General features: G+C 37.7%; 10 protein-coding genes and 1 long non-coding RNA gene across 18 annotated transcripts; 5 read left to right on the top strand and 6 right to left on the bottom strand.

Moving 5' to 3' along the window:
* Positions 1-16,548: 16,548 nt before the first annotated feature.
* On the bottom strand, positions 16,549-19,679 carry LOC9329865 (defensin-like protein 208). Its single transcript, XM_002891027.2, has 2 exons — positions 19,033-19,679; positions 16,549-18,951 (listed from the first exon to the last, which is right to left on the bottom strand). Exons 1-2 carry the CDS (start codon positions 19,097-19,099, stop codon positions 18,767-18,769), a joined length of 252 nt encoding a protein of 83 aa, XP_002891073.1. The 5' UTR covers positions 19,100-19,679; the 3' UTR covers positions 16,549-18,766.
* A 1,616-nt stretch (positions 19,680-21,295) lies between these two features.
* LOC110224937 lies at positions 21,296-21,925 on the bottom strand. Its single transcript, XR_002329392.1, has 2 exons — positions 21,569-21,925; positions 21,296-21,424 (listed from the first exon to the last, which is right to left on the bottom strand). It is a non-coding gene; the product is annotated as an uncharacterized LOC110224937 (long non-coding RNA).
* A 2,145-nt stretch (positions 21,926-24,070) lies between these two features.
* Positions 24,071-25,604, top strand: LOC9327135 (defensin-like protein 208). 2 transcript variants are annotated; one of them, XM_021012866.1, is made up of 3 exons: positions 24,071-24,717; positions 24,799-24,981; positions 25,100-25,604. In XM_021012866.1, the coding sequence occupies exons 1-3, from the start codon at positions 24,651-24,653 to the stop codon at positions 25,183-25,185; spliced, it is 336 nt and encodes a 111-aa protein (XP_020868525.1). In that variant the 5' UTR covers positions 24,071-24,650; the 3' UTR covers positions 25,186-25,604. The 2 variants fall into 2 exon arrangements, with proteins under 2 accessions (XP_020868525.1, XP_002893802.1); XM_002893756.2 differs by lacking the exon at positions 25,100-25,604 and having other exon boundaries at positions 24,799-25,025.
* A 2,848-nt stretch (positions 25,605-28,452) lies between these two features.
* LOC9329863 (tryptophan aminotransferase-related protein 3) lies at positions 28,453-30,579 on the bottom strand. 2 transcript variants are annotated; one of them, XM_002891026.2, is made up of 5 exons: positions 30,113-30,579; positions 29,721-30,024; positions 29,342-29,640; positions 28,973-29,253; positions 28,453-28,764 (listed from the first exon to the last, which is right to left on the bottom strand). In XM_002891026.2, exons 1-5 carry the CDS (start codon positions 30,394-30,396, stop codon positions 28,550-28,552), a joined length of 1,383 nt encoding a protein of 460 aa, XP_002891072.1. In that variant the 5' UTR covers positions 30,397-30,579; the 3' UTR covers positions 28,453-28,549. The 2 variants fall into 2 exon arrangements, with proteins under 2 accessions (XP_002891072.1, XP_020868495.1); XM_021012836.1 differs by having other exon boundaries at positions 28,456-28,764; positions 29,721-30,019; positions 30,113-30,232.
* An 8,633-nt stretch (positions 30,580-39,212) lies between these two features.
* LOC9327134 (40S ribosomal protein S18) lies at positions 39,213-40,513 on the top strand. The gene is made up of 4 exons (XM_002893754.2): positions 39,213-39,319; positions 39,571-39,731; positions 39,927-40,115; positions 40,209-40,513. The coding sequence occupies exons 1-4, from the start codon at positions 39,317-39,319 to the stop codon at positions 40,312-40,314; spliced, it is 459 nt and encodes a 152-aa protein (XP_002893800.1). The 5' UTR covers positions 39,213-39,316; the 3' UTR covers positions 40,315-40,513.
* Positions 40,514-41,600: 1,087 nt separating this feature from the next.
* LOC9329861 (UDP-rhamnose/UDP-galactose transporter 6) lies at positions 41,601-44,027 on the bottom strand. 2 transcript variants are annotated; one of them, XM_021012850.1, is made up of 6 exons: positions 43,834-44,027; positions 43,307-43,515; positions 43,032-43,216; positions 42,743-42,943; positions 42,485-42,646; positions 41,601-42,155 (listed from the first exon to the last, which is right to left on the bottom strand). In XM_021012850.1, the coding sequence occupies exons 2-6, from the start codon at positions 43,434-43,436 to the stop codon at positions 41,826-41,828; spliced, it is 1,008 nt and encodes a 335-aa protein (XP_020868509.1). In that variant the 5' UTR covers positions 43,437-43,515; positions 43,834-44,027; the 3' UTR covers positions 41,601-41,825. The 2 variants fall into 2 exon arrangements, with proteins under 2 accessions (XP_020868509.1, XP_020868508.1); XM_021012849.1 differs by having other exon boundaries at positions 43,307-43,524; positions 43,834-44,001.
* Positions 44,028-49,177: 5,150 nt separating this feature from the next.
* LOC9329860 lies at positions 49,178-50,982 on the top strand. The gene is made up of 3 exons (XM_021012861.1): positions 49,178-49,277; positions 49,550-50,142; positions 50,678-50,982. Exons 2-3 carry the CDS (start codon positions 49,616-49,618, stop codon positions 50,745-50,747), a joined length of 597 nt encoding a protein of 198 aa, XP_020868520.1. The 5' UTR covers positions 49,178-49,277; positions 49,550-49,615; the 3' UTR covers positions 50,748-50,982.
* A 707-nt stretch (positions 50,983-51,689) lies between these two features.
* On the top strand, positions 51,690-52,911 carry LOC9327133 (light-harvesting complex-like protein OHP2, chloroplastic). The gene is made up of 2 exons (XM_002893752.2): positions 51,690-52,166; positions 52,624-52,911. The coding sequence occupies exons 1-2, from the start codon at positions 51,757-51,759 to the stop codon at positions 52,736-52,738; spliced, it is 525 nt and encodes a 174-aa protein (XP_002893798.1). The 5' UTR covers positions 51,690-51,756; the 3' UTR covers positions 52,739-52,911.
* On the bottom strand, positions 52,867-55,223 carry LOC9327132 (putative methylesterase 14, chloroplastic). Its single transcript, XM_002891024.2, has 5 exons — positions 54,636-55,223; positions 53,858-54,097; positions 53,622-53,765; positions 53,379-53,513; positions 52,867-53,280 (listed from the first exon to the last, which is right to left on the bottom strand). Exons 1-5 carry the CDS (start codon positions 54,885-54,887, stop codon positions 53,008-53,010), a joined length of 1,044 nt encoding a protein of 347 aa, XP_002891070.1. The 5' UTR covers positions 54,888-55,223; the 3' UTR covers positions 52,867-53,007.
* A 4,356-nt stretch (positions 55,224-59,579) lies between these two features.
* On the bottom strand, positions 59,580-63,031 carry LOC9329859 (regulator of nonsense transcripts UPF3). The gene is made up of 13 exons (XM_021012835.1): positions 62,742-63,031; positions 62,396-62,502; positions 62,103-62,297; positions 61,917-61,996; positions 61,676-61,774; positions 61,474-61,579; positions 61,277-61,377; positions 60,935-61,166; positions 60,711-60,854; positions 60,523-60,609; positions 60,308-60,423; positions 60,166-60,223; positions 59,580-60,061 (listed from the first exon to the last, which is right to left on the bottom strand). Exons 1-12 carry the CDS (start codon positions 62,879-62,881, stop codon positions 60,185-60,187), a joined length of 1,446 nt encoding a protein of 481 aa, XP_020868494.1. The 5' UTR covers positions 62,882-63,031; the 3' UTR covers positions 59,580-60,061; positions 60,166-60,184.
* A 233-nt stretch (positions 63,032-63,264) lies between these two features.
* On the top strand, positions 63,265-65,202 carry LOC9327131 (immune-associated nucleotide-binding protein 9). Of its 5 annotated transcripts, none has more exons than XM_021012844.1 (6): positions 63,265-63,374; positions 63,643-63,899; positions 64,008-64,282; positions 64,370-64,534; positions 64,610-64,744; positions 64,841-65,202. In XM_021012844.1, exons 2-6 carry the CDS (start codon positions 63,653-63,655, stop codon positions 65,045-65,047), a joined length of 1,029 nt encoding a protein of 342 aa, XP_020868503.1. In that variant the 5' UTR covers positions 63,265-63,374; positions 63,643-63,652; the 3' UTR covers positions 65,048-65,202. The 5 variants fall into 5 exon arrangements, with proteins under 5 accessions (XP_020868503.1, XP_020868507.1, XP_020868506.1 ...); XM_021012848.1 differs by lacking the exon at positions 63,265-63,374 and adding an exon at positions 63,385-63,496; XM_021012847.1 differs by lacking the exon at positions 63,265-63,374 and adding an exon at positions 63,385-63,530.
* Positions 65,203-67,534: the final 2,332 nt, after the last annotated feature.

Below are 67,534 nucleotides of genomic sequence, written 5' to 3'. Positions count from 1 at the left end.
TGAAGGGAAGATGGAGATAAAGGCAATGTGGATGTGCAAACTTTAGAGGCTCTCCGACGTCGGCGCTGATGTCTTTCCGGCAAGATAAAGGTACCAGCATGATCTAAAACAATCCAAGAGTCCATAGCAACTGACAGAGCTTCAATAGGAATTAAAATCAAGGAGTTATGTGTATTCCTTCCTGGCCAAGTAATTGCTGAAAAGTGGTGCAAATTTGTGCTATGGAACATGAACAGTTTCGAGATTGGTTATTTCGGGCATCTTTTGGAGGTTGTGATATCTCTGTATTTTACCTCTTTTTAGCATACATTTGCTATGCATTTAGCTTAGTATTCACTCTTATTTACTGTCATTTGTAGTCATTTTGCATCACTTTGCATACTTAGAGTATTCTACATTAGCATAGCATGCATTCTTGCATTTTGGAGTTGTATCTGGTACATTCAGGTACTAAGGAGCAGTGCCAGAGCAGTGTACTCGAGCAGTGCAAGAGCAGTGCCAGAGCAGTTCCAGAGTAGTGTACTCGAGCAGTGTACTCGAGCAGAGCCAGAGCAGTGTACTCGAGCAGATTTCTGAAGAGAAGACCAAGACATACTCGACCAACCTACTCGAACAGGCTACTCGAACTGGACCTAAGAGACTTACCCGAGCAAGATGCAACCTTTGAAGAATGGACTACTCGACCAAGCCACTCGAGTACCAGCTCGAGTAGACCCTAAACCGACTTTCTATTTTGTCGTTTTGTGTACTAGGGTTTTCTACTTTTGCTATAAATAGACCTCTTAGGGCTTTGCCCAAAGGATCTCGCTTTTATCCTCTGAACAATATTTCTACAAACTTTTGTAATCCAAATTACTTTTGATCCTTTGAGTTTTTGCGATTACTTTCTTCTTCAAAGTTGTAGATCTCTGTCTCATCTATAACATACTTGATTTTCAATGATTTCTGGGTTTGTGCAATTTTCTGGGTTTTTATGCATGATGTTCTTCAGTGTTCTTGAGTAGTGGATTAGGGTTCTTGAGGATGGGATAGATTAGGTGTGGAATCCTTAGTTTATTTAGGTGGTTAAGTGTAGAATTGCTTGAATCCCTTCTGGATTAGTAGTACTTAGTGCTTATTCCTTTCTGATCAACTGGGATTTGAACCTAGACATTTCCACACCCACCAGGTGTTCGATGAAATGTCTGAACCAACTACTCCAGAGATTTACATACTCTAGCCCAAGAGATTGGATGTTTAGAATGTTTATTGACTATATTAGATTGAATCTTATTGCCTGGTTTGCTAGATTTCGCTAATGATGATTAGGTCTGGAACTGGTATTGCTTGAGGATCTCTGTCACGAGAGTGGATTGATCTGTAGTTGAATCTATTGTCTAGGGATAGCCTGTTTGGATTGTTAACCACCTAAGTAGATTAAGGAGACTGCTATAATCGATTACCCTATCCTCAGGACCTTTTATCTCATTTGATTGCTTATCTCTTTACCTGTTATTTATTGCTGCTTAATATTGATAGTTCTTTCTCTTTATGCATGATCACTCCTGTTCTGTAGTTTTATCACTTATGCATGATCGCTTAGTATTGCTAGATAACAAAACAATATTCTGCTTGGCTTGACTTAGTTATCTCTGAGCATATCTTGATTGATAGTAAGAGCACCTGATTGGATTGATAACCTCTTATACTGCAATGACATGAAAGTATATTAGGGTAATTGATAGTAAAATCCTAGTATCAATTTGGCGCCGTTGCCATTTGGGTGTCTACTTGTTTCATTCAAGATTTTAGAATTACTAAGATCAAGTTCTTTCTTTACTTTGGTTACTAACTACTCTCTTCAACTGCTTGTTTTTGTGTTCCAGGCACTAGCTCGAGTACCAACTCAACACGTGCATGCAAACTCGTTCCAAAGGTTCTGACAATCTCATCAGCTACAGAGACAACATCAATCGTTTAGCTCGTGAGTTGAGAGAGCGTAGAGACAGAGACGGTTGTGAACAGCACAATCCAGCTGCTATGGAAGAACAAGATCACGACAATCAGGGAGTTGGGATACCAAGGAACATTGGTGATGGTGATGCACCACGCAACCATCAACAGAGACAGGGCATCGTTCCACCTCCTGTCCAGAACAACAATTTCGAGATCAAGAGTGGATTGATCTCAATGATTCAAGGTAACAAGTTTCATGGGTTGCCTCTGGAAGATCCCTTGGATCACTTGGATAATTTTGATAGGCTCTGCAGCCTCACCAAAATCAATGGTGTTAGTGAAGACAGCTTCAAGCTACGTCTGTTTCCCTTCTCGCTGGGAGACAAAGCACACCACTGGGAGAAGACACTACCTGCTGGCTCCATCACATCTTGGGACGATTGCAAGAAGGCTTTCTTAACAAAGTTCTTCTCCAATTCAAGAACTGCACGTCTACGAAATGAAATCTCCAGTTTTACTCAAAAGCAGTCTGAATCCATTTGTGAGGCCTGGGAGAGATTCAAAGGCTACACTATACAGTGTCCACACCATGGTTTCAAGAAGGCTTCACTACTCAGCACACTCTACAGGGGAGTTTTGCCCAAGATCAGAATGTTGCTAGACACTGCCTCTAATGGGAATTTCTTGAATAAGGATGTTGAGGAAGGCTGGGAATTGATAGAGAACTTAGCTCTATCTGATGGTAACTATAACGAGGATTTTGATCGCTCCAACAGAGGTATTGGAGATCCGGATGCAAAGCATACTAAGGAGATGGTTCAGGCTCTCAACGACAAGCTGGATAAATTTCTGCTTACTAACCAGAAACCAGTCCACTATATCACTGAAGAAGAGCACTATCAAATCCAAGAAGGGGAGAACACTCAGGCTGCAGAAGTCAGCTACGTTCAGAATCAAGGTGGCTACAACAAGGGCTAAAACCCCTACAAGCCTGCTCATCCTAATCTATCTTACCGGAGCACGAATGTTGCAAACCCTCAAGATCAGGTTTACCCTCAGCAACAACAGAACCAGTCCAAGCCATTCATACCATACAATCAAGGCTTTGTCCCAAAGCAGCAGTTTAGTGGCGGTTATCAACAATATAATCCACCACCCGGTTTTGCACAGCAACCCCAACAAGCTCCACCTGCACAAGATCAAGACATGAAGCAAATGCTTCAGCAGATTCTACACGGTCAAGCAGCTGGTGATAAGAAGATGGCTGAGATTCAAAACAAAGTTGACTGCTCCTACAATGATCTACATGTCAAGATTGAGGCTCTAAACTCCAAGGTGAAGTACATAGAGAGCCAAGCTGCTTCTACTTCTGCCCCTACACATCCCAGACAACTACCCGGGAAAGCTATTCAGAATCTGAAGGAGTATGCTCATGCTATTCAACTCCGCAGTGGTCGAGAGCTGCGTGCTCGTCCTAACCAAGCTCCTATCACTGAGGACAGTGAGATTCAAGAAGGGGAGGATTCTATTCAGAATGAAACTCAAGTAGAAGACACCACTAAGCTTGACCAAGATGCTGTACCTAGGGATCAAGCTAAGAGTCAATACCATTCCCAGGAAGATTCAAGAGGGACATCAATGAGAAGTACAGAGCCATGTTTGCTAAACACATCAAAGAACTTGAAGTAAGGATGCCTCTCATTGATGCTTTCATGTTAATTCCAGATTCTCACAAGTTCTTGAAAGACATGGTAATGGAGAGAATTCAGGAAGTACAAGGAATGGTTGTGTTGAGCCATGAATGCAGTGCTATCATACAGAAGAAGATCATACCAAAGAAGCTTGGGGATCCCGGCTCATTTACTCTACCCTGTTCACTAGGCCCTTTGTTCTTCAACAAATGCCTATGTGATCTAGGAGCATCTGTCAGTTTGATGCCACTCTCAGTAGCAAGAAGACTTGGATTCAACAAGTACAAGTCCTGCCATATCCAACTAATCTTAGCCGACAGATCCGTAAGAGTCCCTCATGGTATGTTAGAGGATCTACCTGTAAGAATTGGAAGGGTAGAGATCCCTACAGACTTTGTTGTTCTAGAAATGGATGAAGAGCCAAAGGATCCTCTTATACTAGGGAGACCTTTCTTAGCAACTGCTGGGGCTCTCATTGATGTCAGGAGAGGTAAGATCGACTTAAACCTCGGAGAAGACTTAAAGATGACATTCGACATCACTAAAACAATGAAGAAACCCACCATAGACGGACAAGTCTTCTGGATTGAAGAGATGGATAGATTAGCCGACGAATTGTTGGAAGAGCTTTCTGAAGAAGATCACTTACAGAGTGCTTTAACCAAAGACGGAGAAGACGGATATTTGCACTTGGAGACCTTGGGATATAAGAAGCTTTTAGACTCACATAAAGAAGTAGAAGGTCCAGAGTACTTTGAAGAGCTGATTGTGTCTCCAACAGAGGTTTTGGCAGTAACTGAGGACGATTCAGCAACTACTCGAGCACACTACTCGAGTAGCAACTCGAGCAGACCATCTGAGGAGGCCGAAAACACACACTCGAGTATACCATCAACTTGTGCATCAGACGACTGGTCTGAACATAAAGCTCCGAAAGTTGATCTTAAACCGCTCCCTCAAGGTCTAAGGTACGCATTCCTTGGAACAAACTCTACCTACCCTGTGATCATTAATGCTAATTTGAATAATGATGAGGTGCATTTGCTATTGAATGAACTTAGAAAGTATAGGAGAGCAATTGGTTATTCTCTGTCTGATATTAAAGGAATCTCACCTAGTTTGTGCATGCATAGGATCCATCTTGAAAATGAATCTTACTCTAGCATTGAACCACAAAGAAGATTGAATCCTAATCTTAAAGAAGTAGTTAAGAAGGAGATACTTAAACTATTGGAAGCGGGTGTAATCTACCCTATTTCAGATAGCACTTGGGTATCTCCGGTTCACTGTGTACCTAAGAAGGGTGGAATGACTGTTATAAAAAATGATAAAGATGAATTGATTCCTACTAGAACTATAACAGGACATAGAATGTGCATTGATTATAGAAAGCTAAATGCTGCATCTAGAAAAGATCACTTTCCTTTACCGTTTATTGATCAAATGCTAGAAAGGCTAGCTAATCACCCATACTACTGCTTTCTTGATGGATATAGTGGTTTCTTTCAAATACCAATTCACCCTAATGATCAAGAGAAAACCACTTTTACTTGCCCTTATGGAACTTTTGCATATAGAAGAATGCCTTTTGGATTATGTAATGCACCTGCTACATTTCAGAGGTGTATGACTTCAATATTCTCGGATTTAATTGAGGAGACGGTGGAAGTCTTTATGGACGATTTCTCAGTCTATGGCTCCTCCTTCTCCTCTTGTTTGTTAAATCTATGCAGGGTTCTGACAAGGTGTGAGGAAACCAATCTAGTGCTAAACTGGGAGAAGTGCCATTTCATGGTCAGAGAGGGTATAGTACTGGGACACAAGATATCAGAGAAAGGGATTGAGGTTGATAAAGCCAAGATAGACGTTATGGTACAGTTGCAGCCTCCGGAAACTGTCAAGGATATCAGAAGCTTTTTGGGTCATGCTGGTTTCTACAGGAGATTTATCAAGGACTTCTCAAAGATTGCCAGACCACTTACCCGACTTCTCTGCAAGGAGACCGAATTCGTCTTTGATGAAGAGTGTATGAGAGCTTTCCACCAGATTAAAGAAGCTTTAGTATCTGCTCCAATCGTCCAAGCACCAAACTGGGATCATCCTTTTGAGATCATGTGTGATGCTTCAGACTATGCAGTTGGAGCTGTGTTGGGTCAGAAGATAGATAAGAAGTTGCATGTCATTTACTATGCGAGTAGGACGTTAGACGATGCTCAAGGGAGATATGCTACAACAGAGAAAGAGTTGCTGGCTGTAGTCTTTGCATTTGAGAAGTTTAGAAGCTACCTGGTAGGTTCTAAAGTGATAGTCTACACAGATCATGCAGCGTTGAGACACATCTATGCTAAGAAGGATACCAAGCCTAGACTACTGAGATGGATTTTGTTACTTCAGGAGTTTGATATGGAGATTGTTGATAAGAAGGGTATAGAGAACGGAGTAGCTGATCACTTGTCCAGAATGCGGATTGAAGATGAAATCCCTATTGACGATTCAATGCCTGAAGAGCAGCTGTTAGCCATCAAGAGTTACGAAATAGTGTACAACAAGAAGGAAATCGAAGTAGCATGTGCGGTCAAGGAAGAAGAGCTTCCATGGTATGCTGACCTTGTGAATTACCTTATATGTGGAGAAATCCCCAAATACCTTCATGCTTACCAGAAGAAGAAGTTCTTTAGAGACATCAACCATTACTACTGGGATGAACCTTATTTGTATAAGAAGGGTACTGATGGCCTATTTAGAAGGTGTATTGCTGAAGAGGAAGTTCAAGGAGTGCTGGAACACTGTCATGGTTCTGCTTATGGCGGTCACTTTGCTACCTTCAAGACAGTACAGAAGGTTCTCCAAGCCGGCCTTTGGTGGCCTTCCATGTTTAAAGATGCACATGGATTCATTGCCAAATGTGATCCCTGCCAGAGAATGGGAAATATAACTAGGAAGAACGAAATGCCACAGAACCCGATCTTGGAAGTTGAAGTCTTCGACGTTTGGGGAATTGACTTCATGGGTCCTTTTAATCCTTCTTCTCACGGGAATAAGTACATCTTAGTTGCTGTGGACTACGTCTCCAAATGGGTTGAGGCCATTGCTTCTCCAACTAATGATCATAAGGTTGTCTTGAAGCTGTTCAAGAGCATCATATTCCCCAGATTTGGTATACCTAAAGCAGTGATCAGTGATGGTGGCTCTCATTTCATCAATAAGGTCTTTGAGAGCTTGTTAAAGAAGCATGGTGTGAAGCATAAGGTGGCTACTCCTTATCATCCTCAGACCAGCGGGCAAGTAGAAGTATCCAACCGACAGATCAAAGCCATACTTGCAAGGGTTGTTGGTGTTTCAAAGAGAGATTGGTCTACCAAGTTGGACGATACGCTTTGGGCTTACCGGACTGCTTACAAAACACCAATAGGAAGGACTCCATTCCAGATGCTGTACGGGAAGTCATGTCACCTTCCGGTTGAAGTTGAGTATAAGGCCATCTGGGCTACCAAGTTGCTGAATCTAGATATAAAAGAAGCTCAAGAGAAGAGATCGGTTGATCTGCACGAACTTGAAGAAAGAAGGCTGGAAGCTTATGAAAGTTCGAAGGTGTACAAGGAGAGGACAAAAGCCTTTCACGATAAAAAGATTTCACCTAAAGACTTCAAGGCTGGAGACCAAGTCTTACTATTCAACTCCAGACTGAAGCTATTTCCCGGAAAGCTCAAATCGAGATGGTCCGGTCCTTTCACTATCAAAGAAGTTCTACCATTTGGTACAGTATCACTGTTTGCTAAGGATGGTTCAGAGTTCAGAGTGAATGGCCAAAGAGTCAAGAAGTATCTTGCAGACAGTATCATTCCTGAAGGAGCAACAGTTCATCTTCAGGAACCTCTCAGCATTTAAAAAGGGAGTAAGAAAAGTCAAGCTAAAGACTTTAAACAAGCTCACTTGGGAGGAAATCCCATGTTTATCTCTGTAAATATGGTTTTATTTCTTGTTATTTTTAATGTGTTTCTTTAGTATTTTTGATTTACAGGCAAAAAGAGGAAGGTTTTGGTTTAGGAAAAGCTCAGGAAAATTTTTCTACAGAAACGGTATAGTACTCGAGTACTGTACTCGAACAAGCCACTCGAGCAGCAACCAGAGCACCAATTCGAGCAACCAGAGTAACAACCAGATCACACTGTTCCGAGCTCATCCCAGCTAGTACCTTGGAGCTACACGAGTGAGAGCATGGATGACTATGTCTCTGCTTTCTTCACCTAGGCCAGGTAAGGACTCCACTACACCATTGTTTATACCATCTTTCATTTTGTTTCTCTGTTGGTTTGCCCTGAGTACTCTCTTCCAAGCTTTTGTTACACAGAGGACTGTGTAATTTAAGTTTGGGGGAGGGCTCAGGGAGTATTTGACATCGTTTGTTTTGCTCTTATTTCAAATTTTGCATCATTGCATCTAAGGCATAGAAAAACCATAAAAATTTGAAAATTTTCGAAAATTGTTTCACAAAAACAGAGTGTTCATATAGCTTGCATTGTCATTTTAGGATTGTTTTAGTATGCTTTCACTTAGGGCTGTTGCATCATGCATTTGCATTGGAGATTATGATGATTATAACCTTGTAAATATGCTTATTCACTAAGTAGAACTCAGTGCCCAGGTTGTTAGTTCCCTAATGCATAATCGATTGAACTTGAAGTAAGACCGCACCATCTTTTGAATTCAACGCTTGATTTTCTTGTTCTTAGTTGAAACTCGCTTTGATCTGATGCCTTTCCCTATCAATTTGAACCTAAATTTTGACTTGCAATTATCATACTGTGCATTGTGTTATGAACTCATGGTTACCTTAAAATACTTGGACTTTCTTTTACCTTTTGATCCCTCTTGCTAGTCCAAGTAGCTGACTCCCATCTTTGGAGCAGTTATTCCCTACCCTAAACCTTAACCTTCTTTCAAGCCATTTATCATTTGTGTGTGACTGTGAGGCCTTATTTCGATTGAGCTTGGTAGAAAGTGTTAGGTCTGTACCGACAAGGATAGTATCTCATGTAGTTCTAGTTCACGTTATCTGGACTAGATAGGACTAGGTGGGTGCTTAATTCTGGGTTTGGGTTGTGCTTAAAAGAAAGATAAGGTTGTGTTCATCACTGAAAGAAAAGAAAAGGGAAATGAGTCCTTAGGAGAAATAGCTAAAGTAAAATAAAGTCTAGTAAAAGATTTGGGAGTGTTAAAGTAAAGAAAAGGGTTTTGTAATAGCTTAAAGAGAAAGGCCAAAAAGCCTTGTGTTATAAGAAGAAAGAAAAAGGAACCCTAGTTGTTAAAGAAATCCTAATCCGCTAGACAGAGCAAAGAAAAAGAAAGCTTCTCCTAAGATAGAAAGCAAGGAAAAGAAGAGAATGATTTGAGTAAGAGTCTGGAAATGCTTTGAATGCAAAAGGGTAGAGTTAAGTTCATGTTCTGGGATTAGAAATAGGACTTCCATTTGGATTGATATTGATTACATTCTGGGTAGATGGGGTCTTATCCTTGTATGCATAACTTGGAACTCACCTTTAGCATTCTACTAAAGCTCAATCATTCTTGAGAGATCCCCTGTTACGATTTAAACCAGATCTTTAAGGGACCATCTTTGTCTCTTGACCTCTACCCTTAAACCAAATGAGTTCTCACATAATCAATGTTAAAAGGAATGTGCTGATGTGAATGCTTGAATTGATTAAAGCAGAAGTTAGGCTAAGATGTGAAGGAGATGGCTAAAGTTTTTAAGTAGAGATCAATCAACCTTGCATTCTAGAATTAGCAACCTGGACATTGAATTCACTTACTCTATATGCATGTTTTGGTTCTGAATCCCCACCTTCAAACCTCTTCTCCAGCTTAGTTCTATTTGTTTGCTTGAGGGCAAACAAAAGCTAAGTTTGGGGGAGTTGATATCTCTGTATTTTACCTCTTTTTAGCATACATTTGCTATGCATTTAGCTTAGTATTCACTCTTATTTACTGTCATTTGTAGTCATTTTGCATCACTTTGCATACTTAGAGTATTCTACATTAGCATAGCATGCATTCTTGCATTTTGGAGTTGTATCTGGTACATTCAGGTACTAAGGAGCAGTGCCAGAGCAGTGTACTCGAGCAGTGCAAGAGCAGTGCCAGAGCAGTTCCAGAGTAGTGTACTCGAGCAGTGTACTCGAGCAGAGCCAGAGCAGTGTACTCGAGCAGATTTCTGAAGAGAAGACCAAGACATACTCGACCAACCTACTCGAACAGGCTACTCGAACTGGACCTGAGAGACTTACCCGAGCAAGATGCAACCTTTGAAGAATGGACTACTCGACCAAGCCACTCGAGTACTAGCTCGAGTAGACCCTAAACCGACTTTCTATTTTGTCGTTTTGTGTACTAGGGTTTTCTACTTTTGCTATAAATAGACCTCTTAGGGCTTTGCCCAAAGGATCTCGCTTTTATCCTCTGAACAATATTTCTGCAAACTTTTGTAATCCAAATTACTTTTGATCCTTTGAGTTTTTGCGATTACTTTCTTCTTCAAAGTTGTAGATCTCTGTCTCATCTATAACATACTTGATTTTCAATGATTTCTGGGTTTGTGCAATTTTCTGGGTTTGTGTTCTTGAGCATGTCTGAGTAGTGGATTAGGGTTCTTGAGGATGGGATAGATTAGGTGTGGAATCCTTAGTTTATTTAGGTGGTTAAGTGTAGAATTGCTTGAATCCCTTCTGGATTAGTAGTACTTAGTGCTTATTCCTTTCTGATCAACTGGGATTTGAACCTAGACATTTCCACACCCACCAGGTGTTCGATGAAATGTCTGAACCAACTACTCCAGAGATTTACATACTCTAGCCCAAGAGATTGGATGTTTAGAATGTTTATTGACTATATTAGATTGAATCTTATTGCCTGCTTTGCTAGATTTCGCTAATGATGATTAGGTCTGGAACTGGTATTGCTTGAGGATCTCTGTCACGAGAGTGGATTGATCTGTAGTTGAATCTATTGTCTAGGGATAGCCTGTTTGGATTGTTAACCACCTAAGTAGATTAAGGAGACTGCTATAATCGATTACCCTATCCTCAGGACCTTTTATCTCATTTGATTGCTTATCTCTTTACCTGTTGCTTACCTGTTACTTATTGCTGCTTAGTATTGATAGTTCTTTCTCTTTATGCATGATCACTCCTGTTCTGTAGTTTTATCGCTTATGCATGATCGCTTAGTATTGCTAGATAACAAAACAATATTCTGCTTGGCTTGACTTAGTTATCTCTGAGCATATCTTGATTGATAGTAAGAGCACCTGATTGGATTGATAACCTCTTATACTGCAATGACATGAAAGTATATTAGGGTAATTGATAGTAAAATCCTAGTATCAGGTTGTAACGATGTCCGATCGAGCTGAAACTTTGTGGAGTTGTTCATGGTATTGTAGGCTAGATAATCAACGGTGGGATTTAATTTTTAACGGTTAGTTCTCGACTTATAAGTATGTTTCCGAGACAGTTTTGTATGAAGTAAATTGTGACGAGTTTGTGTTGTTGGTTGGGTAAATGAGCTCGGTTTGAGCTGAGACCTTGCAGGAGGCTTCATGAATTTTGTGCTTAAGTATTTGTTGAAGGAGAGCCAAGATGGATCCCAAGAGTGAGCAATGAAAGCCTTGTACTAAATTGGTCTAAAGGAGAAGAAAGGAGAAGTGAGTTGTTATCATCAAGTGACCAAGGTGAGGGTGGTATTTGCGAAGCATAGTGTCGTTTCTTTTGTTATGCTTCTTGACGCATGATATGTAGGCTTAGATCTGATTGTATAGGATAAGATTATGTGATGATATGACTTGATGATTGTTGAGTTTGATATGTGTTAGTATGATGTTTATTAAAGTGATGTTATGTATGAGAATGTTAAGTATGATTATGAGTATGTATGAATGATGGACAGTGATGGACCGACGGGTTAACAGCTGGTCAAGAACGGCTGACGAGCCCGGAATGGGAGTGTCTGAGCCACGAGGGCCACCCTTCACTCAGGAGGTTCTGGTCATCACGAGGATGACTGGACCTAACGATGTATGTATGGTTAAGATGAATGTTATGAATGTTTAGTAAGTAAGGTAAGTTATGTGATTGCTAGTGTCTAAGTTTATATGTTATGATGATGGTTGTATAGCTTAAGAAAATGTTCTATGTTTCAGTGGGCAGAGTTGATTCCCCTCATTGAGTATTCTTTACTCACCCCTTTCCCCCCTTTTTTTCCTCAAGTGAATAAACTTCATGAGTTGTTGTGCAATATTTTGTTCATGGATGAAGTTTAATGAAAACGTTTTGGCAAGATCTGATGAATAACATGCTGTTTTGGCCTATATGGCGGGACGGGTGTTACAGGTTTGTCCTCTATTCAAAGAATTCGCAACTTAATTTTAAAAACCCTAATTTTTCTTCGTTGTTCTTGAGCAAAACCCTAAACCTTGTCTCTAAGCAACCGTGTTCATCTTTTATTTGAGTCTTTGATTACAAATAGCAAGAGAGTTCATTGAATTTGTTTTTCCCTTTTAAACAAATTCATTGTGTGATTTTCTTAATCAACAACTATGAAACAAGAAAAACAAATGATGAAAGTCATGAAGATAACAAACGAATTAGCATTATAGAAAACGTCCATTACAACTCGCACCCCCAATATATTAGCAAACTGAACCGATTATACCTTGGTTTGAATAATCAAGGTAATAGGCAAGAGAAATTGGGAGTTTTTTCGGTTTATGGGGGGTAGTATGGGATCCGTAGTTCATATTGTTCATGGGTTGAGAACGGTTATGTTTTCAAACTTCTTCCACGGGTTCGGTTTTTGTGTTTCGCTCAAGGGCAAAAAAAAAGCTAAGTTTGGGGGAGTTGATATATCACGGATTTTACCGATTTAGTCATGATTTATGGGTCAGTTTTAGAGTCTTTTTGTTGTTTCGAGTGTCTTTTTGAGTCTTTTCAGGGTTTTACACGTTTGGGACAAATTTGGAGAAAGAGAACCATTCTGGAGCTAAACCGAAGATTTAGAGCTGAGGAACAAAATCGGTATCAGATCAAGACATGAGTGTCGACCGACACCCTTTGGGACGCTCGACACCACACGGCCCAGCAAAAAGTCTCGACGGTTTGGAGTTTTAAAACCCGAAGAATCAACCCAGAAGACTTCTCTATTTGCATCTTTAATCCCTGCATGTTTTTGGAGACTTTATAAATAGTTTTTAGGGTTTTTCTGTTCCATTACCCTGCAATCTTGTTTTCTGCTTTTGGCTTTGTAATTCTCTGAGTTTGAACCCTTTGGAAGATAATTGGAGATAGCTACTTTCAGAGATTTCAAAACCCTGTTAGAGATCGAGAAGATTTATTCTAAACTCTATTCTCTTTTTTTATTTCTTATTTGCAATTTATTCAAAAATGTTTTCTGTTTCATTAATCATGTCTGAGTAATCACCTTATTAGGTTTAGAGATTGTCATTAGTGATTTAGATAAAGTAGTAAATCGATTACCTGTTAGGATTAATCTATAGAGTTTTTAACCTTACGTTGTTCTTAATGCTAGTTCTATAGTAGCTAACTAGAACTTGATCATAAGATAATAGGTTTTGATCCGAGAGGACGCCTGTTACTAGAACTGCTTTAGGTGGGCAAAGATTTCTAGATTCATATGAGAGATGGTCTAGGAATATTTGTGAATATATCAAACCTGTTTTTAATGCTAGTCTAGATCTAGGAATTCGCATTCGAGAGGGTGGAATGACCTGATATTAGATTAGTTAGTTAGCGCATCCGAGAGGGTGGTTAGCTATACATTAGTGTTTTGAGTTCTAGAACGGTTCGTTAAATGATCTTAATTAATTTGCTAGTTCTATAGCTCTCATTTGATCCTTATCAATACCTATTAGATCATGATGTTTCGCTACCATAGTTTTGTAATGTAAATTTGATAAAAAAAAACTAATATACAAATTAAAGTTAGATAAAACCCCGATAAATCATTTCTAAATCTATGATTTGTTTGTTAGGCGTTAAAGTTAACCTTAACGTCCGTTTAGCGCCTAGAGTACTATAAAACTAGTTTTGAACGTAGGTGAATTACTCTTTTTTTTTGTCAAAGGTAGGTGAATTAATTACTCATTGGATGAGCTTTCGAAAATGTCCAATAAATTTAGCGCTTTTATTTTGTATTTATAATTTTTATACTGTAAATAAAAATCACTCATAATAACTTTGTAATTAGAAAGAGAGAAAAATATAGAAGAGAGTCGTTTTTCAACCAACGGCTAGAAGATTATGTCGTCGGTTGGAATAGAGTTGACCTGTTTTTCTTCTAAGGTTGTGTACTGGTGGCCAGCTTGCTATTTTGGGTCAAGCTTTTTTTTTTATGTTTCTTCTTCTTACAATTGCCCTCTCTTTTTTTTCTCTTAGCTTTCAAGCGGTTGGACGACTTTTCCAGTTTTTTTCACTCGAGTTTAAGATCAGATATGGTCGAGATCTGATTAATTTTTGCTTTCTCTCAATAATGACTTTACTTGAGTATATCTAGATGTTACCACTATCAACGAATAGCAGATGGTTCTAAAATCTTAAGAGAGAGGCCCATTAAACAGAGTAAGTAAGCATAAGTTTCAATTTTAGAAGTTTACCAAGCATCAAACAAGGACATAAAGACCATAAATTTTGACAAGGTTTGTGATTTTCATCAACATCAAAACAATTTCTGATCTCGTTAAAAAATTAGTTAATAGGTTTAAGATTTAATTAGTAAAAACTTAGGTTTAGCAAGTATTTTCCAAAACATGTTTCAAATTTTAGAGCTATTATTTCCGGAGAGTTTAACATTTTTTGCCGGATTAGCTAGTTTCCAACGATATTTCTTTTTTACGGTAACATATGTAAGGTCACCAGTAATCCTATACTATTATTTGGGAGTACACTTTATAAGATACCCTTAACTAACCTTTCCTTTTGTAAAAAAATTACTTAAGAAAAAATATAGAAGAGAGTCATTATTCAACCAACGGCTAGAAGATATGTCGTCGGTTGGAATAGAGTTGACATGTTTTTCTTCTAAGGTTGTGTACTGGTGGCCAGCTTGCTATTTTGGGTCAAGTTTTTTTTTTTATGTTTCTTCTTCTTACAATTGCCCTCTTTTTTTTTTTTTTTCTCTTAGCTTTCAAGCGGTTGGACGACTTTTCCAGTTTTTTCCACTCGAGTTTAAGATCAGATATGGTCGAGATCTGATTAATTTTTGCTTTCTCTCAATAATGACTTTACTTGAGTATATCTAGATGTTACCACTATCAACGAATAGCAGATGGTTCTAAAATCTTAAGAGAGAGGCCCATTAAACAGAGTAAGTAAGCATAAGTTTCAATTTTAGAAGTTTACCAAGCATCAAACAAGGACATAAAGACCATAAATTTTGACAAGGTTTGTGATTTTCATCCACATCAAAACAATTTCTGATCTCGTTAAAAAAATTAGTTAATAGGTTTAAGATTTAATTAGTAAAAACTTAGGTTTAGCGAGTATTTTCCAAAACATGTTTCAAATTTTAGAGCTATTATTTTTGGAGAGTTCAACATTTTTTGCCGGATTAGCTAGTTTCCAACGATATTTTTTTTTTACGGTAACGTATGTAGGTTCACCAGTAATGATTTAATAAAATTTAGGATGACAAATAAAAACAACTTCGTACTTAGCACAATTGTAGATTAAGCTATATTGATTCATATAACATTGCGATATCTTAGATAATGACCTCATTATAACAATAATTTTGTAAGATTCAACTCTATTGCATAGATATATATTCATTTATTTAATAAAAGCTTAGAACGCCTAAAATGGTGAAGGTTCTAAGTAAGTATTCTAAACGCTAGATATTTAATAGCCATCGATATAGAGCCTACCTCTTTCTTGAGTAATGACTTACACTAATGAAACAAGATTTATAATCGACCCTAATCCTTACTGCAAAAAAGATTTATAATTAATGAAAACCAAAACTTGTCGAACACGTTCAAGTCCATAAACGTGTTCGATTAAAACCCAACTAGTTAATTAGAAGATGTGATGCATCATATAAGAGGAGCTGTCTTGTTAGTTTGTCCTTAATAATCACACCATCAGAATCTGAGGTAAGCTTAGATATAGACAAGAGAGGCTTAGTAGGACAGACTAGAACATCATGTAATGGAATGTTACCTTGAGTGCTTGTCAGAACAGCAGAACTAATGTGTGTTATTGGGAGAAAGTCACCATTACCAACAATCACATAGTCTTCACCACTGTAAGGCTGAGCTTCCTGAAGTTGTGAAGTGGAGTTTGTAATGTGAGAGGTAGCGCATGCAGCAAAAGCCTGACTGGGATCTTCACTTTGATAGGCATGATCAAATCGTTTGTAACATTTGTAAGTTGAATGTCCGTACTTGTTGCATATCTGACAGGTGGGTCTTTGTTGGAATTGTATCCTTGATTGAACTTGCAAAAGAGAAGAAGAAGCTTCAGAAGATGAAGAAGCAAAGCAAAGAAGAAGCAAGAGAAGAAGAAGAAGATGTCGTGACAGAGAGGTCAACGACAAAGGAGAAGAAAGACAGAGTCAACAAGGAAGAAGAAGTTGGGCTTGTGGTTTTTGGAGTGTTGTAATGGGCCTACGAAATAAGTAAGGCCCAGTAAGAAGAATGTTGTTTTTGGTTAAAGTCTAAGTAGTAGCTAGGTGTCTAAAGAGAGTGAATTGAGGGAATTAGAGAGTTAGTAACTAGGAGTGTGGTCTAGTGTGTAAGAGTCATGATGATCTAAAGTATGGTCTAAGTGAAAGTGGTAAGTAGAGAAACCACTATATGTATGTGTATGTGTGTTTTGTAAAAAAAAATCCAAGTTTAGTAAAATGTAGACCATTAAAGAAAATCTCTCTTCTCTCTTAAAGATCAAATCGTTTATGAATGTGAAGAGAAACAAAACAATCAAAGAGAGTAAAGAGAGAACAAGGTAATCTCTGTTTCAACAACAAAAGAAACAGAGAGATACTAAAGAGAGTGTGAGAGATGGTGAACCTCTAAAGGTTAAATAGAGGAAGAACCTGAAAATGCAACAGTCTTGTACCAGAATCAGGAGAAGAGCCATTGGAGATTTGCTGATGGAAACCTCTTCCCCTGGTGGAGTAATTGTTGCGACCTCGATATCAACCAGATCGACCACCTGAGTTACCACGACCTCTATTGGAGTAGTTGGTGTCTGATGCAAAGGCCAAGTGAGGAGAGACTGTAGACACCTCAGCATACTTCTGTACCTTGTCTTCGAAATTAATCAGTTTGAACACAACATCTTCAAAGGACATGGGAAATGTATGATGTATCCATAGATCCTTCAATCATTGTAGAAACAGGCACATAATCTTGTCCTAAACCATTCAAAACTCCAAAAATCTTTTCTTTTTCAGGGACGGGACAACCAATAGAGTCTAACTGATCACAGATTTGTTTAACATAGTTCAAGTATTCACCCATAGAGTTTCCTTCTTTAGAAACAGAGTTCAAACGACGTTGCAAATCACTCTTCCTAGAAGCAGAGACACGGTTATATTTATTTGCTAGAGAAAACCATACCTCTCGTGACGTGTGTAACCTGTAGACAGACCGAAGAGCATCTTTAGACAACGAACCGAGCAGCCAACCCATTATTTTCTGATCATTTTGAACCCAAGAAAGAAACTCTGGATTTGTCGTCTCAGACACTTGATCTCCGTTTCTGACTGATAATGTAGTAGCAGGACAAGGATGAGCTCCAGTAACAAAACCCAGCATATGTTGATTGTTGAGCCAAGTTTCGAACTGAATCTTCCATAGCAGATAGTTTGCAGAAGAGAGTTTTAGAGTAACACAATGAGAAAAACAGAGAGCGGAAGATGAATCAGAGTTGTCAGCCATGGTCGACTGTGCTCTGATACCATGAAAGTCTTAATAAGACAAATGTGAAGAGAAAATCTTTATTGAATATTTCTACTTAAGGATTACAATGACAGAGGAGGAGACTATATAGGAGAACCCAAAAGAAGAACTTCTAGGTCACACGTCATCACACACACATGACGACAGAGGGACAAAGCGAATCAAATCTGTTGTGCAGCGGTGTTTGATGAGCTGTGAATCCCGTACGTTGTTGAGCTGGAACGATCACACGCTTTGACTGAGATTCCTTGTTACCGTTGTAGAGCAAAGCAGGTTTTGAGTTAATGGGCTTAAAGATTGTTGACTGGCCCAATGTCTTGTTGTCAGGCTTTAAGGATCCAGTCGCCGAAAGCAGAGCTTCTGGTTGTGGTGGAGGTTCTCTCTGTTTTACAATATTTTCATAAACTCATTAATCTAGAGAAGTTAGTATCGATTTTTTTCATTCTTCCGTTAATAAATCTTGATTGAGATTTCAGCATTGAAACAATCATGGTAATGTATTGGATAATAAAAATAAGATATTTATAAAGAAAAAGGAAAAATTATTTACAGTTAAAATAAAATGAAATGCATGCTGGATAGATCCGAAGAAGTAACTAATAGTACTAGGTTAATAAATAGTCCTAAGCCAATTAAAAAGCAGGGTCCATGAACAAGTTCTATATAGTCTATAGTGAATATTTCTGAACACATCATTCGAACCAATATTGATTGCAATGATCTTGGTAAGTTTTAGCATTGGAGGTACCAAGTGTCAGCATAAATCCAGCTTAAAGTTCTAGTTAAACCACATGTACGATCAGATGACGCAATAATCATATATCTATATATTTGAGAATGAAACATGCATGTTTAAATCTGACTGTATTGTCTAAGATTGTGGTTAATATTCTAGGGACATAAATTTGAATGTAGCCGGGCATGGACTGATTAAACACAAACACAAAACACAAAACGATTTTACGATTAACAAAGAAACAAAAGTAACATGAGCTTACACTTTGGGGCAAGCAAAGTTAAGCTTTGCCCTTGATGTTTTATTTGGAAGCAAATTATAAACTTGAACATTAACATACACACATGACACATGGAATGTCCACACACTGAACGAAGAAAAAGTTACACTTGGTGAGGTTATCAAGACGTTCCGAGTAACTTGGTGAGGTTATCAAGACGTTCCGTAGCAATGGCAGTGATTCACGCCTCCCTCAGCTTCAACACGTCCAGCACATACTGCTGCAGATCCGAATTTTCCCTCGCAACAGCTTTTGCAATCAGCATTTGAACCTGTGAACGGGACCGCCCCACACTCGCCTAAGAACTTGAAGCATGCAGCCTCGGTCTCTAGGATTCCTACATGCAGACATTTTCATCAAGATAATAAAAAAAAAATTTGACTCGACTGCATAATTGATAACTTCGTGAAATTAATACCAGTGGAAGCCATCAATAGGACAAGCAAGAGAGCAGTAACGCTGACAGTGTTGAGGTTCTTTGCCATTTCTTTTGTTTTCGCTTTGCCTTTTCAAAACTTTATATTTTTCTTTTGCTCTTCAATAAACTTTATCTTGGGTGATACATATCCATATGTGTGATGATCTATTTATAGTCGAAATTCTATAGTTTTTCATAATTGTTTAGTCCATCTTCTTCTATTTTTTAGGGTTTTTCCTTCTTCAGCAAGTTCATAGTGTCGCCACAATTGTGCATTGCCTCCTTTTTTTATAACATTTTATTTTCCGAAGGTATTCCTTTTTAATTATCATAGACTTGTTTAAATAATTAACCCATAGGAAGGTCGTTGTAACAACTCATTTATATATCTTTTTTTTTTCTTTAGTTTCTAATAAACTATTGTTTGAAATTGACAATGTTGTTATCATTGACAAAGTAAAGACGAATCTTGGACATTTTTAATTCCAATAGTTAAAGCTTTGGCTTTATTAATTCAATTAAAAACTTTAGGGTTTACCAACATTGTAGCAATCATGGCGACACTATCTCGATTCTTTTGAACATCTCTTCGTATGCATGTCATGATATGATGTTCCGAAGTTATTTGGCTATTGTTGGTGCAAGAATTAGCACCTCCGACAATACCGGCTTAAACCGGAAGAATTACAAATAAAACTGAGATTTCAGTTAAACCGGGGTATTCCGGTTTAGCTTGTTAATGAGCTCAAGAAGGAAGGTCGCCTGGCGATTTCAACTTGAAGAAGGAAGATCGCCTAACCGACATCCTTATTTAAGGAAAGGAAAATTTTCCATTTGAAAAAAGGAGAAACGCGAAAAGAAAGAAAGAGCAGAAGATTTAGGCTCCGAAGAATTAGAAGTCTAACATATCTCTAAACCGTCTCAATAATGTATAACTAGAGGGGTTTGTCCTCTATTCAAAGAATTCGCAACTTAAAACTAAAAACCGTAATTTTTCTTCGTTGTTCTTGAGCAAAACCCTAAACCTTGTCTTTAAGCAACCGTGTTCATCTTTTATTCGAGTCTTTGATTACAAATAGCAAGAGAGTTCATTGAATTTGTTTTTCCCCTTTAAACAAATTCATTGTGTGATTTTCTTAATCAACAACTATGAAACAAGAAAAACAAATGATGAAAGTCATGAAGATAACAAACGAATTAGCATTATAGAAAACGTCCATTACAACTCGCCCCAAATATATTAGCAAACTAAACAGATTATACCTTGGTTTGAATAATCAAGGTAATAGGCAAGAGAAATTGGGAGATTCTATGTTTTCAAACTTTTTCCACGGGTTCGGTTTTTGTGTTTCGCTTAAGGGCAAGCAAAAGCTAAGTCTGGGGGAGTTGATATATCACAGATTTTACCGATTTTAGTCATGATTTATGGGTCAGTTTTAGAGTTTTTTTGTTGTTTCGAGTGTCTTTTCGAGTCTTTTCAGGTTTTTATATGTTCGGAACAAATTTGGAGAAAGGGAACCATTCTGGAGCTAAACCGGAGATTTAAAGCTGAGGAACAAAATCGGTATCAGATCAAGACATGAGTGTCGACCGACACCCTTTGGTGTCGCTCGACACCACACACGGCCCAGCAAAAAGTCTCGACGGTTTAGAGTTTTAAAGCCCGAAGAAGCAACCCAGAAGAGTTCTCTATTTGCATCTTTAGTCCCTGCACGTTTTTGGAGACTTTATAAATAGTTTTTGGGGTTTTTCTGTTCCATTACCCTGCAATCTTGTTTTCTGCTTTTGGCTTTGTAATTCTCTGAGCTTGAACCCTTTGGAAGATAATTGGAGAGAGCTACTTTCAGAGATTTCAAAACCCTATTAGAGAGAAGATTTATTCTAAACTTTATTCTCTTTTTTATTTCTTATTTGCAATTTATTCAAACATGTTTTCTGTTTCACTAATTATGTCTGAGTAATCACTTCATTAGGTTTAGGGATTCTCATTAGTGATTTAGATAAAGTAGTAAATCGATTACCTATTAGGATTAATCTATAGAGTTTTTCACGTTACGTTGTTTTTAATGCTAATTCTAGAGTAGCTAACTAGAACTTGATCATAGGATAATAGGTTTTGATCCGAGAGGACGCCTGTTACTGGAACTGCTTTAGGTGGGCAAAGATTTCTAGATTCATATGAGAGGTGGTCTAGGAATATTTGTAAAAATATCAAACCTGTTTTTAATGCTAGTCTAGATACTCATAAGTCAAGAACTAACTATTAAAAATGAAATCCCACCGTTGCTTATCTAGCCTACAATACCATGAACAACTCCACAAAGTTTCAGCTCGATCGGACATCGTTACAACCTCCAAAAGATGCCCGCAATAACCAATCTCGAAACTGTTCCTGTTCCATACTTAGCACAAATTTGCACCACTTTTCAGCAATTACTTGGCCAGGAAGGAATACACATAACTCCTTGAGTTTAATTTCTATCGAAGTTCTGTCAGTTGCTACGGACTCTTGGATTGTTGGAGATCACGCTGGTACCTTTACCTTGCCGGAAAGACATCAGCTCCGATGTCGGAGAGCCTCTAAAGTTTGCACATCCACATTGCCTTTATCTCCATCTTCCCTTCACTTTCTTTCTCTTCTTCTCCTTTCCCTTCTCAGATCCGACCTGACATGGCTCCTCCACCACAAAAGCGACTGACCACGACCACTACAAGCCCAATTAGAGCCACCGGTTGTTCCACAATCTCCGCCCATCTCGTTCTCTCTCTCCTCTCCCACGGGTCTCTCTCTCATACCCGTCAATCCATTCGTTTCTCCCTCTCCCCTTCAGGCCAGAGTACAGCTCGTCTCTCCTCTCTTTTTCTATCACCACCACCGAACTCTCTCTTCCTCTCACCACCGAACTCTCTCTTCCTCTCACCACCACCGCTTCCCTTTAATATCACAACCAATTCTTTGTTTCCTAATGATCTACATGTGGTGGTGCTGATGATCTTTCTTCCTCCATGACGTCTCCTCCATCTCCTCTTTCCTTTCCTTTTCTCTTCCTTTCTCTTCCTTTCTCTAGTTTGGCTCATTCTCTCCGATGGATCTGTTGGCCACATCTTAACCCTTTCTTTCCTTTGATGGCTCGGGTCTGGCTCACAAACTCACCACAATCTCTTTCTTCTCCACCACGTCTCATGACGATGGCTCAAGATGGAGGCAGCAACAAGATGCAACTATGGTGTGGCTGCTCTTAATTTAGGGTTTATGATGGAGAAGAAGAAGGCGATAAATACACATATACATGTGATGCATCTCACACATACACCAAACCCTTTTTCTAATTTGGCTTTCATGGGCTTACATGCTTAATTGTAGCAAAAGAAATAGGGTGGGTTCAAGTTATTGGGTTTTGGGGTGTTATAAAACCCCTCTAATTATACATTATTGAGACCGTTTAGAAAGATGTTAGATTTCTAATTCTTCGGAGCCTAAATCTTCTCCTCTTCCTTTCTTTTCGCGATTCTACTTTTTTCAAATGGAAAATTTCCCTTTCCTTAAATAAGGAAGTCGGTTAGGCGATCTTCCTAGCCTTCTTCAAGTTGAGATCGCCAGGCGACCTTTTTTCTTGAGCTCATTAACAGGCTAAACCGGAATACTCCGGTTTAACTAAAATCTCAGTTTTATTCGTAATTCTTCCGGTTTAAGCCGGTATTATCGGAGGTGCTAATTCTTGCACCAACAATAGCCAAATAACTTCGGAACATCATATCATGACATGCATACGAAGAGATGTTCAAACGAATCGAGATAGTGTCGCCATGATTGCTACAATGTTAGTAAACCCTAAAGTTTTTAATTGAATTAATAAAGCCAAAGCTTTAACTATTGGAATTAAAAATGTCCAAGATTCGTCTTTACTTTGTCAATGATAACTGGAGACTGGAGACTTTTTGTTGGGCCGTGTGTGGTGTCGAGCGACACCAAAGGGTGTCGGTCGACACTCATGTCTTGATCTGATACCGATTTTGTTCCTCAGCTCTAAATCTCCGGTTTAGCTCCAGAATGGTTCCCTTTCTCCAAATTTGTCCCGAACGTATAAAAACCTGAAAAGATTCAAAAAGACACTCGAAACAACAAAAAAACTCTAAAGCTGACCCATAAATCATGACTAAAATCTGTAAAATCTGTGATATATCAACTCCCCCAGAGTTTCATCAGAAGCCGAGCAGAGGCGGCAAGTTGCAGGAATAGGAAGTCCCCATGAAGCAAGCCTGGCCCTTGTCAGCAATCTGTCCAATTGAGAAACCCACATAGTGAAGGCATGCTTCGGTGTGGCACCTTTAAACCAAACTGATGAAACCAAACTCCGTACCCTTTGCTATACATTATCAAGAGTATATATATAGGTTACAAGAGATCGTATCTAGGGTAAATGTAAAAGGAATGTTTACATTTTTGATATATACTCTAACAGTAATGGACGTTTTCTATAATGCTAATTCGTTTGTTATCTTCATGACTTTCATCATTTGTTTTTCTTGTTTCATAGTTGTTGATTAAGAAAATCACACAATGAATTTGTTTAAAGGGGAAAAACAAATTCAATGAACTCTCTTGCTATTTGTAATCAAAGACTCGAATAAAAGATGAACACGGTTGCTTAAAGACAAGGTTTAGGGTTTTGCTCAAGAACAACGGAGAAAAATTAGGGTTTTTAGTTTTACGTTGCGAATTCTTTGAATAGAGGACAAACCCCTCTAGTTATACATTATTGAGACGGTTTAGAGATATGTTAGACTTCTAATTCTTCGGAGCCTAAATCTTCTGCTCTTCCTTTCTTTTCGCGTTTCTCCTTTTTTCAAATGGAAAATTTCCCTTTCCTTAAATAAGGAAGTCGGTTAGGCGATCTCCCTTCTTCAAGTTGAAATCGCCAGGCGACCTTCCTTCTTGAGCTCATTAACAGGCTAAACCGGGATACCCCAGTTTAACTGAAATCTCAATTTTATTTGTAATTCTTCCGGTTTAAGCCGGTATTGTCGGAGGTGCTAATTCTTGCACCAACAATAGCCAAATAACTTCGGAACATCATATCATGACATGCATACGAAGAGATGTTCAAAAGAATCGAGATAGTGTCGCCATGATTGCTACAATGTTGGTAAACCCTAAAGTTTTTAATTGAATTAATAAAGCCAAAGCTTTAACTATTGGAATTAAAAATGTCCAAGATTCGTCTTTACTTTGTCAATGATAACAACATTGTCAATTTCAAACAATAGTTTATTAGAAACTAAAGAAAAAAAAAAGATATATAAATGAGTTGTTACAACGACCTTCCTATGGGTTAATTATTTAAACAAGTCTATGATAATTAAAAAGGAATACCTTCGGAAAATAAAATGTTATAAAAAAAGGAGGCAATGCACAATTGTGGCGACACTATGAACTTGCTGAAGAAGGAAAAACCCTAAAAAATAGAAGAAGATGGACTAAACAATTATGAAAAACTATAGAATTTCGACTATAAATAGATCATCACACATATGGATATGTATCACCCAAGATAAAGTTTATTGAAGAGCAAAAGAAAAATATAAAGTTTTGAAAAGGCAAAGCGAAAACAAAAGAAATGGCAAAGAACCTCAACACTGTCAGCGTTACTGCTCTCTTGCTTGTCCTATTGATGGCTTCCACTGGTATTAATTTCACGAAGTTATCAATTATGCAGTCGAGTCAAATTTTTTTTTTATTATCTTGATGAAAATGTCTGCATGTAGGAATCCTAGAGACCGAGGCTGCATGCTTCAAGTTCTTAGGCGAGTGTGGGGCGGTCCCGTTCACAGGTTCAAATGCTGATTGCAAAAGCTGTTGCGAGGGAAAATTCGGATCTGCAGCAGTATGTGCTGGACGTGTTGAAGCTGAGGGAGGCGTGAATCACTGCCATTGCTACGGAACGTCTTGATAACCTCACCAAGTTACTCGGAACGTCTTGATAACCTCACCAAGTGTAACTTTTTCTTCGTTCAGTGTGTGGACATTCCATGTGTCATGTGTGTATGTTAATGTTCAAGTTTATAATTTGCTTCCAAATAAAACATCAAGGGCAAAGCTTAACTTTGCTTGCCCCAAAGTGTAAGCTCATGTTACTTTTGTTTCTTTGTTAATCGTAAAATCGTTTTGTGTTTTGTGTTTGTGTTTAATCAGTCCATGCCCGGCTACATTCAAATTTATGTCCCTAGAATATTAACCACAATCTTAGACAATACAGTCAGATTTAAACATGCATGTTTCATTCTCAAATATATAGATATATGATTATTGCGTCATCTGATCGTACATGTGGTTTAACTAGAACTTTAAGCTGGATTTATGCTGACACTTGGTACCTCCAATGCTAAAACTTACCAAGATCATTGCAATCAATATTGGTTCGAATGATGTGTTCAGAAATATTCACTATAGACTATATAGAACTTGTTCATGGACCCTGCTTTTTAATTGGCTTAGGACTATTTATTAACCTAGTACTATTAGTTACTTCTTCGGATCTATCCAGCATGCATTTCATTTTATTTTAACTGTAAATAATTTTTCCTTTTTCTATAAATATCTTATTTTTATTATCCAATACATTACCATGATTGTTTCAATGCTGAAATCTCAATCAAGATTTATTAACGAAAGAATGAAAAAAATCGATATTTTGATAAGTTGAATATTTTGATAAAACTCACGCTTGGGATTTGGTTCCACCTGATCCCTCTATCACACCACTCGGATGTAGATGGGCTTTTAAGACCAAGTTAAGGGCTGATGGTTCTCTTGACAGGTTAAAAGCTAGGTTAGTAGCTAAAGGTTATGAACAAGAAGAAGGTGTAGACTATGTGGAGACTTATAGCCATATTGTTCGCACAACAACAGTAAGATCCATTCTACATATAGCTACCATTAACAAGTGGGAGATCAAGCAGCTTGATGTGAAAAACGCCTTCCTACATGGTGATTTGAAAGAAACAGTCTACATGTATCAGCCTCCTGGTTTTGAAAATAAAGATAGACCTGACTACATTTGCAAGCTCAACAAGGCGATCTATGGTCTAAAACAAGCTCCAAGGGCCTGGCTTGACAAGTTCAGTTCTTTTCTTCTTGAGTTTGGGTTCTCTTGCACATATTCAGACCCATCTCTGTTTGTGTATCTGAAAGGTAATGATCTCATGTTCCTCTTGCTATATGTTGATGACATGCTTCTTACTGGCAGCAATGGTGACCTTCTTAACACTCTGCTTGCTTCCCTTAACAAAGAATTCCGCATGAAAGATATGGGTATGCTACATTATTTTCTCTGGATTCAAGCTCATTTTCACTCTAATGGGTTATTTCTACATCAAGAAAAGTATGCAATCGATCTTCTTGTTGTTGCGGGTATGGCAGATTGTGCTCCTATGCCAACACCTCTCCCTTTGCAATTAGATAAGGTCCCTGGCCAACAAGAAGCTTTTCCAGACCCTACTTATTTCAGAAGTCTAGCTGGTAAGTTACAGTATCTGACTCTTACTCGTCCAGATATTCAGTTTGCTTTTAATCTGGTTTGTCAAAAGATGCATTCACCAACAGTTGCTGACTTCAATCTCCTCAAAAGAGTGTTGAGATATCTCAAAGGAACGGTTCAGATGGGTCTTGATCTCTCTAATAACACAGACAGTGATTGGGCAAATTGCAAAGGGACCAGAAGATCTGTTGGTGGTTTCTGTACCTTTCTTGGTACTAGTATTATAAGTTGGTCTGCTAAACGTCATCCAACAGTCTCAAGATCCTCAACAGAAGCTGAGTACAAAACTCTCTCTATAGCTGCTACAGAAATCAAGTGGATCTCTACCTTACTTAGAGAAATTGGAATCACTCAGTCTGATACACCGGAGCTATACTGTGATAATCTATCTGTAGTCTATCTCACAGCCAACCCTGCAATGCACAATCGCTCCAAGTCTTTTGATGTTGATTTTCACTATGTGCGCGAGCGTGTTGCTTTGGGAGCTTTGGTCGTCAAACATGTTCCTGCTTCTCATCAGCTTGCAGACATATTCACCAAGTCTCTACCTCAACAACCGTTCTTTGACTTGCGTTACAAACTTGGCGTTGTTCTACCACCTACACCAAGTTTGAGGGGGTGTGTAAAACAGAGAGAACCTCCACCACAACCAGAAGCTCTGCTTTCTGCGACTGGATCCTTAAAGCCCGACAACAAGATATTGGGCTAGTCAACAATCGTTAAGCCCATTAACTCAAAACCTGTTTTGCTCTGCAACGGTAACAAGGAATCTCAGTCAAAGCTTGTGATCGTTCCAGCTCAACAACGTACGAGATTCACAGCTCATCAAATACCGATGCACAACAGATTTGATTCGCTTTTTCCCTTTGTCGTCATGTGTGTGTGATGACGTGTGACCTAGAAGTTCTTCTTTTGGGTTCTCCTATATAATCTCCTCCTCTGCCATTGTAATCCTTAAGTAGAAATATTCAATAAAGATTTTCTCTTCACATTTGTCTTATTAAGACTTTCAAATATATCAAAAATCATGGTGTATAAGAAACTATAGAATTTCGACTAAAAACAGATTATCTAAACATGCCTGTTTCGACTATATAAACGTACATATATATATATATATGGATGGATAGTTGCAATATCAAAAAGACATCTATTACATCCTGCACAGAGGGTCGTGGTCTAGCGTTGCCCTTGCTTTTGTACTAGGGGTGCTATAGGTTTGTGCCGTTTGGTTCGTAAACTATAGACGTTAAAGTCATAAACCCCTATAAAACACTAATATTAAAAATTACATATACCGAAGTCATGTTGAACTTTACACGATACTAATTACACATCCTCTACAAAAAAGGCGATAGGAGAAGGATTGTAATTACACTAGAGACGTTATTCTATACACTACATATCGTAAGAAAAAAAAAAAAAAAAAAAAAAAAAAGAATCCAAACCTATGTCACATTATATTTGGTTTACACTAGTATCTCTTTAAATACATACTAGTATCTCTCCTCTCGTACGTGGTATGAAGAATTAAAATCAAAATAATTATATCTCACAGCTCTCATGAAGACAAAAAGTGTGGAAAGGAATTTGGTTTACGCAATATATATATTTTGATTTTCCGTCTTTGCAAGGAGGCTAGTATACTAGTTACTCAACCATGATAAAGATTAAAGAAACATGCACCTAAACTTATTTTCATAATAACATCCGGAAAATTTGGTTATCTTCCAAGTTGACTCAATAATAAACTGAGACAAAGATTTTAAGATCTGTTAATAATCATGATATGATTCGATTATGTCCATTTTTATAAGTCTGTAATGTAATGCTGTCTTTGTAATGATAATAAGCTACTTTTTTCAAAAAAATAGAACAATGATTGGAAGTTGAGCTACTGTCTCATTCAATTATGTATTCCAAAAAATATTTATTTTTATATGATGGAATTGAAGACATGTGATCACAACATCAAGTTCTTAGACGGAGTCAACTACGACAGCTTCCTTGGAGACAAACTTCTTCAATATAGCAATAAGCTGATCAAAGTCGTCTTGTGATCTGATGAGACTCAATCGCACAAACCTTTCTTCTGATCCAAACACATTGCCATTGCGTCCAGTTATCTTCACCGCTCTGAAAATCTCATAGCAGTTTTTGTCTTCTGGTCTCTCACACTTCACCCATGCATAAGCTTTCAAATGAAAAATAAGAGGCTTAATTATAAGTTTTATATAGTACCAAACCAAAAGTCTCACTCTCTTGCATTAAGATTTTCGAGAAAGTAAATGATACTGCATATGAAAAAAACTACGTTAGGAAAAATAGTTTTTTTTTCAAACAAATATTTTGTAATGTTATATTGCTCGAAATGAAGAAAATCTGGTAGAAGAAAAACTTACAAGGAGTAAACTCTCTAACTTTCTTGAAATAGTTGCAATACTGAGGTTTGATAGTCTGGAGCGAAAAACGCGTGGACATGGAAAAGATCTTGTTCAAAATCTCCCATCTTTTTTTCAAGGTTCCATAACCAAAACTGAATATTTCATCCCCTCCATCGCCAATCACTACTTTAAGCAACTGCAAAGCATGAAGCTGTGTGTCTTTTGAAACTCCCATAGTACTTAGAATTATATATGTTTTCATTTTTTCATAAACAGCTTTGTCTTTTACTAATGCCCAGCTGCAACAACAACAAAAACACTTGAGATTTGTTGTGACCAATCCAAAGCTTTGTATAGAGTACTAGGAGAGTCAAAGTTAATAATCACTCGAATCTTGAGCCAGCATGACCTGTAGTCTTGGAGAGACTAAACAGGCTCAAATCTTCATCAACAGGATGTGTAATAGGTGAAAAATAAGGCCAGTAATAAGCATAATCATGAATGTATTTGACATTAGGACCATCAAGAACCGCTCTTTTAAGCTTCCCATCTGGATTATTCGGAGATGTCACTATCTCTATAACTTGTGTCATATTATCATTGCGCTCGCTCCTCTTCCACGCGGACGCATCTCCTTCAAACTTGAGATCGGCAGAATTAAAGAACTCTGCTTGGTCTTTGTTCATCTGCACACACACACACAAAAACTGACCAGAACCATATTGATTTGTTACATAAAGCCAAGAACAGAGCATTTTTTGCGTACATTGTAGTATGGAACAGAAGTCACAAGTCTTGAAGGAGATGATGATGATGAATTTGTTTGGGACAAGGCATGAACAGAAGCTGCAAGCAATTGTGTGGCTCCAGTTCCGAAGATAATGAATCTGTTATCAGTAACTGCATTTCCCACCACATTATGTAGCTTTCTAATGATCCTCTCAAGCTCTGCCGACACAAATAAGCCATAGCCGTGATAGGAATAACTCATCCTGTGCCATCCTGACTCAACAACCGCACTTCCCTCTGCGTTTCGAATCCAGAAAGGCTCCAAAAACAAAGGGTCTCCTCTTCAAATTCAAGAAAAAACTTTCTTTTTTAAGAAAACAAATTTTTAACATTTCGATGAAATTAAGTAAAGTGGAGGAAAGTTGTTACGAGTCAGCATCGACAGGACAATCTGGTACAAAGAAGGAGCAATCTTTGCCTGTGTAGCAATTATTGCACTCACAAGGAGGTTTATGGCCGTCAAGGACACCAAGACCGTCCACATAAGCTCTGCCATGGCCTGAGCAAGAAACAGAAGCTGCATCTTCTGCCTCCGAGGCGGCTCTATCGGTCCACGTTGGACTCCATGTGGTTGAATTATTATAAAGAATATGAACGGTGAATAGAAGATTCAAGATTATCGACACTGCAACTAGTAGCTTGTTATGCATCATCTTTAGTGGCCAAATGGAGGAGTCATTGATCGCTGAATTGTACAACTATTGAAAGAGTTGACTTTTGATAGTGAGGGGACAACAAGAGATTATTTTAAAACCAATGTGTATTTGAATAAGATTACATGTTTGTATCAATAGCACTCCCCTAATTTCTTAATCTATTATACTTTTTTTTTTTTTTTCATATTTTATGATGAGAATAATCTGCTCCGAAATATATATAATTCTCACGTTGACTGTTTAATATGAACCTCTAGAACTAAGTTTTTTCACATGTTTCACCGTTTTATTCCATAATGAATACTCTAAAATCCACGGATAGCCGAATCCGTAACGGGCCTGGTTACAATAAGATAAGCGTATAAACATGTTTCACCGTTTTATTCCATAATAAATATTCTAAAATTATCTCTTAGTTCAATTTTTCTTTCCGATTGTAAGTAAATTTAATTTTTAGTTTATAACTTCAAGACAGTTCAAGATTTTTGAACGGACCAAAAGAAATTAAGTGCATAATCTAAACAATAACTTTTATGCATCTGCTTATCAAACTAGCTTGGATGTACCAACATTTGTATGGCTTTTTTTTTTCCTCCATTTGTATGGCTTTTAACTAAGGTATAACTAAGGTATAAGGTTTTGATACGACGATTAAAAAAGTGTCTTGGCTCAGTTATCTCTGACTCTCAAGCAGCTTTCGTCCCGGGACGTAGCATCTCTGACAATGTTTTGGTAGCCCATGAGCTCTTGCACTCATTGAAATCCAGAAGGAATTATCAAGACGGTTATCTCGCGGTTAAAACTGATATAAGTAAAGCGTATGATAGAGTGGAATGGAATTTCTTGGAGAAGGTCATGCTACAATTGGGATTTGATAATAGATGGGTACAATGGATAATGGAGTGTGTTAGAACGGTCTCTTATGAAGTGCTCATTAATGGTTCCCCTTATGGACAAATACATCCATCAAGAGGTCTTCGACAAGGTGATCCTCACCTTACTTGTTCCTATTTTGTGCAGAAGTCCTAAGTCAAATGCTAAGCCAAGCAGAATGAGAAAAACGGCTTCATGGTATTAAGCTTGCGATGAACGGCCCGTCGATCTCACATCTTCTCTTTGCCGATGATTCTTTGTTTTTCTGCCGATCCACAACGGATAATTGTAAACAGTTGGCATCGATTTTTAAGACGTATGAGGAAGCGTCGGGACAAAAATTAATTTCACAAAATCTTCTGTTATTTTCGGCATGAAGACCACGGATACTAAGAGACGAAGACTTCAACGGATTCTGGGTATTACTCGAGTTGGGGGAGGAGGAAAATATTTGGGTCTACCTGAGCAGTTTGGTAGAAAAAAAGTAGAGATGTTCCAGTATATTGTTCAGAAAGTAAAGAATCGAACAGAGGGCTGGTCAAACAAATATTTATCACCAGCAGGAAAAGAGATTCTGATAAAGTCTGTGGCCATGGCTTTGCCGGTTTATTCAATGAACTGCTTCCAGCTACCGACTACTATTTACAATGAGATTAACAGTGTGATATCGTCTTTCTGGTGGGGAAAAGAAAACGGTAAAAAGAAGATTCCTTGGGTGGCTTGGCAGCGACTTTCAATCCCTAAGAAAGAAGGAGGTCTAGGGTTTAAAGATCTTCAACAATTCAATAAGGCCCTTCTAGCAAAACAAGCATGGCGAGTGTTGATGAACCCTACTAGTCTCCTAGCACGTCTTTATAAAGGATTATATTACCCACATACTACTTATCTAAAGGCGAATAATGGAAGTCAAGCCTCGTTTGGATGGAGATCACTCCAAGAAGGTAAAGTCCTACTTCAACAAGGTTTAAGAGTGCGTATTGGGGATGGAAAAAGCACCCGCATATGGGATGATCCCTGGATGCCAACCTTGCCACCAAGGCCTGCAAACGGTCCGATCCTTGATATAGAAATGATAGTGGCGGATCTTTGGAAGATCAATAAACGAGAATGGGATCCGGTGATCTTTGAAGGAGTCCTTAATCCGGAAGATCAACAGCTTGCGCTTGAACTTTATTTATCTCAATATGCTGCGAATGATACCTATGAATGGGCTTATACTAAATCAGCACAATACTCAGTTCGTTCGGGTTATTGGGTAGCAACTCATTTACAAATACCGGAAGAAGAGATCATCCACCCACCAAAAGGATCCATTGATTTGAAAAATGAGATATGGAAGCTTCGTCTAGCCCCAAAGATTCAACATTTTCTCTGGCGATGTCTATCAGAAGCTTTACCTACAACTACTCAACTTCGAACAAGAAACATACTCGCTGACCCGATATGTCAAAGATGTTGCTTAGATGAAGAAACAACTAACCACATTCTCTTTATGTGCCCTCACGCTCAAGCAGTGTGGAGATGTGCCAATATTGATATCAATCACCATGTAACTCCTCTTGGTGATTTTGAGGATAATCTTCATAGGATAGTTTAGATGGGAAAGATTCAGTCTCTACCTCTTCATAATCAACTGCTGCCTTTTTGGATAATGTGGAGGATATGGAAATCAAGGAATGATTTTCTCTTCCAAAAAGTTAATCGCAGACCAGAGAGTACAGCTCAAAAAGGGATTCATGATGTTAATGATTGGATAGCAGCAACTCAAGAACAAGAAGAAGAGACAAGGACTTTATCAACATCGACAGATCCACCTCCGAGAAGAAGAAACAGAGACGGCCAGTGGTCTCTATTAGGGATAATATTATCCCACATTGGAAAGGACAATGGATCTTGACTAGTATATAAGATATATGGGCCTCTCCACTCATTGCCAATTGGTTTTGAGTTGGAAGCTCATATTCTAATATGGTATCAGAGCCCGATCCGTACATGTCCAAATCCAATCCACCATCGGCCCGGCCCAATAGTTAGCCCGCCGATCCATGCTCTAGCATACCGAGATCAATGGCTAGAGCCATCATCTCGAGGGGGCGTATTAGGGATAATATTATCCCACATTGGAAAGGACAATGGAGCTTGACTAGTATATAAGATATATGGACCTCTCCACTCATTGCCAATTGGTTTTGAGTTGGAAGTCCATATTCTAATAGTCTCCTCCTCCAACCGGTTGGATCAAGTGCAACTTCGACAGTGGGTTTTTTCAAGGATGATCATTTACAAATATGGGATGGATTTTCAGAGATTGTCGTGGTCAAGTCATTCTCTCCGGTTGTGCGAGACTTCAATCCTCTACTTCGGCTCTTCAAGCTGAAGCCTTGGGATTTTTACATGTTCTTCAAGTTGCATAGGCTCATGGATTCCGACATGTTTGGTTCGAGGGAGACAACCTAGAGCTCAACCATTTGATTAACAAGGGAGGCGATCATCTCAACCTAAGTACTCTACTATACGACATTCGTGTTTGGACGTCGAAGCTACCACATTCATCGTTGGGACATGTAAACAGGGAGAAAAATGATGCAGCAGATAGGATGGCTCGACAAGCTTTGGAAATGAATGAGTTGTATCATATTTTTAATTCACCACCAATTTTGGCTGGTTGACTATCTGTATAACTCTAATATGAATTAATAAAGAAAGCTAGATGTTAAAAAAATAAAATAAAACAAAGGTATAATAGTCTTTTGTTATAAATTGGATAGATAATTATCCAATTATCTATCTCTTTATGATTATCCATTATTGAAGATTATCTATATTGTTTTACTTCTCAATTAAGTAATGTATAAGGCTTGGTGCCCAAGCTATTAAATGCTTATCCATTCTATAGTCCCTCTATATATATGCCTTGTACGAGCAAAGTGAATGGAATAGAAGGTGAGAGAAGATGAGTTATAAAGTTTTTCATTGTATTGCTCTCTCTCTCTACGTTTTCAATCTTTCTTAATAATTGCTCATACACATACCATAAAATAATATTATATATAAAGAGTTATGTTTTATAACACGTTATCAGCACGATGTCTTTACCGCTTGAGAGTTTACGAGGTAAGTAAAAATTTCTATTATTTAATTTGTTTATGTTTATAGAACATAATTATTTTAGACATCGTGAGACTATGCTTCTTTTTTTTCCGGTTTGATTGTTATAAGTGGTAGGCTCTGCCTCCTTCACGATCAATTAAAAAGCTATGTCTTTTCCGGATAGATCGTTATATATAGTAGGCTATGCCTCCTTTACGATCAAATGAATGGCTATGCTTTTTCCGGATTGATCGTCATATATGGTAGGTTTTACCTTCCTAACGATCAAATGAAAATTTATATTTTTTCCGGATTAATCGATATATATGGTAGGCTCTGCCTCCTTCTCTACGATCCAACGAAAGCTATGCCTATTGAATTCTTAATGGAAGGCGATGCCTCCTGAATTCTTGTATAATAAGGCTTTGGTCTCTATATTATTAATTTTATGAATTTATGTATTTAATTATTTTTATTTATTTTATTCATAAAGAATAAATATATGTGTTATATGAGATTTAAAGACTTTGAAATATGTCTTTAAAATCAAAAGTATAATTCTCTTATGAGAATATATAAAGCACGTGTCAATATATTTTTAGACAGTGCAAAATAATTGGAAGGTTTAGATAAGCTAGTCTCTCGACTTCCAAATACATCAGATTCATAATAATCGATGCTTCGTGTTCTCCAAAGTCTCAAAGAAACTCTTGGAGTTTCAAAGACATTTATCTTTGTAATTATTATATTGAGACTATAAATAAATGTGGTATCGAATGTTCGACCACAATGGAGACACGCATATGTATGATTATATCATGCAAAATAAAGATGGCAAAAATTATTTTTAATAGTAAACCTGAAGTTTACTAATGCTTTAAGCATAGTATAATTGGTCAAGCCCTCCCGGTATAACAATGAAATTAATAATGATGATCCAAATCCAGGATATGTATCAATGCCAGTAAGGGCCTGATTGGGAGAAAAACAAAATGCAATGTATTGAATTGCTCTCCCATAATAAAAGAGATGTCGTTGGACATCTTGTCACTACATCTAAAGATTAAAACTCGAAAGAGATTTTTAAATAAAGACACAAGGGCATATTTTATTATTAACATACCCTTTCTTTAATAAATAATCGATCAAACGATTACACCACATGCATCTTGATTATTTTAATCCGTAAAGTGATCGCTGTAATTTGACCGTATATATTTCTATAAGACTTTGAGTCTAATGCCTCTCTGGAACTTTAAATCCTTCTCGGATTCTCATGTATATATTGTTGACCTTAATTGGAACTCAAAAAGAGTGATTAAACATCACTAAAAATTTATGTAAAGAAAGAGAAGCTTATTCAAGCACTGCATGCTTCCGTCCATATTTCTGAGGTAACATTTAATTTATGTTAAATTTATTTAAATTCATTTATTTTATATTATATCGAGTAGAAGGTTGCATACCTTCTCTTTAATTCTGTAGTAGGCTATGCTTCCAGAATCATATGGTTTTTGGCCAAATTGCCATTTTTTTAATTTAATAAGCTCATTGATTTCCTCAATAAACCTCAAATTAAACCCCGAATATAACCAATCTAAAATAAGATTCGGTCCAAGCTAAATAGGTTTAAAAAGCCATCATCTTGAGAAGAGGTATTACAAGTCCCACATTTTTATAAGGATCTAAGATTAAATACATGATCCAGATTGGATATGTTGTTGATCCTAAAGTGGGATTCAATTTGAGATGAATGAACTCGAAGAGTTATCATTTCGAGGGGGAGAATTAGAGGAATCCCACATCGACAATAAGTCGATAAATTTTAGTGAGTTTGACACCCCAGAGCGAGATAACTCTGGTGAAGTCATATCCTGAAATTTATCACTTTATGATAAAGTGGAACATCTAAAAATGATGTTCACTCTCAAAATGAGCTTTAAGAGAATCGTTCATAACGCAAATCCAAGAGATTGCAAAAACGATTCATGGTGATTTAATCTCCATATTTTTATATGGAGCATGCAGATTTGCATGTATTAGTGATTATATACAAGGCCAACAATTTATAAGAAATATTTCTCCCATGTTATATATACATGATTGGAAATCAAATATTTCTCATTTTGAATTTTATATGGGTGTGAGATATATATAAATGCTCCTCTGCACCGCATAAAAATTAACATCCTAAAAGGATGAAATATATATATAGACGCTAGAGATGAGTCTCTGCTCTATAATATTGAGCCATCTTATGAGAGATGTGCCTATTGCAAGATTTGCATATCATCTTGTTGATGATAAAAGTTTCCCATCATTATGGGAGAATCATTGAATAGTTAAGATCTTTTAACAAATGACTATAATAAATATGAACGTAAGAGTTCAAAGTTCAAATAGATCACTATTAATAATAAATTGCAAATCAAATGCAAAAAGCTGATGGATGAGATTTCATAAATTATTGATCCTCGTATAAATACATATGAACTTAAAGTTCATAGGAAATCTCTTGTCCTAGCTAAAAATGCTCTACAAAATTATGTCTCTGGCGGATGACATATTATTGTCTATAACACGATAAAAACGTGATAGACAACTTTGGTTCCAAATATAAAGAAAATCCTCGAAAATAAAAGAGGAGCATATAGACTTCTAAAGAGAAGCATAAAGACTCCTCAAGAAGAGCAAAGAGACTCCTAAAGAGGAGTAAAAAGACCGATTGTCATGGTTAATAACGAAACCAGGTACCTGAATAAAATCATTTATAATGATTAAGAGATCTCGATTAACCATGTCATTACGGCAAATATGGAACCAAAGACAACATAATGTTGACAATAAAAATGATCTAGCGCGCAACTGTAATTAATGAGGATCATAAATCTCCGCTCTGTGAGCGTAAAGAGATATATATTGGCCAATAAACAAAGACGCAGCCAAGTCTATATTAATCTCGTATAAGAAACGAGTAATTCTTGGACACATGGTCCAAGCATCAAAAGAGTATTATAATACTTAAGACAAGACGGTGTGTCGCGCCGGGTTTTGTCAAAATCACTCGATATTGAGTTGATGAATAAATGACTTGAATTGCGCCTTATGGGATGTCTGTAGGACTAATCCCTAAAAAATATATGATATCATAGTTATATTCCTGGGAACTTATAAGCATGATGTTTTTGAACATCATCAAAACTCTTAAAGAGTTATTTGGAATAAAAGATCTTGGAAAGACAAAAGTGTCTCCAAATATTCCAACCAAACATCTAAAGAAACAGATGTTATATTAGTCACGTCTAAGGAAAGTCGACTCTATATAGTTAGATCATGAAACACTATATATAAATGCTGACGAGTATTTATATATTTTGTGAATTGTAGCTAGCATATATAAATGCTGACGAGCATTTATATATCTAGTGAATATATTATACCTAGCATTTGCTACTGATCTACTTGCAGGATTAGTTGATCTCCTTCGACTAGACCTTGAATGAGTTCAAATGTGTCTTCCATATCTGCAAGGTACGATTGACTTGGGTTTATTTTATTCTAGAAACTCCGAGTTTGGTTTAGTTGGTTTTGCAGATGGAGAATCTATATCAGATCTGTCTAAATTATATCGCAAAACAACAAATTCGTGGCGTTTTCAACAACAAATTTTGGTCATCGCTTGTTCAAGCCATACCAAAATTATTACGCTCCATGAATCATGTTGAGAATCTATATAGCTCAGACTGATGCACTCAACATATATAATAAGCAAGCAATATAGGCACCAGTGAAGAGCCAACAACAAGACATTGTTGCATGTGTCGCCCATTTCAAAGGAAGCTATGTCAAGATCGATATGACAAGACATGTTCTTCCAAGATTCTTCTCATGCACTCAAAAATCTGAGAAGAAGCAAGAAGTTGATGTTCAGTACATCCGGCCAAGTAACAATGTGGCAGTTTCAGTTCAAAAGCACTTCATGCTACGTCATTCAAAATGCATCTTTTGAAGATGAAGCTTCCAAGGGGGAGTTATATGATGATGAGCGTGGCTGCACTCTTTTTCCCTTATCATGGTTTTTATCCCACTGGGTTTTTCCATGACAAGGTTTTTAACGAGACAGCAAATAACACGCAAAAGATAGACATCAAAGTGAAAGTCTATCTCTCTTCCAAAATCTTTGTTATATATTGACAAGATCATAAGGAACGAAGAGAATGATCAAGATGCATCATCTACGAAACTTATGAAGAAAACAAGGTTCGTCTTTTCCAGGGGGAGATTGTGTTACTGTACTCTTTTCCTTTATCATGGTTGTTATCCTATACGGTTTTTCTATGATAAGGTTTTTAACGAGGCAGTACACAATACATTGATGGTAATGGATAATCAAGGGAAAGTGTTATAAATTGGATAGATAATTATCCAATTATCTATCTCTTTATGATTATCCATTATTAAAGATTATCTATATTGTTTTACTTCTCAATTAAGTAATGTATAAAGCTTGGTGTCCAAGCTATTAAATGCTTATTCATTCTATAATCCCTCTATATATATGCCTTGTACGAGCAAAGTGAATGGAATAAGAAGGTGAGAGAAGATGAGTTATAAAGTTGTTCATTGCATTGCTCTCTTTCTACGTTTTCAATCTTTCTTAATAATTGCTCATACACATACCATAAAATAATATTATATATAAAGAGTTATGTTTTATAACATCTTTTTAGTATTCAAAATTTGGTGCAACTATAAGATCGAGTGTAAATAATGAAATTTTAAAGGGTATAATAGTCTTTTACATATTAAGTATTTTCTATAGCCAAAAATGAGCTATATAAACCGAACCAAAAAAAACCCTAGCTTTCGCTGTTGTATCTATACTGAAGAAGAGAAAGCTTGAAGACGGCGAGAGCTCCATCTTTTCACAGGCACTTCTTCTCTACAATTCACAATGGTAATTAGGGTTTACGCTTTCCTTCGCTTATCTCTTAATCTCTTCTTCAACAACAAGTACTATATAACTCAGATTTATTACTTCGATTTCCTGATTCCGATCGATCTACAATAGTAGCTTAGCCTTTTTCCGTTCAAATCCATATCTAATGGAAATATTAGGTTTCATGAATCGAAAAGCCAAGTATCTTTTGTTCTTCTCTCGAACCTGTTGATTTTGATGTAATTGTGTGAATTTGTTACTGTTTGTAGTCTCTGGTTGCAAATGAGGAGTTCCAGCACATTTTGCGTGTGCTCAACACTAACGTTGATGGTAAGCAAAAGATTATGTTTGCCCTTACCTCTATCAAAGGTATTGGGAGGCGATTGGCCAACATTGTCTGCAAGAAAGCCGATGTCGACATGAACAAGAGGTATTCTTTGTCAATCAGAATTCAACCTTTAGAAAGTCAGAATCGAAATTAGTTTGCATCGGATAGATTAGTCGTTGATTGTCAGTGGAACTATATTGACTGTAAAATAGCTAGTGTGTATGCAACATATATGTGTATACCAATATGCTGTCTTACCAGTGGATTTGGTGTCTAATTTTGATCTCAACTCTTCAGGGCTGGTGAGTTATCTGCAGCTGAGATTGACAACCTCATGACTATCGTTGCAAACCCAAGACAGTTCAAGATTCCAGACTGGTTCTTGAACAGACAGAAAGATTACAAGGACGGGAAGTACTCTCAAGTTGTCTCCAATGCCCTTGACATGAAGCTCAGGGATGATCTTGAACGTCTCAAGAAAATCAGGTAAATTCATAGTGATCCCAATTCATATAATTAACTCACTGTCCTCTTGGATTTTATCTAATGGATGGTTTTAAATTTTCTTACGCTGAGCAGAAACCATCGTGGTCTAAGACATTACTGGGGTCTCCGAGTCCGTGGACAACACACCAAGACCACTGGTCGCAGAGGAAAGACTGTTGGTGTGTCTAAGAAGCGTTAAGCCAATGTTGCTGGTGGAAGCTGGGTTGGTTTATTGATAAGAACCGATTTTAAGTTTTGTGATTCGTACAATTTTGCTCGACTCGACTTTGGGTCTTTTATAAGAGATATTTACTACCGTTTTATTACTCTTAAGATAATATTTTGTTACTGGATCCTTGTGTCACTTCTCTAGTTGCATGATTTTTCAGTTGGCTTAATTTTTCTTCCAAGTTACTAGGATGCAAGTTGAGTAATGAGTACTAAAAAACATACTGTCAAAATAGGGACTTGAAGATTGTGCAAATTTAAAACTACTGATATATTTGGATGTAACCTTCTTCGTACTCCTTTGGTTTATCTGTCTCAACAAATGGATGTAACCATTTTGGTACTCAAATGTATAACCTTGGAACAAAGAGCTTAGAGAGATTGAAATTTTGCTACTCTATCGGCTGTGTCATTACTTTATCGAGGCTGGAAGGTGAAAGTGGCCGTGTCAAAGTTCTTTACTTAGCTTTGCAATGTCTTAATAGATTGGTTGGAGAGCGCCAAGCTTGCAGAGTTAGTAGAGCTTTTATGACATTTAGTATCGGATTCAAAAATGGCACGCTTGAACTCGAAATTTGTAACATAGAACTGCCCATCGCAGGGCTTCTATTTCTGCATCCATAGGGCAGTTGAGTCTTGGCAGGGCACAAGCCATCTTACATTACACTTCAAAATATCGTGACAAGGGATCCAAGTTACTACTGGCCCTGCTTGTGAGGGATCCTCCTCTTCTTTTTGTTCAGGTTGAGTTGAGAGCTATTCCTCCAATGCTTTATCTGCTGTTTCCTTTGCTGAATAGTCGTGACCTCGGTCCACGAAGTCTAATTCGGAATGGACCCATGGACAAAGATATCGATACCTCCATAACAAGGGAAGTGTTCTTTGATTTACAGAACCTGGATAGGATCCATGGATATGAGTTGTGTATCTGCTTCTCCTGCGGGAAGTCCTTCAGCGAGAACAGCTGATTTAAGTTTGCAAATAAGGAACGCAGCTCACCTCCAATTTTTCAGCATCCTCCCTTGGAGAATATATTTTGGATTAAGTTTTGGTTTTACTCTCTTGCATTTTCAACCAGTACCTCTGAAACCTCTAGATCTAGATACTTATATTCACACAGATATCTGTTTTTTCAAGACAATAATCTAGGGGTCTAGGTGGTTTGTCAGATAACCAGACCACTGGTCTTCCGATGGCCTGAACACATAAGAGCATGTGCAGCATGTAGTATGATTATCGGTAATAAACAACCCTAGATAAAAAAAAATGAATTTCTTATTGCAATATGGGAAGCCGTGCGTTGATGTAACTTGATTCCGCAAAAATGCATTACAAAAATCTCAATCGTCTGTATGAGAAAAATCGCTTTCTTTCGCACTAAACCAAAATTTAGCACGAGAATCATAAATTAAACTAAAAAAAAAGAACAATTCAAAACAGAGATGTAACTATGTGATGTTCCTGATAATTTACTACTTACTACTAGGCTTTGTCTTCGTTGTCGTCCGAATCCGAAGCAGCTCCAAGTTTCTGTTGACGGGTCGTTGGAAGAGAATAGTTTCGTCGCTCTTTGCCTCCTGGCTTCGAAGAGGCATTACCGTACCAGATCATACCCAGTACTGCAATTATCATTCCAACAACCACGTGCAAGTTTAGACCTTCTCTACCAAAGAAGAAGAAGCCCATTATCAGCACTAGGATCGTCTTCATGTGTCCTAGGACTTGGAACGACACAGCCGTGAATCTCCCAATGCAGATGAACTGGCTTAGGTTGGTTCCGATCGCTATTGTGCACGACAGGGTTATAAACAGCTGCAGAATTCAAGAACAAGTTAGGTTCAAATGAGTTTATACCGTGTGGGATCAACGCGATCTGGCCTTAAGAGAGCATAGAGAAACAGTTCTTAAGTTCAGTAAAAAATGCATTGTAACAAGGTAGACTCATATGGAATCTGCTTGGCTCAGTATGCTGAGTCTAAACACGGTTGGAACCAAACAACAAAAATACAAAGAGACTATCACAAGATTCATAAGGTAGTGCCGAATATTATTGGCATTGACATAATGACGCGATTTAGTTTTGCGAGGAGAGTCAAGTATGAGACTAGGTGATGTAACTTATTGAGGTTTATGGCACTTACCACTGAGACCAAGTTGTAGTCGTACATGTCTACTCTTTTTTCTGTCAGCCAATAATCAAGAAATGGGCCAACTACCAGCAATGTTGCAGCTTGGGCTGGAGCGGTATGTCCCAATAGGTTGAATGAGTTAAGCGAGTACTTGCGCTGAAGGTAATGTACATACTGCATCATGTAAAAACCACACCATTATTAGTTTTGTGTTAAACAAAGGAACAATATGTTATTTCGTAAGAGCACGAATGCTTTAAGAACACTTACGTATTGTTGCAGAGCAGTACTCCACACGGCAACGAAAGCAGCTACAAAGCCTTTAGTGTTTACACTAACATCAGTAACAGTGCAAACACCAACACCCACAAGAACCAATCCTATGCTAAGCTTTGTGTCTCTGGAGTAACGAATCTTATCGAATACCATTTCCAACAAACAGGATACAGGAATCATACTGAGCTTGGCAATCTGACACGCAAAAAACAGAACACCATGAAATCGCGATAAGATGTTTTTCTTTGCGCAAAGGTACAGAGCTAGATGGTGTCTCTATTACCTGATAAAAACCGACAGAGTTCCACATAAGACTGACATTCATTCCAACAATCGAGAAATTCGCAAACAGAATAAATCTCAAAAGCTCCGTAAACGGAAGATGAGAAGGCTGAATGTAACCAAGACATCTTAAAACAATCGTCATCAGAGTCGTTGTAGCGAAATGTAAACCGGTTAAGGTTGTAGCTGCAGCGAGTTTGCAACACAAAAAGTAAGAAGAACAGCTTCAGGTTTTAAAGAATAAGGCTTCAGTAAGAACAAAAGAGATCATCTTACCAAAGCTATAACCATAAGTAGCCATTAAAGCTTTATTAACAATGATGATACCAACAGAAGTGACGACATTGAACATCCACGCAGCTGCATCTACTGCTGCCTTCTTATCAGCTTTACTCACAGGAGCCATTTTTTGATCTTTCTCTCTTCCTCAATCAGTGAATCTCTTACTTCTTCAATCTCCCATTCTCCAGAAGACTCACTTTCCGCTAAAGAATCTAGAAAAGAATCAAGAGTCATGAAGCTATCACAGAATCGAAAATCGTAAAACCAAGAACTAGCCTCAAACTCATTGAATTCGATCGCGATCGCAAATCAACAGTATATTTGAATGTAGTACGATTCGACCAATTTCGATCAGATCGGATCCGGCACCGGAGATTGGAATCGGAACGAATTTTTCATTAGATCTAAGATGATAGATCAATAATCTCGACAAAGCAATTCACTGATTGAAATCAAATCTGAGGAGAGGAAACAAATTGAAGAGAGAAGAAGGAGAATCGGAGGATACGGCGTGGAGTTACCTTGAGAGGAGAAAAACGGAAGAAGATAGCAAATCGGAAATGAATCGTGCGGAGATGATCGGAGCACCGGCGAGAGTGGTAGAAATCGGAGGTAATCTGAAAAAGGCAGTTGGGAAGCGTAGGGCTCGTGGAGCGAGAAGAGAGAGTAATGTTTAAAGCAAATTCGTTATTGTTATTTATTTTTTAAGTTTTTATTTCTCAATTTTCATATTTGGAATACACAGTTTTTTTAAAAACGTATCTAATTAGTATATGTGTTGGTGCAAATAAATATTAAAAGATGTTTTTAGTCATGAGATCATATACAGTATAATGCGAGCCAAAATCATAAAGAGAGATTTAATTGGTTCAAAAATCCAAAATTTTCTTATAAAATATATATATATATATGTTTGATATAATTCATGTTTGATTATCACTTTAGTAGTCATTTAAGAACGAAACTATGTCATTTATCTGGACCATGTGCATGAAATGATTATTAGGTACACGATTATAACATTTTAGTTACAAAATTTATTGTATGTAAATGTATTATCTGGAGTAGGCCTGGGCGTTTAATCCGAAACTAAAAATCCGAACTGGATCCGAACCGAAAAAATCGGATTAAAACCCGAACCGCATCCGAGAGAATAACCGATCGGTTATTGATTTTTATATCCATCGGATATCGGATAATACCCGATTTGATCCGATATCCGATGGGTATCCGAACACATCCGAATTCTCCTCTAGAACTCCAGTCCCTAGCAATACGAGATCAACTTCCCTTATTTCGATTTTCCTTGTAATACGGGATCCATTTCCCTAATCTTAATTTTCCTACTTCTTTATTCTTTAGGATGTTATGGTTTACTTTCGTTTTAAAACTTTGATGTATTGGCATGGTTTTATACTTTTATGTCTCATTTTGGTTTCGAAACTCTATGGTTTGATATGGTTTCATGTTAGTTCAACTAGTCAATTCAGTTTTGTTTTGCGGTTTTCAGATTATTCAGATTATTTTTAGATTTTTTGGTTAAATTGGATATTGAATATCATATCCATACCGATCCAAAATCCGAAATATCCAAACCGAAATCGATCCGAATTCTATAATTATCCGTACGGATATTAGAATCTATATCCAAAAAAACAAAATTCGAAAAAACCGATCCGAATCCGATCCGATAACCGAACGCCCATGCCTAATCTGGAGTGCGAGAACTGTTTTTGTATTTTTGTTTTGTTTTTTTTTAAATGATTAATTCATTGATCATGGAGCCAAAACATAATGATGTACAAATTGTAGTAAGGAAGTTAAAGAGAAAGCGAAAACCAGAGCCAAACTAGTGGTTGTAAATCAAAACAAAAACAAAGAAACAAAGTTTGTGATTTAGATGTTTCCCATAAAGAGGGGTGATGCTGCAAACCATTTATGGAGTAGATTACTAGTAGTACCGGTCCGGTAAAATTCAAGACCAAATACGAAAAAGATTGGGGCTTTTTAAAAAATAAAAACTGCTATTTTTTTTATTAATTATGAGACATTCATAAATTTTATTTATTATTTTTTCTAAAACTTTTTTTTTTTTTTGTTGAAATGTGTAATTTATATTTCAAAGTGGGAAATATTTACATTGTTAAAAAGAAATAGACTACAACAGAGCTTAGGAAGAGAATAAAAAAACAGAGCATGCTTGTGACGTAGAAGAAACAGAGGACCCGGAGTCTTCTATGGCTTAACCATGAGCCACCGTTGCAGCAACAGTCGTAGACATGGCTTGATGGGGTAATCCAATGATGAGATTCTATTACGAACCAGCTTCTCACTATGGCGGATCAATTGAGCTATTTGCAGACCTCCATTGTTGTGGATGCGAGTGTTGCGTTCGCGCCATAACACGTAAATACTAACCTGGAAGCATAGCCGGAGCAGTATGTCCCGAAGCTTGTCTCCCGTATGGCTCCGAATTGCAGCCACTGTCTCTTCCCAGTCCGGAGTTAAATTATGGCGAAGCAGTTTCCCGGCTAGCGATGACCAAAGCATGTAGGAATACGGACACGCAAAAAATAAATGATCGCGAGTTTCATCCATTTCACCACAGAACACACATGGTTGATGTTGTCCCCATAGGCGCATTCGATCCCCTGTTGACAAACGGTTTTGGATTGCAAGCCAAGAGATGAAACCACATCGCGGAATCCCTTGACCAAACCAAATGAGATTTCTCCAGGGCACTAGTTGGTGACGTTCCCGAACTTGTTTCCATGTTTTAAAGGATTGGAACTGGTCCGTGAAGGCGTTCACATCAACTCTCCATAGAAACCGGTCCGTACCTCGAGAGACATGAGGTATAGGGGCAGCTCGTATGGCGTGCAGGAGTGGGTAGAGAGAGGCTGATCTTGTACGGTGCAGTTTCCAGCCTTGGGGGCCTGTCGCCTCCTTGACTGTTGCGTGTAGTGGAACACCTAATTGTCGAGGTCCCGCGGGGCCAATAATGGCGAACAAGCAGCCCTGCGGCAGCCATGAATCAAACCAAAAAGACGCAGTGTCCCCATTACCAATCTCCACGCGAATGAATGGTTTGATGTCTTCCCTAAGCTTTAGAAGCTTTTTCCAAATCCAAGAACCCAGAGTTGAGCTTGGAGCTGACCAGAAAGACCCACCCTTCATCAAATTTGTCTTAGTCCAAGCCACCCAAAGAGAGCCCGATAGTGTAAATAACCTCCATATTAACCGGTAAGCAAAGACACGAGAAACATCACGCAATCTTCGCAGACCCAGACCTCCTTCCGCCTTTGGCTTACAAACCTCCGTCCAAGCTACTTTAGCCCTCGTCGAGACATTAGGATTACCCGACCAAAGAAATGCTCCACACATCCGTTCAATTTCTTCAAAACATCTTGCCGGCAATCGAAAAACAGAGCACCAGAAATTGGAAATGCTAGCTATTACCGAAGAAATTAGCTGCAACCGTCCCGCATAAGATAAGTGCTTATTGGTCCATGAGAGAAACCGAGAACGAATCTTGTCAATAAGAGGTGCATAGTCATGTGCCGTCATAGATTTTGTTGTGAGTGGCAATCCCAAGTAACGAATAGGGAGAGATTCCTTGGGGATGCCATGAGAAGCAGCAGCTTCCAATAATGCATTATTTATTCTCCCACCCACATAGATCGCTGACTTGGTAGTGTTAATATGTAGACCCGACATCCGTGAAAACTCATCAAAGACCCGAATGGTTTCTTGTAAAGAGGAAGGACGCCCGTCAGTAAATACCATAATATCATCGGCAAAACTTAAATGAGTGACATGAACATGATCGCAGCGAGGGTGTCTGCCTATGGCGCTACGGGATGCTGCACAATTGAGAAGCCGAGATAGAACATTTTGTACCATTACGAATAGGTACGGGGATAAAGAACAGCCCTGACGAATCCCTCTACTACTTGGGAAGAAACCCTCAAGCTCGCCATTAATAACCACAGAGAATGAGGCGGTAGAAATGCAGGCATTAATCCATCTAGTAAACACTTCCGGGAACCCTAGCGCCTGAAAAATAGACAGAATAAAAGACCATTGTATCGTGTCAAAAGCCTTCGATATGTCAAATTTTATAGCACTTCGAGGGGCAATCGATTCCTTGTGGTAGTCTTTCACAAGCTCTGTAGCTAAAAGAACATTCTCCAATAGTAATCGCCCTTTAACAAACGCACTTTGATTCGGCTCAATAAAATCCGGTAAGAGCAGCTTTAATCTGTTGGCCAATATCTTTGATACCACTTTATATAACATGTTGCAGCAGGAAATCGGTCTATAATCTTTTATCGTGGAGGAGGCAGCTCCTGGATTTTTAGGAATAAGAGCAAGGAGAGTAGCATTAACCGAACGCGGCATTTGGCCAAAGAGGAAGAAAGACTGCACTGCAACCACAAAGTCTGACCCTATTACACTCCAGGCTGCAACATAAAACTCCTTTGTGTATCCATCCGGTCCGCATGCTTTACCGGAAGGCAGTGAAAACAGAGCTTTTTGAATTTCCTCACTAGACACCGGTGAGACTAGCTCAGAACAGCGCGAGGAGGAGCATCTGTAGTTCAGCAAGCTTCTTAGGGAATCCAGTGGAATCTCGTCAAAGTCGTCAACCTCTCGCTGAAGGAAATCCCGGAAATGACGGGCTGCTTCAGCTTTTATCGCTGTCGGTTCAGTAAGGACTTCGCCTGACTCCAATGTGAGACTTCGCACTGCATTTCGTCATTGTTTATTAATTATGAGGTTTTTTACTAATTAAGGAGTATTTTGTTAATTATGAGGTTTTTCTGCTAATTTTGAAATTATTTTTTGCTAATTTTGGGGCGTTAAAAAAAAAGAATATTCTCCACAAAAATGGGCCTCAAAAATATGAGGCTCAATACAAATGTATCCTACAAATTAGTGCAGGGTCGGACTTGTCACGAACACACGAGAATATAGTGCAATCGAGATAAGATATTGATTACGGATTAGCTTGTGAATTTGCTAGTATGATGATCGAATCCGTTCCGGTGAATCATAGCATCATATGAGATAAATTGTCGTTTGATGTTAGGAAATAGGCAGGCAAACAAGAGATGATCTCTTCAATCTTCATACATCTGATTCATCGCATAAAACATATGTTTATAGCTATCTCTAACCACGCATTCGAGTACTCGTCGATAGTCGATTATGCATAGCTAACAAAGTAAAAGAAAAACCACACTGGGCATCCTTTGGCCAAACTACCACTTTGTTATTATAACAAAGTGTTTTCTAATTTGATCGCACATATGTAGAGTCAAGAATTGTGGTCTGAAATCATCTATGCCTTGGCTCCATAATAACTGATCTTGTCCCTTTGAATCATTATGGAAGGGATAATAAGCTCATATTTGTGCCAAAAATTTTCTAAACCACACTAAAATTTTAAATCTATTGTAAAAGTCAACAAAAGAGGCAAACGTAAATGTCAATAATATACGTATACACATGCGTTAAACGTTACGTTAATATGAAGTTCACGTCACTATGTACGCATAATAATTTACTTTTTACGTTTATATAAACGATCGAATTCGTTCGTTGTAAAATCACAATTCGCATTGCTTCAATTAGAAGAGAAGTAATAATCTCTCTCTCATCTCTTTATTTTCAGTATTCTGATCTTTCTGCAAATATAAATTCTTTCTCCATTATTTATATTTATATAAACTATAAAATAAAGTAATTATTTATAACAAAATCATATAATTTTAATATTAAATTAAAACTGTAAAAATCTAATATTATTATATATAAAAGTAAAAGATTATTATATGTGCTTTGCTTTTTCCATCACAAAGGAAACCAAACCAACAAGGCCCATCAATTTTTCAAATCTCTCGTTCCTCTCACTATCTGTCTCGCCGTTACTCTCTTTACGCTGCCGCCGGCATTCTCTCCGGTACGTCTCTCAGATCCATCCGGTGAATCTTCACCATCCTCGTTTCTTCTCCATTTAATTACCCAATCTCAAAAATCATTTATTTTTCTAAATCTGAAGATAAATCACACTTACGAAGTCTTTTAGATTCCAAAGCATTATCTTGAACTTGTCATAGATTTAGTTTCTGATACTGAATCAAGCCTCTTTCTTTTTCCTGTTTTCTGGGTTTTTTAGTCGAATTACATAACTATGATTCAACTAATGATTTTGATTTATGAACTTTGGTTTAGGGGTTTGAAGTGTGTGTACAAAAAATAAAACTGTTGTTGGAATGTGCAAATGAGACATTATTGGAAATGTTATTTGCAGCAGAAGGAGGAGGATTCTTCTCTTCATCAGCTTCTGGTTATAGCAATGGTTTAGCCCTTCTTCTATTAGGTCAAAAGAATGAACAAAAGCCTATCAAGGTCTCATCATCACAATGGAACCATTATCATTTAGTGGTTGAAGAATCTGATACCGGGTTTCGGTTAGATTCGTCTAAGAATTGGCTCTCTTGTGCCTGCACTTCACTTATATGTTTTGGTCGAAAATCCGAAAAACTTGAAAGTCCATCTGATATTCGAGTCAGCCCGTCTAACTCTTCGGTTTATCGCGAGGGGAAGAAGGATGAGGCAGTGGCACCGAGTGTGGAGTATAATTGTGAAGTTACTAATAGGTTTGCACTTAAAAGCAGCTTGAAGAAGCGGTCATTTAGCGATGTTGTGATTGGTGATGATGATGTGAGTAGAGATGGTGTGGTGGATCATACAGATAGAAGGAAAGTGCAGTGGCCTGATACTTGTGGTATTGAGATTGCTGAGGTCAGAGAATTTGAGCCTAGGTATGGATGCTTTCTCTTATGATAGTAGATTCGGTTTGATCAATCTTTCCATGTGTAGCTAGCAGATGTAAGTTCTGGTTTATGTTGGAGTAGGGAATAACCTGTTTTCCATAACTGCAGATACATCTCATAGGAAAAAAACTGCTGGTTAAAATGATTTTGGGAACATCTTTTATCATGATCTTACCGCAATCTTCCATGTAAACTTAAGCTCCCAGTGTAGTAGAGTGAGATGTACTATTAATAACACTCTAGATCATGAATAAGCAACAGTTTAATAGATCCACAAAGTCTGTAGCTCATTCTTGAATAGAAACTACTCATAACTTCCTTTAGTAGACTAGTTATGATTATTCTTTGCCACAATGGTTTTTTGGTTCTTAAGAAGTTAGTTGTGTTGAAATTGTGTAATCATTCGCGTTTTCGTCTTTCTTTTCTCTTGCTCATACGTATACCAAGTATCATCATTGCTTCTTTTACGATTCCATTTTATGGTGAACTTGTCAAAAACATTGTGATCTGATTGAATTTGCAGTGAAGTTGATGAATCAGACGATGAGTTTCATCATGGAAGTGGAAAAAGCTGTATGTGCACAATCATGTGACCCATTGGAAGTTAAAGATTGGTTGCAGAAAACAAAAGGCTTTCCATATAGTTGATGCAGCTGCTCTCTTATCATGTGCACTTTTGTTATTATATATATAAAGAGACAGGATTTGCAAAAGATTGGATAAGAAGAGCAACTTTTGGATGTGTAGCCACTTGATTTGTCAATTTTGTGCTGTATTTTAGATTATTCTATGTACATCAACATCTCTCTATGCTACCCTGTCCAGTAATGATAAAATCCACAACACAACTTTTGGAAAAGAAAATCCAATTAAAAATTGGGAGCTTGGATTTTGAACTGAACCTAGATTTTTGGTTCGGTTTCGATTCTCTTGGCAAAACCGATCGGCTAATTTCAATTTGGGTTCGGTTATCCAAGAATTTTGGATTGGGTTGGGTCGAACCGATCGGTTTCTTGGGTGATTGTTTTTTTTTTAATAACTAGATTATACCAAAATTAGATCGGTTTTCACCGATATCCGAATTTAACTGAACCAAATTACCTGAACTTAACTAGAAATATCCAATTTAACCGAATTACAAAAAAAAAAATCAAAACCGAAATTAACCGAGAATAGAAACAAACCGACCGAATTTCTTATCGTTTAATTTCGATAACTTTTTTTTTTTCTTTTTTTTTTTCTTTTTTTTTTTTTTTTTTTTAAATTTCGATAACCCTCTAGAAATAATTTGATGATCGAAAAAATTGGCTCATTTCGGTTCGTTTAACTGAAATAATCTCAGTTAAAAAATCCAATATTAATTCTTCGAAATTTGAAGTTAATTAAAAATTTACTCAATCATCATGACTTGGTTTTAGGCTTTTAGCTTCAAGTCAAACAAGTAGTTAAAAACTATTACCACGCGCCATCAACGCGCGTGGGATGATTCCAAAAGTACCATTTGCGTTTAAGCTTCAGACTTGGCCAAATCACATCCACAAAGACATTACCAAAAGACAGAACCAAAGCTTCGAAAATCAGACAATTCAACTAAACGAAAAGATGTCAGTAGCTTCACCGATTCAATGTATCAGGATTCTAAATCCATCATCTTCCTCTTCTTCATCTTCTTCAACAGCTTCGTCGTCTTTTAGATTCTCATCGACGACTAAGCCATGTGTATTCATCATCAGATGTTCTCAGACAGAAGGTCCTTTAAGAAGGCCCTCGGCTCCTCCAACTCTCCGGGAGCCGCAAAAACCTGTTCCTCCATCGCAGCCCTCTTCCGCTCCTCCTCCTCCTCCCCCGCCGCAGAAAGCTGTGGCTGTTGATGGGAAGAGTGTAACTACGGTGGAGTTTCAGAGACAGAAGGCTAAAGAGCTTCAAGAGTACTTTAAACAGAAGAAGCTTGAAGCTGCTGGTCAAGGTCCTTTTTTTGGTTTCCAACCCAAAAATGAGATCTCCAATGGAAGGTACTTCCTTTACTTAAGCTATGATCTCAATTCTTGAATTTGAGTGATGGGTCCTAATTGTTTTGCGGGTTTGCTTGTGTTTAGTGTTTCTTCATAAACTTATATGCATCTTGATGCTATATGATACAATACTTTGCAAAAGATGTTCTTGCCACTTCAAGACCTGATCTCAATTGCATTTGTTGATAGCTTTGGTTCTTAAAACAATTTACTGGTCATTGATGTTTCTTTAGTTAAAGTTTCACACTTGATGAGTTCTGTCTTGAATGTTTTTACCCAATTTGCCTGTGCATTTGTCTTAGGTAGACAAAACACTCAATCGCATCTGCTGCTTCCTTATAATTATCGATGTTTGAATGTATCTAGTTCTTACTAATGCACACACAAGAATTGTGGTTGATATAAGAATTAGTTGGTACTGCCTAGACATGAGATATCTCTGTGTGTTTGTTTGCAGGTGGGCGATGTTTGGTTTCGCAGTTGGAATGCTCACAGAGTATGCAACAGGATCAGACCTTGTTGATCAAGTTAAGATCCTTCTCTCGAATTTCGGCATTGTAGACTTGGAATAATAAGAGTGTTGTTATATATAGACAGACCCTTTTCTCTCTTGTCTCCTATTCCTCTTCTTGTTTATTGTTCTTCCTGTATATGTATCTCTAAGATTTTTAAATACAGGGCCATTTGTGTATCCAATCACTTTATCTTCAAATGGTATAAATACGATCTTGTATCGATTCTAGAATTGCATACAAAAGGTTTTTTGAGGATTAAATAAAAGTGTATTCTCGTTTTAAAAGTATAATCAGTATTCTCTCCTCCAAAGAATCTCAGATCTTTGTTAAGGAATCTGTGCAATCTCGAGAAGAATTTTGTGGAGAGATTGAGGCTTTGAGAAGAAAGGACAATGATCACTTCCTTTGATCTTGAAGACTCCTTCAGGGCTGTTCTCTCTCACTACCTTCTCTTGAACATCTGGTGAGAGCGCATGGTCATCTAGTGTCTGGACATAGAATCTTCTCCCTTTCCCGTATCTTTCTGCGGTCAGAGATAGCTTCTCCATCATTGGTCCGAGTGGTACAGGTCGCATTGAGATCATTGCCAATGCTATATCCTGCAAAACCATAAACCAAATCACTTAAAAAAGTTGCAGAATTTTGCTAATTACCAAATGCATATGCACAATTCAAGAATTAGAGTTTTGGAGTGTACCTTGTTGGGTGATTGATTGAAATACAAGCCTTTCATGTGTGGTTTCTCAAACATAAACCCCGTAGGAGGCTTGTTTTTTCCATTCCCATAAATCAAGAACTGTGACTCTTTCATGAATCGCTCTGCGGAACCAAGCTGCAGCAGTGTAGACAGTTTCTCACAAATGTGAGCACAAAAGTACAAAGACTACATCGCGCTTTTCTCTAATGCATGACAGATATGAACTCAAAGAGTGTTTATTACCTCTTCAGAGAAAACATCAAAGGGTCTTTGGCCATCAGAAACCATGGTTGCACATACAAATATAGCTTTTGAGATTTTCTCTGGAAACCGCTCTAACGCATATGAAATGGACGCACCTCCAGTACTATGACCCACTAGAATAACCTGCATAAAACAACAAACTCGTTTCTCATTGCCTCATTCCTCCAATCAAATGGTTTATAATATTCCTCCAAACAAAGAGAGCAAGCTCTAACCTTCTCTTCTTCAGGGAGGTTTTCAAGGAGCTCGATCAACGGTCTTGAATATTCCTCCAAGGTAGAGACACTGTTTGTGTCCGTCATATTAAATCCACACCCAGTGAGGTCAACTGTAGTAGGAGACAGTCCTGACTCTTCCAATGAAGCAACCATCTTGTACCAACACCATGCCCCAAATCCTTCACCGTGCACCAAAACAAATTTCTTCACTATCAAGCTCTCTGAAAAATCAGGTACCTGAAGAAGGAACATAGATTCATTGCTCTAACATCTGAAAGCTAGTTTATAACAATACCATCATCAATCTATATAGCAAAGACAAGGTGTGACAGGAACAAACAATCAGCAAAGACGATCCACTATCGAACAAAGTGATGCAACTTCAATTCTTTCATAGCAAGCCACTTTATGAGTTGTGGCTAAAGACACTCAATAGTTTTATAGCTCATCTGGTCCCAACACAGTGTCAGTATCAGACTGAAGAACATTTCTTTTCATGATAAAGTTAACATTTCCAACAGATAAGTCAGAAATCTTTCAACACTTTTTCACTTCTCTTTTCTAATTTTAACAAAGATTCTTCTCTTCCTCTACTTTTTATAGTAACCAAAATATAGAAAAAGTTCCCAAACAATCATTAAACCAGCAAAAAGGCAAAGACTCAGTCGAAACAATCATTAAATCATATAAAAATGAAAACTTTGAACTTTTCAAGAAAAAGATTGAAACTTTTTTATAAGTGTAGAGAAGATTCAGAATCAGTAGTGATTTTTACCTGCTTGCCATTAGAAAACGGGTCAGAGAGAGTTCGTTTCCTAGTACTAGTAGACCCGACTCGTCTAGACATAGATCCATCAAATCTCTGAGAAAGCTGAGCTTGATGAATCGCCATGGAAAGAGCTCGACGATGCAACATCTCTTCATCAGCAAGTAATTTCCTCTGTGACCGATTCATTCGTTTGCTCTTAGATCCTCCTCCTCCATCTTTGCTATCTTTCTTCATCATTGAGATTATCTTGTTACCCATCTTTCCAAATCAAGAACCCAGAAGGGAACTTCTCAAGAAAATGGAAGTTTTTCGAGAAAGTCAAAGTTTTTAAAGAATAGAGGCTTCTTGGCTCTAGATGGGATCAGCATATAGGCTTGTTACTTCCAAAGAGAGAGAGAGAGAGAGTAGGTGAAGAAGCAATCGGTCATTAATTGTGATAAATACAGTTCATTGTGAATTTTGTACCACCGGAAGAAAAAAATAAAACAGAGGATAGAGACAGTTTTGGACAAAGTTAGTTGAGGTTGTAGATTTGTAAGAGATTTCCTCAATCTCTTGTAAGATATGAGTTCACACTGTTGCTTCCTGAGACTGTTAACATTATTTTACTATCTTATGATTTTGGTGAGAATTTCTAAAAATTTTGACCTTTCTTAGTCAACATACTTCATTTTCTTCTCTTAAGTCAACATATATACTTGATTTCATTGTAGTCTCAAGTCTGTATATAAATATCACATGTGACATGAATCTCATTTTGTTACTTTGTTTCAAGTTGGGGATAGTCTTTCTATTTTCACCATTATGTACAAAATAAAATGAAAAAAGAAGAAGCATTTAGAGTATATGAAAGGTGAAATTGTGTCATAAGCTACAAGGTTTATGTCTTAAAAACACATGTGTAGTTAAGCACAAAAACATGAGTAACTGCTAGTTGAAAGGGGATTGCATTTCCTTCTCACTGTCGTTTGTTTTTTGTTCTCCTATTCTCTAGTTCTAGATTTTTTTTTTTCTAGACTGATTATACATAACTCAATCCACTCGCTGCCAAAACAAAATATATAACCTCCCCAATCAACACCAACCTAAGAGTTGTTGGTCTCCTAAACTATTGCACTGGTTCTAAATCATTTATCTTGATTTTGTGTATAGGAAACTTGTCAAACTTCCACATATACTAATTTTGTTGATGATGTTTAGTTTCTAAATTCGCCACAACAGAAATTTTTGACGCATAGTTTAGTTAGTTGTGAAGACGTAGTTGCTGTCTGATGAAGTTGTTGAATGAGTCAAGAAGTAATACCCTTGTTCTAAAAATCGGCCGCCTAGCCCCTGATCGGAGGAGCACCGCGGCAATTTTGTCCAAATCGGCCTGGACCGCCTAGGCGGCCGCCTAGCCCGCCTAGACGGCGCCTAGCCCAATTTTTTTTTTTTTTTTACTTTTTTTTTCATCTAAAATTCAAAACGTCCTACTTATGTTCGTAATTTGTATAAAAATCATAAATTTGAAATTAAAATCTTGTTTTCATGTGTTTAATACAATTTTAAAAACAATATTATATAAATTTCTTAATTATAATGGATTAATATGTTTTTAAAATATTAAATAACTCTAAAACTAATCCCCGATTAATCCCCGTGTAATCCCCGATTTTCTTGCTAGGCGCTAGGCGCACCCTCACCGCCCGACTAGCGCCTAGCGATTTTTTGAACACGGAGTAATACAAGATTTTGTCTGATGGAGTTACTGAATGATTCAAAAAGTAATTCAAGATGCTGTTGTTTTTGTGTGAGTGTCGGTTTCTAGAAGGTTTGAGAAAATATGTTTGGAGCGTGTTTAGAAGATGAATCACAAAGGAAAAAAGACTTAAAGAGATTTGGAAGACTTGATGAAAGTGGAGTTTGATGAGAAAAAAGAAAAGTATAAAAGAAAATTTATTTTTCCTTATGGAAATTGGAAATCTTCTCCTATGGTGATTAGGAATTCGTTTTGACTATATAAGGAGGAGTTGAGGATGTCTTTGAGAGGCAAGAGAGCTGAGGGATAGAGACAAATCATTGAGAGCTTTCTGAGGGTATGTGCTACATAGTTTCGCGGTTTTGTGCGACATAGTTTCGCGGTTTGATGCTTGTGTTATCAAGCTTATTTATCTGTTGGTGTAACGTTCGTGTGTGACGGTTGGTCCAGAGACTTGAAGAATTGAAGTCTAGATTCAAAGGGAGTTTAGCTCAGGATTTGGTTATCCTGATTAAATCTAGACTCAGGGGGAGTTTAACTAAGGGTAGAGATTATCCTTAAGGTTTCACGTTATAGAAGGGAGCGGTAAATCAAGAGGGTTGTGCTTGTTTTACGCGTTTGCGAATTGGTTGTAATTTGCTTTCATGTTCTAGTGAAATCGAAATCTGGACTTGGTCCCGGGAAGTAGGAAAAACCGAACCTCGTTAACAAAGTTCTTGTCTCGTTTGCTTTCTGCAATTTATCTTACCCCATTTGTACTTATAATTGGTATCAGAGCAGGTTCTCGATAGAGATTTAGTCTTGTTTCGGGTAGATCAAGCGTGAGGTTCAAGAAATCGTTCAGGAAGTAAGACAGAGTTTGATATCAAGATTGATGGAGATATTGAGTTTGCCATTCAAGAAGCGCTTCTCATGGAATGAGGGAGACAAATCTCTTCACGGGTTTAGGGCTAATGGAAAAAGAGAAGAGTTGGGCAATTCATCAAATGGCATACAATGTTTTGTGTGCAAAGGTTTTGGACATGTGCGTTTTGGAATGTGCGAATTTGCTGAAGCCTAAGAAGAAGTAAATTATTATGAATAACTCTGAAACTGATTCAGATGATGGTGAGGAGTTGAAGAGTTTTGTGGCGTTTACAACCTTTGAGTCAACATCTGTAGTAGGAGGTGTATCAGCGTCTATGTCAACATTTATGATGTGAGATTTCGTGGTCCTACATGTTATCATTGTGGAGTTCAAGGGCATATTAAGAAGAATTGTTTCAGATTCATTCGAGAATTCAGTCATGAAGGTTTAAGTCGCACCAAGATTTGGGTTAAGAAAGATGATTTCTATGCAGGTGGTGTACTAAGCTATCAACCTTGTCTTGCAAAGCGGGGAGAATTTTCCAAGCAGTTTTGACCATGTTGTGACTCATTCTGGGGGAGAATGATGATGTTTTTCATGATGTTGTTTTGGAGTTAGAATTGTTGAGTTCACAAACATAGTCAAAAAGGGGGAGATTGAAGATGTAGTTGCTGTCTGATGAAGTTGTTGAATGAGTCAAGAAGTAATACAAGATTTTGTCTGATGGAGTTACTGAATGATTCAAGAAGTAATTCAAGATGCTGTTGTTTTTGTGTGAATGTCGGTTTCTAGAAGGTTTGAGAAAATATGTTTGGACCGTGTTTAGAGGATGAATCACAAAGAAAAAAGGACTTAAAGAGATTTGGAAGACTTGATGAAAGTGGAGTTTGATGAGAAAAAGGAAAAGTATAAAAGGAAATTTACTTTTGCTTATGGAAATTGGAAATCTTCTCATATGGTGATTAGAAATTCATTTTGGCTATATAAGGAGGAGCTGAGGACGTCTTTGAGAGAGGCAAGAGAGCTGAGGGATAGAGACAAATCATTGAGAGCTTTCTGAGAGTGTGTGCGACATAGTTTCACGGTTTTGTGCGACATAGTTTCGCGGTTTGATGCGACATAGTTTTGCGGTTTGATGCTTGTGTGATCAAGCTTATTTGTCTGTTGGTGTAACGTTCGTGTGTGATGGTTGGTCCAGAGACTTGAAGAATTGAAGTATAGACTCAGGGGGGAGTTTAGCTCAGGGTTAGGTTATCCTGATTAAATCTAGACTCAGGGGGAGTTTAGTTAAGGGTAGAGATCATCCTTAAGGTTTCACGTTATAGAAAGGAGCGGTAAATCAAGAGGGTTGTTCTTGTTTTACGCGTTTGTGAATTGGTTGTAATTTGCTTTCTTGTTCTAGTGAAATCGAAATCTGTACTTGGTCCCGGGGAGTAGGAAAAACCGAGCCTCGTTAACAAAGTTCTTGTCTCATTTGCTTTCTACAATTTATCTTACCTCATCCGTACTTACAAGATGACGAATATCTTTTAAGGGCTAAAGTAAATATCTTTTATTGGGGTAACGTGGATTTGAGTTTGGGTTAGATTTATGGGGCTTAGTAGATATATTTTATTGGGGTCACTATTACAAACTTCAGAAAACATGTTAAACAATTATATTTTATGGAATTTTATGGGGGCCAACTGACTCCCCTCCTTCTCATATGCCTCCGCCCTTGGCACTAGGTATGATTCAACTCGCTTAAATCTTTAGATTTGATCCCGGTAAACCGCTCTTGCTATATGATCTGAGATTCTCAGATTCGGATTGGAACTTGTCGTTCCATTGCAACCCTTTGAGCTCTTTAAGCACAACGGTGTATAGATTGTTGAGAAGATAATCGGTTGTATCTGGACTGCTATATGGAGTTCCAAAAGAGATGAGTCCACAATAAGATTTTTCAGGAGAAAACTGACTCAGTTATTTCATGTCAATGAGTCTTTGAATAAGTTGGTTGAGGCAATCATTAGATATAAAGATTATCCTTGTGTTTGAATTTGGATACAAGAGGCTGACATAACCAATTTCGTGATCAAATATTTGAAAACTAACCTAAAATGCCACAAAATACAAAAGAAAACTAACCTAAAATAAATTTTGAATATGCTCAATAACCTAGCAACAAAAATTTATTTGCATTATATTGGAGTTGGTGGCTTGGTGCAGACGAAAAGACAAAGTTAGTTGGAGACTTTTAATTTTAATTTTGGTAAAAGAGATAAAAGGTGACAAGTGATAACCATTGTGAATCGATAAACAGTCGCTAGATGTATCTTGTTGTCTGTTGGTGACATGTAAACAAACCATTCTTTTGGTGGCTTAATCAGATGAAATAAACCAACTTCCACAAGAAAATATTACTTAGCAAGAAATTAACTTCACAGTAATCAAACTATTATATGGTTAAAATCGTGCAATCACGTACTAAGGCCTCTCAGGAACCCAAAATAAAACCCGACACACTGTATTTCCCGCTCCCTATACACTTTGACTTTATTTTCATTACTCAGACTTGGGAGTAAGTTCTCACTTCTCACTCACTTGTCTGTAACACCGCACAAGCCAAAAGGGGGGATGCAGGTACCATGAACCGCAAACGAGTCTTTTCTTGTCTCTCTCTCATAAATCTTGAGCTGATTCCTACTTTGAGAACGGCCTCTTTTATGTGCAATACTACGACTTACGACATTGGACCAAAAGTCTCCAAAACCCGAGTGATGTTGATAGTGTTACTCCCCATTTCGATTGAGATCTATAGATTCCCATTCAAGGACAAAATCCATTGGAATGGCTCATATATTTAGCCTGAAAGGTCAGAACAATCATAAAACTGTGTTGACAAACCCATCCAATAGTTCAAGAAGAAGAAAACAAACTGATGTTCAATGCTGAGAGTAATAGAAGCTTACCACAATGTTATGTAATATATCAAGTACCCAATGATGGTTTTTGAATCCACATTTGCTTCTGCAACACAGTAAAAATGAATCTTCCAAACATGGTTATAAGAGGACATTAAGGTGTAGTAAAAAAGGCTTTGGTTTGGCTTGCCTCTTGTGAATTGGGACCACCACCACCACCTCTCCGGGAGGTTTTACCCTCACCAGTCATCAACTCTTCTTTTCTATTGCGACCTCCAACACGGCGACTAGAATGTCTGGCAGAACCTGGATAAAGTCGAAAGTTTTGGCAGAACCAACATCACTTTTCTTTATTAATAATGACACAAGGCACATTTTGCATTCTCCAACTTCAAATGAACTAACCATTCTCAAGAGTGTGTCCACCAGAGGAGTTCACCACTTCTCCAGATCTTTGAGAGAACATCCTGTCTTTCACTTCTCCATTGTTTCCTGTAAGAACATATACCAGAAGAGTTGAGATGTCATGGAGGAGACGCAACCATGAAAATGAAACTAATTACTTAATTAATGGTCAACAACAGAAACAGAACCTGCTGAAGATAGTGGTTGATCCTCACTGATATTGGAGCCATCACGACGAAGAGGAGCCCACACAACACGATCAGGTCTGTCCTTGTTTCTTGTACGCCTCTCTTGCTTCTCACTGATGGTACCAGAAGCATGATAATCTTTCCCTGCAAATGGACCATCTATTTGAATTATCAGCCCAACTTGGGAAGCAAACATTCTGACTTAAATCCTATTGCTTTATAACCTGCTCGAGTGTTGGCTGGCCGAGGAGGTCGTTTGTAGTTTTCAGCTTCTGAGGGTTCCACTCTTTGCTCAGGCTGGACAAAAGTGGAAGACTGGCTCGGTCGTGAGTCACTTTTCATAAGTATTCCCTTGATCAATCTCCCACCAACATCACTCTTCTGATTCTGTCTTGAAGCCGTGGAGTTTCCAGAAAGAATAGTTTCAATATGCTGTTCCGGTTGTGGTGGAGGGTTCTAAAAACACCATTAACGAATGAGAAATTTTACATGGCTTATAATTCTGTCTACAACTATCAAAATACAAGACAGTCTGCACAACTTTCTTAAACAACAAAAAAGCTTACATCAGAATTGTCCCGGTCTTTTGACTTCAGGAGCAAAATCTTTTTCTTCCCAGAATCCATAGTCAATGCGATCCCTGGGAGAGAGCTATCAATGACAGGGGCTGCAATTGAGTAGCATAAAGACAGAGAGTTAAAAGTGGCCTTTAAAAATCATGTGATTAGCTAGTTAGGAATAACTACAGCTGTTGATTTATTACCAGTTTCATTTCCACTTGAATTTGACTGACGATAATCTGGCTTAGAGCTGCTGACGTCTGCTGTAGTCTTCCGAGGCACGTTCTTTGAACTGTCTTTTTCCACATACTAATATATGAAAAGTAAAAGATTTATAACAAAAAATTCTCCATAAGGTAACAGTCGAGTAAAATGGCAAACCACACTAAATAGTGAGAGACACACCTTTTTCTTTTCAGAGTTTCGTTTTGAGGGCCTTGAACTCGGCTTGTTTGCAGAGACTACTCTGGCTCTTCTACCTCCTCTTCGAACATCTGATAAACCCTGTTGCTTGAACAGAAACCAGAGATCAACAATAGAAGTTCCATTTTCGAATGGATAAACTACAAAGATATTCATACCAAGAAAGCTCTGATATTGCACTAGGTAGACTAAGTGAAAAAGTAAAAACGTAAGCATAATGTACCTGGGATCCCATCACAGTAGCACGTTTTTGACGTATGAATTCCATAAGAGGGGTAACAATGGGAGCCGCTTTTGAAGCACCTAAAGAGTGATTTTTTCTTTAGTAATTTCGATTAATTCATTAGAGAATAACCAACCTGGTCATATCGAAGAAGCATAAAAATGATTGCAAATACGAAACACGAACCAGACTGCTCAGCTTCTCTTCTTTCCAACTGGATTTCAGCACTAGGAAGATTCTCAACAGGTTGAGCAATCACCTTAAGGAACTCCAGATAATCAGGATCTTTACTAATAGACCCTTCACGAGGATCTTTCTTATCACACGGTTTCGGCACACGCTGAGAAGGCGCATATTCAACTACAGCCTTAAACTGAGCACCTAAACCAAAAGAAACCACAAATCACATCTCCGAATACACACATACTACTAAAAACACATGCAACCATCAGACAAAGACAGATTAAAAAGTCAAATACCCTTTTCATTAACAAACACATGCCCGTTGAAAAATGCAGCGAACTCATAAACATCTTCTGGTGCCTTGAAACTTACGTAGGCCCGTGAATACTTCTGATTTTTATAGCTGAGGAAACCACAAAAACAAACACACACACATCACTACAAAACTCAATACTAAGTATACTTTCACTAAATTCAACTAAGTAACAAGAATCTCTAACATAATCAAAGACAAAAATCTTCAATTTTCATCATCTTCTTCAATTACAAAAAAAATCGTAACCCTAAAATTAAACAACATTCATAGAAACCCAAATACGAAATTCAAGACCCAAATAGAACAGAGGAAAAAGAAACCCTAACCTGGACTTCCCAGGACGAAACGAAACCCAATTGTAACGATCAGCGAAACGAGGATCAATTTGAGATAAGAGATCGGACTGTGAAAGAGAAGGCGGCAAGTGACGAACAACCACCTTCTTCTTCTGCAAAGGTTCCTTCATCAAAAATTATTCAAAACCCTAAATTTTCCTTAGAGAAAGTCGCAAATCAAACACGAAGAAGAAAAGTGAAACACATCAAGACGCAATTTTGCCCTAATTTTTGTTTCCTCTCTTCCCTTTCCTCTGGAAAAGAAAAAAAATAACTCAGCTAAAAATAAAATAAAATAAGTAAGAAGAAAATTTCGAACCCGAAGACAAATCAATCTTCGGTCTACGTGGACTTTTTTATTTATATGGGCCAATATTGGGCCTTAATGGGCTTGTTATTGGGCTACCCGTAGTCTTCTCATCTAGACCGTAGGATAAAAGGCTGATAAACACATCGTACGGTTTAAAATCAATCTAATAAGTGATCCGCGTCGCAGGTGATAACTACGAGTTTGTTTCGCAGACGCTTCTGGTCTTGTCAGGTTTTACTGATTTCGTATAAATTGAGTCCAAAAAAGATATTTTGGTAAAGATTGTCGCTTTAGCTTCTCCGCTTTCCAAGCTAGTAATATTCTTTCGTCTCTATCTTATTTACTCGATTGCTTTTTGATCTGTTGATTCTGTGGTTTGATTTGATTCTTCTGGTTCTGTTTTGCTCTGTTTTTGGTGTTTAATTCTTCTTAACAAGTAAGTAATCTTCGATCGGAAACTTGAGCGTTTGGTGCGTGTAAGGTTCTTGCGATCGTCACTGTTTTGTTTGCTTTTTACTTGGATTTTGTGATTAAATCTGTCAAAGATTAGAACTTTACGTGACCCTTTAACTGATTTTTCAGATAAGGGTATATGAGTTTGTTGAAGATGGGTGGCGATATGATGGAAGATGATTGGGAATTTGCTTCATCGTCAAACCCTAAACGAACCCTAGTTCTTGTAGGCCGTACTGGAAACGGAAAGAGTGCGACAGGGAACAGTATCCTTGGGAGGAAAGCTTTTAGGTCAAGAGCTAGAACTGTAGGAGTGACGAGCACGTGCGAGTCACAGAGAGTTGTTCAAGAAGATGGTGATATCATTAATGTGGTTGATACTCCTGGTAAGCGTTTTCATTGGATTTGGAAGTCTAAATTTGATTCACTTTAGTCTATTTTTACTTTCTTGAATGTGATGTTAAGTTGTTAACCTGGTGAATTTTTTTGTATAGGTTTGTTTGATTTGTCCACTGCAGCTGATTTTATTGGGAAGGAGATTGTGAGGTGCATAAGTTTGGCAGAAGATGGGATTCATGCAATCTTGTTGGTATTCTCTGTTAGGCGGCTTGCTGAAGAGGAGCAAACTATTCTTAGTTTCTTGCAAGCACTATTCGGCAGTAAAATCGCTGATTATATGATCGTTGTTTTTACCGGTGGGGATGAGTTGGAAGAGAATGAGGAGACATTGGAGGAGTATTTGGCTGACTTTTGCCCTGAGTTTCTGAAAGTAAGCGAATTTGGCTATTTTCTTGAGTCTTTCATGAAGGATTTTTTTCAGCTTACTTAGGTATATTTGAATTGGTGTGGCTTGTAGGAAATTCTTGGGATATGTGACAATCGGGTGGTCTTGTTTAATAACAAGACTACTGATAAGCTCAAGAAAGCTGAGCAAGTTCAGAAGCTTCTCTCACTTGTTGAATCGATTGTCAAACGAAACAACGGAAAACCGTATACAGATGAGTTGTTCCATGAGCTACAGGTGAAATTGTTGCTTTCGCTTTTTAGAGTTATTCTGTTTTGAAGTAGAGTATCCTAACTGTGATTGCATTTTCAGGAAGAGGCTATCAAGCTAAGGGGCCAGAAAAAGGAGGTTGAAGCGCTGAAGGGTTACTCAAATAATGAGATATCTGAGTTCAAGAAGCAGATTGATATGTCCTATGACCGGCAACTTAGCCGCATCACAGAGATGGTAGCTGTTGTGTTGTTAATGCGGATCAAAAGCTTTTTCGTATACATTGATTAAATCATAACTATACAAGCTTTCTGCTTTCTTGTTGCTGTTCAGGTGGAGACAAAGCTGAGAGAAACGGCCAAGAGGCTGGAGCAGCAACTGGGTGAAGAGCAAGCCGCAAGAATTGAAGCGGAAAAGAAGGTAAACGAAGTTCAGAAACGGTCGAGCGATGAGATTAAGAAGCTCAGGGAGAATCTGGAGAGGGCTGAAAAAGAGACAAAGGAGCTCCAGAAAAAACTGGGAAAGTGCATCAATCTGTGATGCTGAGACTGAAGCTTCAGTGAAATCTGATAAGGGTGTTATTTATTCATGTCAATTATATGGTTTTTTTTGTTTATAACAGTATGGTTTTATCATTAAAGACTGTGTTATAAGTTTGCTTAAATCTTCCCTAATTATTGATCCAATTCGTCCAATTTTTCTGGTATAAACATGACGGGATCACTTATTCTTCGCTTGTCCGTACTCTTTCACGGTTTGGTCCTCGCTAGCGGGGAAGCTTCTTCGTCACCACATGACTCCGGATTGGGCTGACACTGTCACTGCAATTCAAAGCCTTTCGGGTGACTGCCTACGAGATATCCTCATTCGTTTGTGTTTTCAGGTAACTGTCTATATGCTATGGCGTGAGCGGAACACACGCATCCATGACAATGGTGGTATATCAGCAGCCCAGTTGATTCGCAATGGAGAGAAACTTATTCGTAATAGGATCTCATCCCTTGATTACTCGAAGAAACCCCACCGACGACTTTTGTTTCATCTCATAGCTCTGTTTCCGTTTTTAGCTCTGTTTTAAGCTTCTTCATATGTTCTATTTTCTGCCATTAGTGGCCTGCAAACAGTACTCGTGAGCTTCCTTTTCAAACTGATGTACATAACTCCCTATTTTGATATATAAATTACACATTCAAACAAAAAAAAAAAAAAAAATCTTTGGTAAGGCCCTCTTTTTAATATCCAGCAGATGGTTTTCTGATCATAGACAATGTCTTTAGTTACCTAAAGACGCATGCATGTATTCGATCTTTTGATGCTGGTTAAATTTTAATCAGTCTCTCTTTGGATAGAGTTTAGTCTTTGTTGTGTTGACTTGATGGGTTATGTTTCATCTCAATAAACTCATTCTTGGCTCGTTTTATCCTCTTGTGCTTCAAAGCCGCCTATCTTGCCAAATGCAAATGAAATGACTCCAAAACGCAACTAAAATAACACAACTATCTTGGAATTCTAAAGTTCAAGAAGAAGTCACAAATTAACCACTAAATGCAACAAAAAAAGAAATGAAACCACAAAAGATACATAAAGAAATACGTAAAACGGTAAATGAAAACATGAGACACAAATGTTTAGTTGTTCTCTTTAAACTTGAGAGTTCTGTAACTTTTCGCTATTGCAGATTTCACTAATTAAAATCATAATTATTGGTAGGAACTTTGCGCTACCACTTTCCTTCCACTGTTTTCAGTCAGTGGGAAATTTATCGCAGATTTCCTACCATTCTCGATTTCCTACAAAAATTTATTGACACACTTTTTCGTAGAAAGATGGTAGGAACTGTTTTTTTCCTACAATTATCCTACGTTTTACAATACTTATCCAAATAAGGAACACAAATCTTAGGGTTAACAAACATAGACTAAAAAGAAACGGGAAAATAATTACCCAATATACTTAACCGCAAAGTAGTATTTCCGAGACTCGTTCTTAGCTAAAGCGAAAGGTTGTTTTGTTTGGGTTTTCAGAATTATAAATAAAAATGCAAGTAATTTAAACGATTAAACTTATGAATTAAAGATATTGGGCATTAGGGTATTTCAGAGATCAATAAACAATGGAAACATGAGACAATGAATTCAACAATTAAGAACCGTTCTTGAATATGAACACATTTAGACTATTTCTCTTTCAAGACATTAATCCCTAAATTTGACTACTCGATTACTAAACTTTCACATGTAATATCCTAGTCAAATTCGCATTATCAAACAAGTTCATTTAGTTCACAATGCGTCATAACTTCAACTTTTGTTGGCTAGAAATACATTGCTCAATTCACATTCTTTCAGGCATTCTATCGAACACTTTTGATGCATAGAAAAACCTAGAATCTACAACAGGGTGATCAATCCTATTATAGCATTAAGAACATGTGAATCAAAGAACCTAGAGAATGAGAATTCCTAATAACAATCAATCCATTAATCCATTGAATCCCCTAATTAGAACCCTAAAACCCAATAGGATACCTACTCACACCTAGGAAAAGAGATAACAAAAATCAATGAAGAAAACATGATGAAATTGTAGAAATAACAAGAAAGGGTTTAGAAATCTTCTCCAAGTGTCAAGAGGATGGATTCCTTTGCCCAAAGTTGTTTACAAACCAAATAACAAAGTTTAGAACTGAAAAATATGAAAAATAATGTGTAAAGAGTCGAGCATAGGGTTTTAAAACAATAGGAAACGAGCCGGGTCGGATCTGGAGTGAATCGGGTCAAATCTGGGCCAAAAATACGTCTGGGAAAGGGATCGATCGATCCAAAGGAGAATCGATCGATCCCGCGTAACTGGAAACTGCTTCTCGTCCGTCAGAGGGATGGGATCGATCGATCCACAGGTGGATCGATCGATCTGGGTCTTCTGGTCTCCAACTCCGCAACTGCTTCAAATGCTCGCCAGAATGACCTATCTTCACTAATTCGGGTATAACTCTTGAATGCACCGTTAGATTTTATTCAAACTACT

This window comes from Arabidopsis lyrata, assembly GCF_000004255.2.
Source record: "Arabidopsis lyrata subsp. lyrata unplaced genomic scaffold ARALYscaffold_1, whole genome shotgun sequence".
NCBI classification, from domain to species: domain Eukaryota; kingdom Viridiplantae; phylum Streptophyta; class Magnoliopsida; order Brassicales; family Brassicaceae; genus Arabidopsis; species Arabidopsis lyrata.
Note: the sequence above shows the minus strand (reverse complement) of the source record. Positions and strands in the feature narration are given on the sequence as shown.

Excerpts from the sequence above, each read along its gene's own strand:
- LOC9329865 (XM_002891027.2), bottom strand. The coding sequence starts at position 19,099 with ATGGCAAAGAACCTCAACACTGTCAGCGTTACTGCTCTCTTGCTTGTC. Across the intron at positions 18,952-19,032 it reads CCTATTGATGGCTTCCACTG|GAATCCTAGAGACCGAGGCT; the intron begins GTATTAATTTCA and ends GTCTGCATGTAG.
- LOC9327135 (XM_021012866.1), top strand. The coding sequence starts at position 24,651 with ATGGCAAAGAACCTCAACACTGTCAGCGTTACTGCTCTCTTGCTTGTC. Across the intron at positions 24,718-24,798 it reads CCTATTGATGGCTTCCACTG|GAATCCTAGAGACCGAGGCT; the intron begins GTATTAATTTCA and ends GTCTGCATGTAG. Across the intron at positions 24,982-25,099 it reads CCATTGCTACGGAACGTCTT|TTTGCTTCCAAATAAAACAT; the intron begins GATAACCTCACC and ends TCAAGTTTATAA.
- LOC9329863 (XM_002891026.2), bottom strand. The coding sequence starts at position 30,396 with ATGATGCATAACAAGCTACTAGTTGCAGTGTCGATAATCTTGAATCTT. Across the intron at positions 30,025-30,112 it reads TGTCCTGTCGATGCTGACTC|AGGAGACCCTTTGTTTTTGG; the intron begins GTAACAACTTTC and ends TTGAATTTGAAG. Across the intron at positions 28,765-28,972 it reads AGTTAGAGAGTTTACTCCTT|CTTATGCATGGGTGAAGTGT; the intron begins GTAAGTTTTTCT and ends TTCATTTGAAAG.
- LOC9327134 (XM_002893754.2), top strand. Across the intron at positions 39,732-39,926 it reads GATGTCGACATGAACAAGAG|GGCTGGTGAGTTATCTGCAG; the intron begins GTATTCTTTGTC and ends TCAACTCTTCAG. Across the intron at positions 40,116-40,208 it reads GAACGTCTCAAGAAAATCAG|AAACCATCGTGGTCTAAGAC; the intron begins GTAAATTCATAG and ends TACGCTGAGCAG.
- LOC9329861 (XM_021012850.1), bottom strand. The coding sequence starts at position 43,436 with ATGGCTCCTGTGAGTAAAGCTGATAAGAAGGCAGCAGTAGATGCAGCT. Across the intron at positions 43,217-43,306 it reads TACTTATGGTTATAGCTTTG|CTACAACCTTAACCGGTTTA; the intron begins GTAAGATGATCT and ends AACTCGCTGCAG. Across the intron at positions 42,944-43,031 it reads ACTCTGTCGGTTTTTATCAG|ATTGCCAAGCTCAGTATGAT; the intron begins GTAATAGAGACA and ends TTTGCGTGTCAG.
- LOC9329860 (XM_021012861.1), top strand. The coding sequence starts at position 49,616 with ATGTTATTTGCAGCAGAAGGAGGAGGATTCTTCTCTTCATCAGCTTCT. Across the intron at positions 50,143-50,677 it reads GTCAGAGAATTTGAGCCTAG|TGAAGTTGATGAATCAGACG; the intron begins GTATGGATGCTT and ends TTGAATTTGCAG.
- LOC9327133 (XM_002893752.2), top strand. The coding sequence starts at position 51,757 with ATGTCAGTAGCTTCACCGATTCAATGTATCAGGATTCTAAATCCATCA. Across the intron at positions 52,167-52,623 it reads AATGAGATCTCCAATGGAAG|GTGGGCGATGTTTGGTTTCG; the intron begins GTACTTCCTTTA and ends GTTTGTTTGCAG.
- LOC9327132 (XM_002891024.2), bottom strand. The coding sequence starts at position 54,887 with ATGGGTAACAAGATAATCTCAATGATGAAGAAAGATAGCAAAGATGGA. Across the intron at positions 53,514-53,621 it reads TTGATGTTTTCTCTGAAGAG|CTTGGTTCCGCAGAGCGATT; the intron begins GTAATAAACACT and ends ACACTGCTGCAG. Across the intron at positions 53,281-53,378 it reads TCAATCAATCACCCAACAAG|GATATAGCATTGGCAATGAT; the intron begins GTACACTCCAAA and ends ATGGTTTTGCAG.
- LOC9329859 (XM_021012835.1), bottom strand. The coding sequence starts at position 62,881 with ATGAAGGAACCTTTGCAGAAGAAGAAGGTGGTTGTTCGTCACTTGCCG. Across the intron at positions 61,167-61,276 it reads AAGACCGGGACAATTCTGAT|AACCCTCCACCACAACCGGA; the intron begins GTAAGCTTTTTT and ends TGGTGTTTTTAG. Across the intron at positions 60,424-60,522 it reads TGGACACACTCTTGAGAATG|GTTCTGCCAGACATTCTAGT; the intron begins GTTAGTTCATTT and ends GACTTTATCCAG.
- LOC9327131 (XM_021012844.1), top strand. The coding sequence starts at position 63,653 with ATGAGTTTGTTGAAGATGGGTGGCGATATGATGGAAGATGATTGGGAA. Across the intron at positions 63,900-64,007 it reads TAATGTGGTTGATACTCCTG|GTTTGTTTGATTTGTCCACT; the intron begins GTAAGCGTTTTC and ends TTTTTTGTATAG. Across the intron at positions 64,535-64,609 it reads AGTTGTTCCATGAGCTACAG|GAAGAGGCTATCAAGCTAAG; the intron begins GTGAAATTGTTG and ends TTGCATTTTCAG.